This window comes from Oratosquilla oratoria, chromosome 32 (genome assembly GCF_046742065.1).
Source record: "Oratosquilla oratoria isolate Oo_2021 chromosome 32, ASM4674206v1, whole genome shotgun sequence".
NCBI classification, from domain to species: domain Eukaryota; kingdom Metazoa; phylum Arthropoda; class Malacostraca; order Stomatopoda; family Squillidae; genus Oratosquilla; species Oratosquilla oratoria.
Genome location: NC_134808.1, coordinates 31,288,076 through 31,360,164, shown reverse-complemented (window position 1 = coordinate 31,360,164; position 72,089 = coordinate 31,288,076). Strand labels below are relative to the sequence as shown.

General features: G+C 42.2%; 1 protein-coding gene and 1 long non-coding RNA gene across 2 annotated transcripts; one reads left to right on the top strand and one right to left on the bottom strand.

Annotated features, from left to right (window-relative positions):
• Positions 1 to 17,608: 17,608 nt before the first annotated feature.
• On the top strand, positions 17,609 to 22,359 carry LOC143017634 (uncharacterized). The gene is made up of 2 exons (XR_012965676.1): positions 17,609 to 17,804; positions 22,148 to 22,359. It is a non-coding gene; the product is annotated as an uncharacterized LOC143017634 (long non-coding RNA).
• Positions 22,360 to 38,664: 16,305 nt separating this feature from the next.
• On the bottom strand, positions 38,665 to 71,416 carry LOC143041836 (glycoprotein-N-acetylgalactosamine 3-beta-galactosyltransferase 1-like). The gene is made up of 10 exons (XM_076213928.1): positions 71,228 to 71,416; positions 62,324 to 62,437; positions 60,135 to 60,256; positions 59,668 to 59,820; positions 59,301 to 59,439; positions 58,819 to 58,931; positions 56,334 to 56,444; positions 42,647 to 42,804; positions 40,590 to 40,754; positions 38,665 to 39,735 (listed from the first exon to the last, which is right to left on the bottom strand). The coding sequence occupies exons 2-10, from the start codon at positions 62,428 to 62,430 to the stop codon at positions 39,625 to 39,627; spliced, it is 1,179 nt and encodes a 392-aa protein (XP_076070043.1). The 5' UTR covers positions 62,431 to 62,437; positions 71,228 to 71,416; the 3' UTR covers positions 38,665 to 39,624.
• Between the last annotated feature and the right edge of the window lie 673 nt (positions 71,417 to 72,089).

The window sequence follows — 72,089 nt, the reverse complement described above, 5'->3', positions numbered from 1 at the left end:
CGAAAAAAGACAAAGGGGGGTCCCCCATGGAATTTGGGTGCAAATGCGAAAGTGAGTCATTTGGTGGATAGTTGCGCCACAAGTACAGAGTGGTCCAGGGGGTCCATGACCGTTCAGAGCGGAATGGTGACACGAAGGGTCTGGCCGTGGGAGGGATCGAAAGGTGCCCCAGATGACGTTTATGCCCGCGCCCTTGATACCGTGCGCCCGACTGGTGTGGCATTGCACTGGAGGGCATCCCAGGCCCCCCCGGACCTGTGTCCGTGATAGCGGCTAAATCGGTGGAGGGTGAGGAAAATGAGCCAAAAGGCGAAAAAAGACAAAGGGGGGTCCCCCATGGAATTTGGGTGCAAATGCGAAAGTGAGTCATTTGGTGGATAGTTGCGCCACAAGTACAGAGTGGTCCAGGGGGTCCATGACCGTTCAGAGCGGAATGGTGACACGAAGGGTCTGGCCGTGGGAGGGATCGAAAGGTGCCCCAGATGACGTTTATGCCCGCGCCCTTGATACCGTGCGCCCGACTGGTGTGGCATTGCACTGGAGGGCATCCCAGGCCCCCCCGGACCTGTGTCCGTGATAGCGGCTAAATCGGTGGAGGGTGAGGAAAATGAGCCAAAAGGCGAAAAAAGACAAAGGGGGGTCCCCCATGGAATTTGGGTGCAAATGCGAAAGTGAGTCATTTGGTGGATAGTTGCGCCACAAGTACAGAGTGGTCCAGGGGGTCCATGACCGTTCAGAGCGGAATGGTGACACGAAGGGTCTGGCCGTGGGAGGGATCGAAAGGTGCCCCAGATGACGTTTATGCCCGCGCCCTTGATACCGTGCGCCCGACTGGTGTGGCATTGCACTGGAGGGCATCCCAGGCCCCCCCGGACCTGTGTCCGTGATAGCGGCTAAATCGGTGGAGGGTGAGGAAAATGAGCCAAAAGGCGAAAAAAGACAAAGGGGGGTCCCCCATGGAATTTGGGTGTAAATGCGAAAGTGAGTCATTTGGTGGATAGTTGCGCCACAAGTACAGAGTGGTCCAGGGGGTCCATGACCGTTCAGAGCGGAATGGTGACACGAAGGGTCTGGCCGTGGGAGGGATCGAAAGGTGCCCCAGATGACGTTTATGCCCGCGCCCTTGATACCGTGCGCCCGACTGGTGTGGCATTGCACTGGAGGGCATCCCAGGCCCCCCCGGACCTGTGTCCGTGATAGCGGCTAAATCGGTGGAGGGTGAGGAAAATGAGCCAAAAGGCGAAAAAAGACAAAGGGGGGTCCCCCATGGAATTTGGGTGCAAATGCGAAAGTGAGTCATTTGGTGGATAGTTGCGCCACAAGTACAGAGTGGTCCAGGGGGTCCATGACCGTTCAGAGCGGAATGGTGACACGAAGGGTCTGGCCGTGGGAGGGATCGAAAGGTGCCCCAGATGACGTTTATGCCCGCGCCCTTGATACCGTGCGCCCGACTGGTGTGGCATTGCACTGGAGGGCATCCCAGGCCCCCCCGGACCTGTGTCCGTGATAGCGGCTAAATCGGTGGAGGGTGAGGAAAATGAGCCAAAAGGCGAAAAAAGACAAAGGGGGGTCCCCCATGGAATTTGGGTGCAAATGCGAAAGTGAGTCATTTGGTGGATAGTTGCGCCACAAGTACAGAGTGGTCCAGGGGGTCCATGACCGTTCAGAGCGGAATGGTGACACGAAGGGTCTGGCCGTGGGAGGGATCGAAAGGTGCCCCAGATGACGTTTATGCCCGCGCCCTTGATACCGTGCGCCCGACTGGTGTGGCATTGCACTGGAGGGCATCCCAGGCCCCCCCGGACCTGTGTCCGTGATAGCGGCTAAATCGGTGGAGGGTGAGGAAAATGAGCCAAAAGGCGAAAAAAGACAAAGGGGGGTCCCCCATGGAATTTGGGTGCAAATGCGAAAGTGAGTCATTTGGTGGATAGTTGCGCCACAAGTACAGAGTGGTCCAGGGGGTCCATGACCGTTCAGAGCGGAATGGTGACACGAAGGGTCTGGCCGTGGGAGGGATCGAAAGGTGCCCCAGATGACGTTTATGCCCGCGCCCTTGATACCGTGCGCCCGACTGGTGTGGCATTGCACTGGAGGGCATCCCAGGCCCCCCCGGACCTGTGTCCGTGATAGCGGCTAAATCGGTGGAGGGTGAGGAAAATGAGCCAAAAGGCGAAAAAAGACAAAGGGGGGTCCCCCATGGAATTTGGGTGCAAATGCGAAAGTGAGTCATTTGGTGGATAGTTGCGCCACAAGTACAGAGTGGTCCAGGGGGTCCATGACCGTTCAGAGCGGAATGGTGACACGAAGGGTCTGGCCGTGGGAGGGATCGAAAGGTGCCCCAGATGACGTTTATGCCCGCGCCCTTGATACCGTGCGCCCGACTGGTGTGGCATTGCACTGGAGGGCATCCCAGGCCCCCCCGGACCTGTGTCCGTGATAGCGGCTAAATCGGTGGAGGGTGAGGAAAATGAGCCAAAAGGCGAAAAAAGACAAAGGGGGGTCCCCCATGGAATTTGGGTGCAAATGCGAAAGTGAGTCATTTGGTGGATAGTTGCGCCACAAGTACAGAGTGGTCCAGGGGGTCCATGACCGTTCAGAGCGGAATGGTGACACGAAGGGTCTGGCCGTGGGAGGGATCGAAAGGTGCCCCAGATGACGTTTATGCCCGCGCCCTTGATACCGTGCGCCCGACTGGTGTGGCATTGCACTGGAGGGCATCCCAGGCCCCCCCGGACCTGTGTCCGTGATAGCGGCTAAATCGGTGGAGGGTGAGGAAAATGAGCCAAAAGGCGAAAAAAGACAAAGGGGGGTCCCCCATGGAATTTGGGTGCAAATGCGAAAGTGAGTCATTTGGTGGATAGTTGCGCCACAAGTACAGAGTGGTCCAGGGGGTCCATGACCGTTCAGAGCGGAATGGTGACACGAAGGGTCTGGCCGTGGGAGGGATCGAAAGGTGCCCCAGATGACGTTTATGCCCGCGCCCTTGATACCGTGCGCCCGACTGGTGTGGCATTGCACTGGAGGGCATCCCAGGCCCCCCCGGACCTGTGTCCGTGATAGCGGCTAAATCGGTGGAGGGTGAGGAAAATGAGCCAAAAGGCGAAAAAAGACAAAGGGGGGTCCCCCATGGAATTTGGGTGCAAATGCGAAAGTGAGTCATTTGGTGGATAGTTGCGCCACAAGTACAGAGTGGTCCAGGGGGTCCATGACCGTTCAGAGCGGAATGGTGACACGAAGGGTCTGGCCGTGGGAGGGATCGAAAGGTGCCCCAGATGACGTTTATGCCCGCGCCCTTGATACCGTGCGCCCGACTGGTGTGGCATTGCACTGGAGGGCATCCCAGGCCCCCCCGGACCTGTGTCCGTGATAGCGGCTAAATCGGTGGAGGGTGAGGAAAATGAGCCAAAAGGCGAAAAAAGACAAAGGGGGGTCCCCCATGGAATTTGGGTGGAAATGCGAAAGTGAGTCATTTGGTGGATAGTTGCGCCACAAGTACAGAGTGGTCCAGGGGGTCCATGACCGTTCAGAGCGGAATGGTGACACGAAGGGTCTGGCCGTGGGAGGGATCGAAAGGTGCCCCAGATGACGTTTATGCCCGCGCCCTTGATACCGTGCGCCCGACTGGTGTGGCATTGCACTGGAGGGCATCCCAGGCCCCCCCGGACCTGTGTCCGTGATAGCGGCTAAATCGGTGGAGGGTGAGGAAAATGAGCCAAAAGGCGAAAAAAGACAAAGGGGGTCCCCCATGGAATTTGGGTGGAAATGCGAAAGTGAGTCATTTGGTGGATAGTTGCGCCACAAGTACAGAGTGGTCCAGGGGGTCCATGACCGTTCAGAGCGGAATGGTGACACGAAGGGTCTGGCCGTGGGAGGGATCGAAAGGTGCCCCAGATGACGTTTATGCCCGCGCCCTTGATACCGTGCGCCCGACTGGTGTGGCATTGCACTGGAGGGCATCCCAGGCCCCCCCGGACCTGTGTCCGTGATAGCGGCTAAATCGGTGGAGGGTGAGGAAAATGAGCCAAAAGGCGAAAAAAGACAAAGGGGGGTCCCCCATGGAATTTGGGTGGAAATGCGAAAGTGAGTCATTTGGTGGATAGTTGCGCCACAAGTACAGAGTGGTCCAGGGGGTCCATGACCGTTCAGAGCGGAATGGTGACACGAAGGGTCTGGCCGTGGGAGGGATCGAAAGGTGCCCCAGATGACGTTTATGCCCGCGCCCTTGATACCGTGCGCCCGACTGGTGTGGCATTGCACTGGAGGGCATCCCAGGCCCCCCCGGACCTGTGTCCGTGATAGCGGCTAAATCGGTGGAGGGTGAGGAAAATGAGCCAAAAGGCGAAAAAAGACAAAGGGGGGTCCCCCATGGAATTTGGGTGCAAATGCGAAAGTGAGTCATTTGGTGGATAGTTGCGCCACAAGTACAGAGTGGTCCAGGGGGTCCATGACCGTTCAGAGCGGAATGGTGACACGAAGGGTCTGGCCGTGGGAGGGATCGAAAGGTGCCCCAGATGACGTTTATGCCCGCGCCCTTGATACCGTGCGCCCGACTGGTGTGGCATTGCACTGGAGGGCATCCCAGGCCCCCCCGGACCTGTGTCCGTGATAGCGGCTAAATCGGTGGAGGGTGAGGAAAATGAGCCAAAAGGCGAAAAAAGACAAAGGGGGGTCCCCCATGGAATTTGGGTGTAAATGCGAAAGTGAGTCATTTGGTGGATAGTTGCGCCACAAGTACAGAGTGGTCCAGGGGGTCCATGACCGTTCAGAGCGGAATGGTGACACGAAGGGTCTGGCCGTGGGAGGGATCGAAAGGTGCCCCAGATGACGTTTATGCCCGCGCCCTTGATACCGTGCGCCCGACTGGTGTGGCATTGCACTGGAGGGCATCCCAGGCCCCCCCGGACCTGTGTCCGTGATAGCGGCTAAATCGGTGGAGGGTGAGGAAAATGAGCCAAAAGGCGAAAAAAGACAAAGGGGGGTCCCCCATGGAATTTGGGTGTAAATGCGAAAGTGAGTCATTTGGTGGATAGTTGCGCCACAAGTACAGAGTGGTCCAGGGGGTCCATGACCGTTCAGAGCGGAATGGTGACACGAAGGGTCTGGCCGTGGGAGGGATCGAAAGGTGCCCCAGATGACGTTTATGCCCGCGCCCTTGATACCGTGCGCCCGACTGGTGTGGCATTGCACTGGAGGGCATCCCAGGCCCCCCCGGACCTGTGTCCGTGATAGCGGCTAAATCGGTGGAGGGTGAGGAAAATGAGCCAAAAGGCGAAAAAAGACAAAGGGGGGTCCCCCATGGAATTTGGGTGCAAATGCGAAAGTGAGTCATTTGGTGGATAGTTGCGCCACAAGTACAGAGTGGTCCAGGGGGTCCATGACCGTTCAGAGCGGAATGGTGACACGAAGGGTCTGGCCGTGGGAGGGATCGAAAGGTGCCCCAGATGACGTTTATGCCCGCGCCCTTGATACCGTGCGCCCGACTGGTGTGGCATTGCACTGGAGGGCATCCCAGGCCCCCCCGGACCTGTGTCCGTGATAGCGGCTAAATCGGTGGAGGGTGAGGAAAATGAGCCAAAAGGCGAAAAAAGACAAAGGGGGGTCCCCCATGGAATTTGGGTGCAAATGCGAAAGTGAGTCATTTGGTGGATAGTTGCGCCACAAGTACAGAGTGGTCCAGGGGGTCCATGACCGTTCAGAGCGGAATGGTGACACGAAGGGTCTGGCCGTGGGAGGGATCGAAAGGTGCCCCAGATGACGTTTATGCCCGCGCCCTTGATACCGTGCGCCCGACTGGTGTGGCATTGCACTGGAGGGCATCCCAGGCCCCCCCGGACCTGTGTCCGTGATAGCGGCTAAATCGGTGGAGGGTGAGGAAAATGAGCCAAAAGGCGAAAAAAGACAAAGGGGGGTCCCCCATGGAATTTGGGAGCAAATGCGAAAGTGAGTCATTTGGTGGATAGTTGCGCCACAAGTACAGAGTGGTCCAGGGGGTCCATGACCGTTCAGAGCGGAATGGTGACACGAAGGGTCTGGCCGTGGGAGGGATCGAAAGGTGCCCCAGATGACGTTTATGCCCGCGCCCTTGATACCGTGCGCCCGACTGGTGTGGCATTGCACTGGAGGGCATCCCAGGCCCCCCCGGACCTGTGTCCGTGATAGCGGCTAAATCGGTGGAGGGTGAGGAAAATGAGCCAAAAGGCGAAAAAAGACAAAGGGGGGTCCCCCATGGAATTTGGGTGCAAATGCGAAAGTGAGTCATTTGGTGGATAGTTGCGCCACAAGTACAGAGTGGTCCAGGGGGTCCATGACCGTTCAGAGCGGAATGGTGACACGAAGGGTCTGGCCGTGGGAGGGATCGAAAGGTGCCCCAGATGACGTTTATGCCCGCGCCCTTGATACCGTGCGCCCGACTGGTGTGGCATTGCACTGGAGGGCATCCCAGGCCCCCCCGGACCTGTGTCCGTGATAGCGGCTAAATCGGTGGAGGGTGAGGAAAATGAGCCAAAAGGCGAAAAAAGACAAAGGGGGGTCCCCCATGGAATTTGGGTGCAAATGCGAAAGTGAGTCATTTGGTGGATAGTTGCGCCACAAGTACAGAGTGGTCCAGGGGGTCCATGACCGTTCAGAGCGGAATGGTGACACGAAGGGTCTGGCCGTGGGAGGGATCGAAAGGTGCCCCAGATGACGTTTATGCCCGCGCCCTTGATACCGTGCGCCCGACTGGTGTGGCATTGCACTGGAGGGCATCCCAGGCCCCCCCGGACCTGTGTCCGTGATAGCGGCTAAATCGGTGGAGGGTGAGGAAAATGAGCCAAAAGGCGAAAAAAGACAAAGGGGGGTCCCCCATGGAATTTGGGTGCAAAAGCGAAAGTGAGTCATTTGGTGGATAGTTGCGCCACAAGTACAGAGTGGTCCAGGGGGTCCATGACCGTTCAGAGCGGAATGGTGACACGAAGGGTCTGGCCGTGGGAGGGATCGAAAGGTGCCCCAGATGACGTTTATGCCCGCGCCCTTGATACCGTGCGCCCGACTGGTGTGGCATTGCACTGGAGGGCATCCCAGGCCCCCCCGGACCTGTGTCCGTGATAGCGGCTAAATCGGTGGAGGGTGAGGAAAATGAGCCAAAAGGCGAAAAAAGACAAAGGGGGGTCCCCCATGGAATTTGGGTGCAAATGCGAAAGTGAGTCATTTGGTGGATAGTTGCGCCACAAGTACAGAGTGGTCCAGGGGGTCCATGACCGTTCAGAGCGGAATGGTGACACGAAGGGTCTGGCCGTGGGAGGGATCGAAAGGTGCCCCAGATGACGTTTATGCCCGCGCCCTTGATACCGTGCGCCCGACTGGTGTGGCATTGCACTGGAGGGCATCCCAGGCCCCCCCGGACCTGTGTCCGTGATAGCGGCTAAATCGGTGGAGGGTGAGGAAAATGAGCCAAAAGGCGAAAAAAGACAAAGGGGGGTCCCCCATGGAATTTGGGTGTAAATGCGAAAGTGAGTCATTTGGTGGATAGTTGCGCCACAAGTACAGAGTGGTCCAGGGGGTCCATGACCGTTCAGAGCGGAATGGTGACACGAAGGGTCTGGCCGTGGGAGGGATCGAAAGGTGCCCCAGATGACGTTTATGCCCGCGCCCTTGATACCGTGCGCCCGACTGGTGTGGCATTGCACTGGAGGGCATCCCAGGCCCCCCCGGACCTGTGTCCGTGATAGCGGCTAAATCGGTGGAGGGTGAGGAAAATGAGCCAAAAGGCGAAAAAAGACAAAGGGGGGTCCCCCATGGAATTTGGGTGCAAATGCGAAAGTGAGTCATTTGGTGGATAGTTGCGCCACAAGTACAGAGTGGTCCAGGGGGTCCATGACCGTTCAGAGCGGAATGGTGACACGAAGGGTCTGGCCGTGGGAGGGATCGAAAGGTGCCCCAGATGACGTTTATGCCCGCGCCCTTGATACCGTGCGCCCGACTGGTGTGGCATTGCACTGGAGGGCATCCCAGGCCCCCCCGGACCTGTGTCCGTGATAGCGGCTAAATCGGTGGAGGGTGAGGAAAATGAGCCAAAAGGCGAAAAAAGACAAAGGGGGGTCCCCCATGGAATTTGGGTGCAAATGCGAAAGTGAGTCATTTGGTGGATAGTTGCGCCACAAGTACAGAGTGGTCCAGGGGGTCCATGACCGTTCAGAGCGGAATGGTGACACGAAGGGTCTGGCCGTGGGAGGGATCGAAAGGTGCCCCAGATGACGTTTATGCCCGCGCCCTTGATACCGTGCGCCCGACTGGTGTGGCATTGCACTGGAGGGCATCCCAGGCCCCCCCGGACCTGTGTCCGTGATAGCGGCTAAATCGGTGGAGGGTGAGGAAAATGAGCCAAAAGGCGAAAAAAGACAAAGGGGGGTCCCCCATGGAATTTGGGTGAGAAAGCGAAAGTGAGTCATTTGGTGGATAGTTGCGCCACAAGTACAGAGTGGTCCAGGGGGTCCATGACCGTTCAGAGCGGAATGGTGACACGAAGGGTCTGGCCGTGGGAGGGATCGAAAGGTGCCCCAGATGACGTTTATGCCCGCGCCCTTGATACCGTGCGCCCGACTGGTGTGGCATTGCACTGGAGGGCATCCCAGGCCCCCCCGGACCTGTGTCCGTGATAGCGGCTAAATCGGTGGAGGGTGAGGAAAATGAGCCAAAAGGCGAAAAAAGACAAAGGGGGGTCCCCCATGGAATTTGGGTGTAAATGCGAAAGTGAGTCATTTGGTGGATAGTTGCGCCACAAGTACAGAGTGGTCCAGGGGGTCCATGACCGTTCAGAGCGGAATGGTGACACGAAGGGTCTGGCCGTGGGAGGGATCGAAAGGTGCCCCAGATGACGTTTATGCCCGCGCCCTTGATACCGTGCGCCCGACTGGTGTGGCATTGCACTGGAGGGCATCCCAGGCCCCCCCGGACCTGTGTCCGTGATAGCGGCTAAATCGGTGGAGGGTGAGGAAAATGAGCCAAAAGGCGAAAAAAGACAAAGGGGGGTCCCCCATGGAATTTGGGTGCAAATGCGAAAGTGAGTCATTTGGTGGATAGTTGCGCCACAAGTACAGAGTGGTCCAGGGGGTCCATGACCGTTCAGAGCGGAATGGTGACACGAAGGGTCTGGCCGTGGGAGGGATCGAAAGGTGCCCCAGATGACGTTTATGCCCGCGCCCTTGATACCGTGCGCCCGACTGGTGTGGCATTGCACTGGAGGGCATCCCAGGCCCCCCCGGACCTGTGTCCGTGATAGCGGCTAAATCGGTGGAGGGTGAGGAAAATGAGCCAAAAGGCGAAAAAAGACAAAGGGGGGTCCCCCATGGAATTTGGGTGCAAATGCGAAAGTGAGTCATTTGGTGGATAGTTGCGCCACAAGTACAGAGTGGTCCAGGGGGTCCATGACCGTTCAGAGCGGAATGGTGACACGAAGGGTCTGGCCGTGGGAGGGATCGAAAGGTGCCCCAGATGACGTTTATGCCCGCGCCCTTGATACCGTGCGCCCGACTGGTGTGGCATTGCACTGGAGGGCATCCCAGGCCCCCCCGGACCTGTGTCCGTGATAGCGGCTAAATCGGTGGAGGGTGAGGAAAATGAGCCAAAAGGCGAAAAAAGACAAAGGGGGGTCCCCCATGGAATTTGGGTGTAAATGCGAAAGTGAGTCATTTGGTGGATAGTTGCGCCACAAGTACAGAGTGGTCCAGGGGGTCCATGACCGTTCAGAGCGGAATGGTGACACGAAGGGTCTGGCCGTGGGAGGGATCGAAAGGTGCCCCAGATGACGTTTATGCCCGCGCCCTTGATACCGTGCGCCCGACTGGTGTGGCATTGCACTGGAGGGCATCCCAGGCCCCCCCGGACCTGTGTCCGTGATAGCGGCTAAATCGGTGGAGGGTGAGGAAAATGAGCCAAAAGGCGAAAAAAGACAAAGGGGGGTCCCCCATGGAATTTGGGTGTAAATGCGAAAGTGAGTCATTTGGTGGATAGTTGCGCCACAAGTACAGAGTGGTCCAGGGGGTCCATGACCGTTCAGAGCGGAATGGTGACACGAAGGGTCTGGCCGTGGGAGGGATCGAAAGGTGCCCCAGATGACGTTTATGCCCGCGCCCTTGATACCGTGCGCCCGACTGGTGTGGCATTGCACTGGAGGGCATCCCAGGCCCCCCCGGACCTGTGTCCGTGATAGCGGCTAAATCGGTGGAGGGTGAGGAAAATGAGCCAAAAGGCGAAAAAAGACAAAGGGGGGTCCCCCATGGAATTTGGGTGTAAATGCGAAAGTGAGTCATTTGGTGGATAGTTGCGCCACAAGTACAGAGTGGTCCAGGGGGTCCATGACCGTTCAGAGCGGAATGGTGACACGAAGGGTCTGGCCGTGGGAGGGATCGAAAGGTGCCCCAGATGACGTTTATGCCCGCGCCCTTGATACCGTGCGCCCGACTGGTGTGGCATTGCACTGGAGGGCATCCCAGGCCCCCCCGGACCTGTGTCCGTGATAGCGGCTAAATCGGTGGAGGGTGAGGAAAATGAGCCAAAAGGCGAAAAAAGACAAAGGGGGGTCCCCCATGGAATTTGGGTGCAAATGCGAAAGTGAGTCATTTGGTGGATAGTTGCGCCACAAGTACAGAGTGGTCCAGGGGGTCCATGACCGTTCAGAGCGGAATGGTGACACGAAGGGTCTGGCCGTGGGAGGGATCGAAAGGTGCCCCAGATGACGTTTATGCCCGCGCCCTTGATACCGTGCGCCCGACTGGTGTGGCATTGCACTGGAGGGCATCCCAGGCCCCCCCGGACCTGTGTCCGTGATAGCGGCTAAATCGGTGGAGGGTGAGGAAAATGAGCCAAAAGGCGAAAAAAGACAAAGGGGGGTCCCCCATGGAATTTGTTTGGAAATGCGAAAGTGAGTCATTTGGTGGATAGTTGCGCCACAAGTACAGAGTGGTCCAGGGGGTCCATGACCGTTCAGAGCGGAATGGTGACACGAAGGGTCTGGCCGTGGGAGGGATCGAAAGGTGCCCCAGATGACGTTTATGCCCGCGCCCTTGATACCGTGCGCCCGACTGGTGTGGCATTGCACTGGAGGGCATCCCAGGCCCCCCCGGACCTGTGTCCGTGATAGCGGCTAAATCGGTGGAGGGTGAGGAAAATGAGCCAAAAGGCGAAAAAAGACAAAGGGGGGTCCCCCATGGAATTTGGGTGTAAATGCGAAAGTGAGTCATTTGGTGGATAGTTGCGCCACAAGTACAGAGTGGTCCAGGGGGTCCATGACCGTTCAGAGCGGAATGGTGACACGAAGGGTCTGGCCGTGGGAGGGATCGAAAGGTGCCCCAGATGACGTTTATGCCCGCGCCCTTGATACCGTGCGCCCGACTGGTGTGGCATTGCACTGGAGGGCATCCCAGGCCCCCCCGGACCTGTGTCCGTGATAGCGGCTAAATCGGTGGAGGGTGAGGAAAATGAGCCAAAAGGCGAAAAAAGACAAAGGGGGGTCCCCCATGGAATTTGGGTGCAAATGCGAAAGTGAGTCATTTGGTGGATAGTTGCGCCACAAGTACAGAGTGGTCCAGGGGGTCCATGACCGTTCAGAGCGGAATGGTGACACGAAGGGTCTGGCCGTGGGAGGGATCGAAAGGTGCCCCAGATGACGTTTATGCCCGCGCCCTTGATACCGTGCGCCCGACTGGTGTGGCATTGCACTGGAGGGCATCCCAGGCCCCCCCGGACCTGTGTCCGTGATAGCGGCTAAATCGGTGGAGGGTGAGGAAAATGAGCCAAAAGGCGAAAAAAGACAAAGGGGGGTCCCCCATGGAATTTGGGTGCAAATGCGAAAGTGAGTCATTTGGTGGATAGTTGCGCCACAAGTACAGAGTGGTCCAGGGGGTCCATGACCGTTCAGAGCGGAATGGTGACACGAAGGGTCTGGCCGTGGGAGGGATCGAAAGGTGCCCCAGATGACGTTTATGCCCGCGCCCTTGATACCGTGCGCCCGACTGGTGTGGCATTGCACTGGAGGGCATCCCAGGCCCCCCCGGACCTGTGTCCGTGATAGCGGCTAAATCGGTGGAGGGTGAGGAAAATGAGCCAAAAGGCGAAAAAAGACAAAGGGGGGTCCCCCATGGAATTTGGGTGCAAATGCGAAAGTGAGTCATTTGGTGGATAGTTGCGCCACAAGTACAGAGTGGTCCAGGGGGTCCATGACCGTTCAGAGCGGAATGGTGACACGAAGGGTCTGGCCGTGGGAGGGATCGAAAGGTGCCCCAGATGACGTTTATGCCCGCGCCCTTGATACCGTGCGCCCGACTGGTGTGGCATTGCACTGGAGGGCATCCCAGGCCCCCCCGGACCTGTGTCCGTGATAGCGGCTAAATCGGTGGAGGGTGAGGAAAATGAGCCAAAAGGCGAAAAAAGACAAAGGGGGGTCCCCCATGGAATTTGGGGGGAAATGCGAAAGTGAGTCATTTGGTGGATAGTTGCGCCACAAGTACAGAGTGGTCCAGGGGGTCCATGACCGTTCAGAGCGGAATGGTGACACGAAGGGTCTGGCCGTGGGAGGGATCGAAAGGTGCCCCAGATGACGTTTATGCCCGCGCCCTTGATACCGTGCGCCCGACTGGTGTGGCATTGCACTGGAGGGCATCCCAGGCCCCCCCGGACCTGTGTCCGTGATAGCGGCTAAATCGGTGGAGGGTGAGGAAAATGAGCCAAAAGGCGAAAAAAGACAAAGGGGGGTCCCCCATGGAATTTGGGTGCAAATGCGAAAGTGAGTCATTTGGTGGATAGTTGCGCCACAAGTACAGAGTGGTCCAGGGGGTCCATGACCGTTCAGAGCGGAATGGTGACACGAAGGGTCTGGCCGTGGGAGGGATCGAAAGGTGCCCCAGATGACGTTTATGCCCGCGCCCTTGATACCGTGCGCCCGACTGGTGTGGCATTGCACTGGAGGGCATCCCAGGCCCCCCCGGACCTGTGTCCGTGATAGCGGCTAAATCGGTGGAGGGTGAGGAAAATGAGCCAAAAGGCGAAAAAAGACAAAGGGGGGTCCCCCATGGAATTTGGGTGTAAATGCGAAAGTGAGTCATTTGGTGGATAGTTGCGCCACAAGTACAGAGTGGTCCAGGGGGTCCATGACCGTTCAGAGCGGAATGGTGACACGAAGGGTCTGGCCGTGGGAGGGATCGAAAGGTGCCCCAGATGACGTTTATGCCCGCGCCCTTGATACCGTGCGCCCGACTGGTGTGGCATTGCACTGGAGGGCATCCCAGGCCCCCCCGGACCTGTGTCCGTGATAGCGGCTAAATCGGTGGAGGGTGAGGAAAATGAGCCAAAAGGCGAAAAAAGACAAAGGGGGGTCCCCCATGGAATTTGGGTGCAAATGCGAAAGTGAGTCATTTGGTGGATAGTTGCGCCACAAGTACAGAGTGGTCCAGGGGGTCCATGACCGTTCAGAGCGGAATGGTGACACGAAGGGTCTGGCCGTGGGAGGGATCGAAAGGTGCCCCAGATGACGTTTATGCCCGCGCCCTTGATACCGTGCGCCCGACTGGTGTGGCATTGCACTGGAGGGCATCCCAGGCCCCCCCGGACCTGTGTCCGTGATAGCGGCTAAATCGGTGGAGGGTGAGGAAAATGAGCCAAAAGGCGAAAAAAGACAAAGGGGGGTCCCCCATGGAATTTGGGTGTAAATGCGAAAGTGAGTCATTTGGTGGATAGTTGCGCCACAAGTACAGAGTGGTCCAGGGGGTCCATGACCGTTCAGAGCGGAATGGTGACACGAAGGGTCTGGCCGTGGGAGGGATCGAAAGGTGCCCCAGATGACGTTTATGCCCGCGCCCTTGATACCGTGCGCCCGACTGGTGTGGCATTGCACTGGAGGGCATCCCAGGCCCCCCCGGACCTGTGTCCGTGATAGCGGCTAAATCGGTGGAGGGTGAGGAAAATGAGCCAAAAGGCGAAAAAAGACAAAGGGGGGTCCCCCATGGAATTTGGGTGTAAATGCGAAAGTGAGTCATTTGGTGGATAGTTGCGCCACAAGTACAGAGTGGTCCAGGGGGTCCATGACCGTTCAGAGCGGAATGGTGACACGAAGGGTCTGGCCGTGGGAGGGATCGAAAGGTGCCCCAGATGACGTTTATGCCCGCGCCCTTGATACCGTGCGCCCGACTGGTGTGGCATTGCACTGGAGGGCATCCCAGGCCCCCCCGGACCTGTGTCCGTGATAGCGGCTAAATCGGTGGAGGGTGAGGAAAATGAGCCAAAAGGCGAAAAAAGACAAAGGGGGGTCCCCCATGGAATTTGGGTGTAAATGCGAAAGTGAGTCATTTGGTGGATAGTTGCGCCACAAGTACAGAGTGGTCCAGGGGGTCCATGACCGTTCAGAGCGGAATGGTGACACGAAGGGTCTGGCCGTGGGAGGGATCGAAAGGTGCCCCAGATGACGTTTATGCCCGCGCCCTTGATACCGTGCGCCCGACTGGTGTGGCATTGCACTGGAGGGCATCCCAGGCCCCCCCGGACCTGTGTCCGTGATAGCGGCTAAATCGGTGGAGGGTGAGGAAAATGAGCCAAAAGGCGAAAAAAGACAAAGGGGGGTCCCCCATGGAATTTGGGTGCAAATGCGAAAGTGAGTCATTTGGTGGATAGTTGCGCCACAAGTACAGAGTGGTCCAGGGGGTCCATGACCGTTCAGAGCGGAATGGTGACACGAAGGGTCTGGCCGTGGGAGGGATCGAAAGGTGCCCCAGATGACGTTTATGCCCGCGCCCTTGATACCGTGCGCCCGACTGGTGTGGCATTGCACTGGAGGGCATCCCAGGCCCCCCCGGACCTGTGTCCGTGATAGCGGCTAAATCGGTGGAGGGTGAGGAAAATGAGCCAAAAGGCGAAAAAAGACAAAGGGGGGTCCCCCATGGAATTTGGGTGGAAATGCGAAAGTGAGTCATTTGGTGGATAGTTGCGCCACAAGTACAGAGTGGTCCAGGGGGTCCATGACCGTTCAGAGCGGAATGGTGACACGAAGGGTCTGGCCGTGGGAGGGATCGAAAGGTGCCCCAGATGACGTTTATGCCCGCGCCCTTGATACCGTGCGCCCGACTGGTGTGGCATTGCACTGGAGGGCATCCCAGGCCCCCCGGACCTGTGTCCGTGATAGCGGCTAAATCGGTGGAGGGTGAGGAAAATGAGCCAAAAGGCTCCAATAGCAAGCAAATCGGTCGAGGTGACCAAAATGATTTCATCCAAACTTGCGCCACAAATACACGGTGGCACAGGGTCCACATTACCGAAGACCGCGCAATCCTCACACCAAGGGTCTGGCCGTCTACTTTTAATATATCATCAATCTAAGTTTAACATATGATGGGTACATTCAACTACCAAATCTAACTTTAATATATCGTCTTGAAAGTCAACCACCAAATGTAACTTGAAGCAAAATGAAAGTAAAAGCGCCCCTTGCCTCCATACTACCCTCTCCAACTGCACATCTTCAACCCGCTTCCAGAATCACAACGGGTCACAGTGCACCTCAATTCGTTATACTTAGCCACCCGACAGTAATCCATAGTCTTGTGCATGGCCTGTCCAACTAGTACTGAATTGGGGGAGAAGGATAGCATGTGGTTGGTATTAATAGTCATCTACGCCTGAACATGATTTTATGCAATTGCTTAATGCGCACTCGGCAATTGGTAACCATTTTCAAACTTAGATAACCCCTCGAGGGAGCACCTCAATGTAGACTCGAACCCGGACCTTTGGGCATACAAGGTCGAATCGTAGTCCACTTGGCCATGGGTGCCCAACCTACAAGGAATCTAGAACTTAATACCATGGTACAAAATTAACAATAAGTTCCCTGTAATTTCACTCCACATCAATTTTTGCAACCTTCTCCTTCAATTTAATCATCTCCTCCTTCTCCTCCTCCTATTTTTCCCCCTCTACTCATACATTAATCAAAAACATTCGTACCCAGCATTGGAATCGAACCCAAGTATTTTCTCCCTCATTTTCTTTCATTAGTCAATGGGTAATTATACCAACCCAAATACCATGATGAAATCATCAAAACCAGTATGTCTAAAATTCCATTGTCAAATTTGTAACAAGACCATTTTGAACCCCTTAAGACATGAGAAATCAGTCTATCACAAGAAACGCTTAGATCCTAATTACAATCAAGAGAGAAAATTTCATTGCCAAATTTGTCATCAAATTATTTTTAACCGTTGAAGACATGACAAATCAGTCTATCACAAGAAACCGTTGAATCCTAATTACAATAGGAGGGGAAATTTCATTGGGAAATTTGCGATAGGAATGTTTTCAACCTCGCTCGTCATGAAAAATGTAAGAAACATTACTATAAGGTTAACCCCCAAGATATTCCTAAAAAATCAAAAGCAAAATGTGCGATATGTAACATTGAAGTCTCAAACCTCAAAAAACACAATGGAACAAAAAAACATTTTCGGAACCTCAAATGTAAAATGACATGTAGATACGATAATAGTCGGGAAGGTTGTGGAGGTTATTCCGACATTAGTACAATTGATCCAAAACTCTTTATCATGAGTATGGTGGATGTTATAGAGAAGAGAATGAAAGAGCACAATTGGAAAGGTTTGAAAATTTCTCTTTGTCTCAAAGTTCCATTCTACAAAAAGTTAGGAAATGGGAGGAGATCAATTCTAGAACCCTGGTTTAATAGTGGTAAGATGAAGCCGATGACTGATCTGTCAGAAATAAAATGTGTAGTGCTAGATAGGATTGGTCAATTAGAAAATAAGATTGATCAATTCACCAGAGAGGGCTCAGGTTGGATAATTGAGAAGCTTCTCAATTTTGAAATAAAAATAGCAAAATACGAACTATTGAAAGGGACTAGTTATATTGAACTTCCTAATAAATATCAAAAGGCAAAATATCAACTAGTGAATATTAAAAATGAGGATCAAGAATGTTTGAAATGGTGCATTGCCCGGTCCAATTAGATAAGATGACCATATTTGACAAGAAGAATCCCATCAGTGTTAATGTCTGCCTTTGATGATGAAAATAAAAGTCAAAATAAAAGTCAAAATAAAAGTTTGTATCCTTTAAGAATTGCAAAAGTGAAAAAAGATAAACATGTCAATCGTCTCTATATATCTGAGGAAGAAAATAACCACTATGTATTAATGCAAGATTTGAGCCCAAACGATTCATCGGAAATTGAATTCAGTCCATTCAATTCAATAAGTTTATTGTTGATGTACAACAAAGGAGAGAGTTGGGTCTTGCCAACTAACCCCTATTCATTTTATATTTAGTTGATTTATTACAGTTTTATCAAAATAAATGTTGACATAATTCATCGGAAATTTGTTCTCCTATTTTTTTTGTAGTAGTGTTCCTCATTGTTCTATTAATATTTTCTCATTTTTCTCGTTATGTTCCATCATATGTAAATCAGTTTAAAGTTTCTTTGTACCTAGATCTGATCTAGATAGAAAGAAACTTTTCACTGAATGAATGATCTAGTAGATCATTCATTCAGGCTTCGAGGTTTTACTCGAGACGTTTTTGTCAAGTGATTCATACTTTTGTTTACAGAATTGTCCCTCGCTGTTCTATTAACGTTTTCTCATTTCTTTAGACACAGTATATTTAGTTACATATAAAATAAGATTTTAAGGATCTTTTTTTATTTTTAACGACCAAGAACCAGTTTATTAGTCTGTCTGTAGACTATGTACTGTATATACTATGTATAATGTTGGGTTCACTGAGTTTTAATCATCATTCGCCAGATCTCCTGCTTAGAGGTAAGAACCTGTGTGTTTTATATTACTTCTTGTGTTTAAAAGATCTGATGATAAGAGTAAACTCCTCGAAACGTAACATTTGAAAATCAAAGATGCTAGCTCAAGTACTACTACACAATCAAGGTTTTCAATCTGCTCGATTTGGTGACATTCCCTCGGGACATTCATTTACACTCAATTACTTTGTTGTACATCTTTACACACACTCACATACAGTCACATGCACGCTCGTTTTCGAGTGGTTGTTCGGTGGCCGGATTTTTAACGCGCTGGCCCCGCGAACTAGAGATCAGGAGTTCGATTCCCCGGCCGGGTGTAGTTAATATTGGTTTGTAAAGCGATCCACAATGAGTCAGCACCACCTTGGTGTGTTGGCACTTCTTTGTATTGTCAGAGATTTGCTATCCGAAATTGACTTAAGTTTGATGAGTTTGCTACTGTCAACGCAAGAAAAGTGAAAATTTAATAATGTATACAAGAACACATGTATGTAGTAGTACCTTACCTTAACATATGTAAAATTGATAAGTTTTTGTTTAGAAATAAATGTTTACTAATGGATAGTTGTTATTGTACAATGATATAAATGTTATCATTATTTCAGGCCATATTTTAAAAATTCTTTAAATTTCCCTTAGGGCCACAAGAGCCTTCATCCGCCACTGCTATGTAGTTATATGCGCCCGTGTTCTGTATACATTTGTCAATGTCGTGTAGGTGTGTGGAGGTATCTATGTGCGTGCGTGTGTGTGTGCATGTGACTTAACAAAGTTGTTAACCAGCTAGTTCATGCATCTGTGATGTCAGAAGTTGAGATAGTACCGTTCGAGGAAAGTGAGGAGGGATTGTCAAGGAGGTTTAGAATCAGTCGACCTCGAACAGGTCAGATACGAATATGAATAGTACAAATTAAATAGAGTAGCACAAACGGGTGTGAGGCTGACAAAAACACTGGTTGTGTTGGCTCACTTTATTGTGCAAACTGCGATTATGTCTGGAAGTCAGACGGGGAAGAGAGGTGGCAATTACTCTTTGTGGAGCAGCAACGCCTTGCTCTTTGTGGAGCAAAAGACGCCGTGACCGGCCTCGTTACCTGCATAGATCTTAATGGGCAGAAATAAAGAAACGACGGGAATACAAAGTGTGGGTGTCCACTACACCACTCCACATAGCAACCATCTAACACAAGTGTTATAACAATACCCACCTTAATATTCCTTTGTGGCCCATTATTTTCCTCTCCAAAAAAGTCCTTTTCCTGGCATCTCCTACTGCCTCTCTTTACCCATCTCTTTATTAAACAAATCTCTTAAGTACTTTCTCCATATTTCCCGTACCGCCTTCCCTTTCATTTGTACCTTTCCATCTCCACCCTTGACCTTTTCTCTGCCAGACAACCTCTCCCTTCATACATTTCATTTCCGTCTAAAACAGTGGTTCTTAACCTGGGGTACCTGTACCCCGAAGGGGTATGAGACAAGATAGCCCCAGTGCAATGACACTGTATATTTACAATGAGAAAGCAAACAAGGTTTGTATCACAAATCCTTTTCATATGTTTGCATTGTATTTAAATTGGATGGGGGTACGGGATCTTTTTTTTTAGAGATGCCAACGGGGACTAAGGGCAGTGAAAAGGGTTAAGAACCACTACTCTAAAACATCTATTCATTCTTTTTAAACTTCTCCGTCAAACGACTGCCCTACATTATACCTCCTCTTTCCTCCCTCACATCTCGTTTTGCTTCTACTCTATTTATGTTGTACTTCTCATATGCTTCCTCATTTCTTCTTCACAACCTATCACCAACGCCATTTTGTGGGAATTTTCCGCACATTTGTGTCTGAGAAATTTGCTCACATGAGATGTTTTGTGAGCAAATTATATGTTACAATGAGCTTATTTGCGTCTGTATATTCATTACTTCTTTTTGTGGGAAAAAAGTGGAATTCCAGATTTCCTTGTGGGAATTTTGTGGAAAAAATCTCGCTCGTTTGTGGGAACTGGCACAGATCACAGTGGCAACACTGCAACCTATATCTATGTGCTTCTTTCTTTATCAACACTGCCATCACCTTTTCATTCCTCAATTCATTGCCTCTACCCTCTCCTTCTATTCCCTCACCTCCTCCTCATTCCACGTACCGTCTTTGCGAGCTTTAGCACTTCCTCCTTACAGCATACCCACTGTTCTTGTACTCCTGTTCTTTCTTGATCTTTCACTAAATACTGTATTTTTCTCAGCTTTGCTTGGAAATAGGCAAGAATTGGTTTACTAATAGGGTGGTCGATGAATGGAATAAACTTAGTAACCATGTAGTAAGCGCTGAAACTATCAGTTGTTTAAAAAAAACGACAGGACAACTTTATGGATGGGGATGACAGGTGGTGATGGATACGGAGCTGCGTATTGTAGGCCTTATGGTCTCTTGCAGTCTCCTTTATTCTTATGTTCTATTTTTTTCTCCTCTTGTTTCCTCCCTTATCTAGTTTGTTTACCTTTCCCACTTCTCTGCCCACCTAACTTTTCTGACCCTTCTACATAACCTCTACTTCCAATTTCCCTTCTAACAATCCGATGCACTCTCCTTTGAATACGTTAATCCAGAATTCTTCCAATCCTCATTTTGGGCACCGTTTTATAGTTCATTAATGCCTCCTCAACTCATACCTACCACTCTGCCCCACGTATACTTATTCTAGTAGCTCTTTTCATTACTGCGTTCATTGTCACAATTTTCCTTTCATTGCACATTTTAACAAATCTCCGCTATAAACGTAAATATCCACTCCCCCCCCAAAAAAAAAAACAGAAAAAAACAGGCTTGCCACAACTGACAGGGCTTTGACCTCCCAGGGGTTTTTCACTTCCCATTTCGTGGAAGTGGGATGGTGAGTTTATAAATATATATATATATGTATATATATATATATATTGTGTGTGTACGCATGTATATGTACTCGTATATATTTATGTATGTATATGCGTTGCTATGTGTGCAATGTAGGATTTTAGGTAATCTTTAGTAAACATGATGAGATTATTTACTATCATGCTACTCATGTAACTTACATTAGCCCGTTTCCTAACTGTACCTTTTGCTCTGTTAGGATTTAACATTCAGTCTTTCACGTTCTATTTATACCTTATCTCGTGTGTGAAATCTGTGTTATTTTCTTTCCTGTAGCCTCTGGAAATATGTTTCTTACAATGATGTTTATGTGAATTTATTTATTTTAAAATATCCAAATTAATTTTCGTTTTCTTCTGTGTATCCTGACCATATGGAGATATTCAGGTTAAAACTGCTCACATACACAGCTCAGAACTTTTATTTTAACTTTGTATTTAAATAGTGAATTACCTTTGGGCTTGAAATAACCTGATTGTCTTTTCATATAATCACATAAACCTTTAGGTTCATGTACCAATCTTTTCATTTACAATTTGGTTATATGTGCAATATTACAAATAATTGTTTCCATTCCTTTGCTTGTAGGAGTGTAATCTATATTCATTGCAGATAGACATTGCATATTTTCTTATACAAATGATGAATTTCATCATTTGTATAAGAAAATTGCAATGTCTATCTGCAATGTCTTTTTTAAGGTACGATATCAAACATATCCAATATGAAGTACGCATAGGGTTCAATATATTCACCAAATGTTTGACATGTAATATTACTTTTAAGGAATATTGAAAGAATCGCAACATATTGAATATTGAAAGAATATGCAACAATAATTTAAGGGTTAATTTTTATTTTTATTTTGTGCCCGTACCTACATTGCAGATAGACATTGCATATTTTCTTATACAAATGATGAATTTCATCATTTGTATAAGAATATATGCAATGTCTATCTGCAATGTCTTTTTTAAGGTACGATATCAAACATATCCAATATGAAGTACGCATTGGGTTGAATATATTCACTAAATGTTTAACATGTAATATTACTTTTAAGGAATATTGAAAGAATCGCCTGTAGAAGTATCTCTTTTAGGGCCCCTAAACCTATTATTTGGTGATGGAATTACAAAAAAAAAATAAAAAATAAAAAAAAAAAATAAAATGAAAACAGAGTTCTTCGAACGATTTTGTGGTAGTTCAGTGTGTTTGCGCATGCGCAAGTACCACGGGCAATTAAATGCCATGAATGATCACCCATTTTATCCATGTGTGTTGAGTGGACCGTAAAAACTGTACAGTATTCTAATGATGGCGCTAAAAAAAGTGTTAAAACTTTATTACCATCGACAAATAGAATATTTCATTAGTAGTTAAAACAGTTTCATTGTGTCATATAATTTCTCTTATTTTTTCAATCGCAGAGAATGCAGATGTGGCTACTAGTTCTGTGGTGTGTGGTGTCAGCTGCTGGAGTGTTACATTATGACATCACTAAAAATCACGTCGTCTCTACCCAGTTCATCGCCACTAACATGAATGACTTGAATGCTCTCCCTCTCGGAGATCAGCAGGTTAGACACATATCAATCAACAGGTAAATATTTGTTACATAATCATTGGAAAAGGAAAATAACATGGCAGCAACAGATATATGAGTGTTGTCAAAAAAAAACAACAAAAAAATAGCTTGTATTATGCTGTTTGGGTATATTACCAAATATTTCTTTGTTAGCATGCATTATTGGTGTAAATGCAAAAGATTTGTTTAATTTTAATTTTTTTGTGTAAATATATAACAGGAAGCTTAAGTTCTCAGTGAAATATGTGACTTGGTGATTTTATTTTAATTTTTAGCCTGTTGGCATTGTTATACTTGATATAAATGAATGATAGCAATCAGCAAAATAATAGTGATTTTGTTCAGTGTCTTTTATTGAATTCTACTGAAATCACATTTAAACATCTGAACTTCTTTTGGTGAATTGGATTTTCATTATCCTTGGTCTTAAGTTGTACACTGTACATGGTATTACACCTATCCAGAACTCTGCAATGGTGGGCTAGAACTCTGTTGAGGAGGGATAAGATGAAGTATGTCAAATGAATTGTTGAAGACCTTGGATGAGATATCAGTGTGAATGACCTCAGACCTACTTAATACTGAGACCTGGAGAAATTCTGCTCCAAATATGAGATCCAAGTGATCAAAGTCTGAACAATTGATGGGTAACTAATGAATGCCAGACCTGGATGGGCTTAAAGCTTGCTGGGCCAAGTACTTTTAGCAGTTGCATGTGGTTGACCATACAAGAGGCCAGTATCCTCTGGCTGGTGTATGGGTGATGGTTGCTGATCCACCAATAAATAAGCCTCTACTCTCTGCAAATAAAGTTGAAGGGTAGAAATGTGGCTGACACTTGCCATGTTACCAATGAGCTGCTGGAAGCCAAAAACGATGTTATATTCCGTAGGTTGGATGTAGTGCTGTCTGGCATTTTGGTAGTCTGGTAACATTTCCTCTGCATAAAGGGGAAAATAATGAGTGTGGCATTTAATAAATATTTTATCACAGTATTTACATAGGTCTTCTATCATCTCTACAATGCAAAAGATAAGTAAATGTTACGCCCAACTAAAGCCAATAAAGATGTTTTGATAGATTCAGGGAAAATAACGAGTGTGGCATTTAATAAATATTTTATCACAGTATTTACATAGGTTTTTTTAGCAGACATAGGTTAGGAGGAAAGCTGTTAAGAGCAGTCAAGAGTTTTTATGATAGTAGAAGAGCCTGTATTAGAATTAGAAGTGGAAAGATTGAGTGGTTTGAGGTAAAGGTGGGACCTTGCTAGGGATGTGTCCTGTTGCCATGACTGTTCAATGTGTACACGGATGGGGTGGTGTGGGAGGTAAATGCAAATAAATACAACTTGAGTAATGGGAAAGGGACTGGAGATGGTAAGAAAAAAAAATCAAGTTAAGCCACTTCTTGTTTGCTGACAACACTGCTTGTAGGAGGATCAGAAGAGGAATCTTAAAGAAACTAGAGACGGAGTTTGAGAAGGTATATGAAAGGAAGATGTTGAGGATAAACATGGATAATCGGGTGATGAGATATACATGAGGAAAGGATGGCAGCAAACTGGAAGTGAATATTAAGGGAGAGGCTGGAGGAAATGGACAACTTTAGAGACTTGGGGGCATATGTGGTGTGAGAGTAGAGGTAGATAGATTGAGAGAAGCAAGTAAATGCCTTGGGAGATTAAATAGTGTAATGAAAAAATTGATGTTAGATACAGTATTTGGGAATGGATCCTAAGAGGCGATTATATGAAGGGTTCATCAAGGGTAGGTCAAATGTAACTAATCAGCTATTTCTTTACACTAATGTCTACAAGGTGTCAGTTAACCATGACAGTTATGACGTTATTTACCTTGACTTTAGCAAAACAATTGTGTTCCATCAGAGGCTCCTAAATAAAGTCAAAGCCCATGGCATTGGAGGAAAAGTGTTTGAATGGTTTAGAACAGTAGTTCTTAACCTGGGGTACCTGTACCCTGAAGGGATACGAAACCTTGAACCCTGAGGGGGTACATGACAAGATAGCCAGTGCAATGGTACTGTACATTTACCATGAGAAAGCAAAGCAAGGTTCGTATCACTATCCTTTTTATATGTTTGCATTGTATTGAAATTGTGTGGGGGTATGGGAATTTTATTTTTGAGATGTCAAGGGGTACAGGCAGTGAAAAAGGTTAAGAACCACTGGTTTAAAGCATGGATCAGTGGTAGAAAACAGTAGGTCACTATTAACAGCGTAAAATCCAAATGGAGGAGTGTTATTAATTGAGTTACCCAGGGCTCGGTTTTGGGTCCCTTACTGTTCATGTGTATATAAAGGACTTGGATAATGGGATTAGTAGTGATGTTAGTCAATTTATAAGCAACACTAAAATAAGATGCCAAAATAGATCAGGAGAAAACGCCAAGATACTGCAAGAAGACATTAATAAATTGTTTGTATGGTTGGTGAAATGGCAAATGAACTTCAGTATCTTAAAGTGCAGTGTGTTAAAAGTGTGTTTACACAACCCAGAAAGCAGATATAACTTAGATAACACCTTTTTAGAGAAAAATGAATGAGAGATATTTGGGAGTGCTAGAGAGTCCTGACCTTAAATCCTGGAAACAGTACATTAGCACCAGGAATAGAGCTAACAAAGCATTAGGTTTCACTGCTAGGATGGTTACAAATAAAAGTGCAAAGGTATAAAACTATTTGGCATTAGTTTGACCCATCCTTGGTCTCCATCCTATAGAATGGATATTTACTAGAATCAATACAGAAAATGATCAAAATGGGCTCAGGAATTTACCTTATGAGAACTGGCTTAGACACCTTAATCTACACACTCTGGGAAGACATAGGGTGCAGGGTGCTCTAATAGAGGTGTTCAAATGGATCAAGGGCTTTAACAAGGGTAATGTAGACAAGGTCATCATATTAACAGGGCAGGACTCACAGTTATGGATTTAAATTGGATAAATTCAGATCTAAGAAGGAAATTGGCAAGAAATGGTTTACCAATAGTGGGCAACAAATGGAAAAGAGTTAGTAACCTTGTAAAGAGTGCTGAAACTTGGTTGTTTTAAGAGGTTAGATAGCTTTATGGATGGGGATGATAGGTGGTAATGGACATAGAACTGCCCAGTGTAGGCCTTATGGTCTCCTGTTGTTCTTTTATACCTAAACTGACCCTTTGTACATGCCATCACCAACCATAAAACAGGTAGAAACACTAACATATGGTGCTATATTGGATAATATTTTTTGGGGTTAAAAATGCATACTTAAGCCACCACGACCAGTGACTCAAATTTTACTCTAGCTTTCTCACCTGGTTACGAGATTTGGAAGTGGGGAATCACTCAGCTGGTCACATTCTAATATAACTCCATAACATTCGATGTTTGGGCTTGCTCAACCTGACTCTAAACATGAGCTGTTCTAAGAATTTCTTAAGTTCATTTCATCTAATTCAAATAAGTGATGCAAGTCGCAGAGTTTAAGATTAGAAATCTGCTTTGTTTGAGGGTTGGAAAGTGAGAGCGAAAGAGAGAACCCCACGCCTTGAAGCTGGGGCGCAGTGACTTCTCCTGAGTCAGTTACCGATTGTCACCATTCTTAGTGACTACATCTATTTCCGACAGTTTACATACGAGTTAACACAAGAGTAAAATAACATAATATAGACAAGAATAACAATAAATAATTGACAATACGATAACTAGCTAAGCTAAAAAATTACATAAAATTTATACCAGTACATCATAAGTGGTAACCACTCGAGCATTCATTGAATCAATATACATGAAATGCAGATAATGAAAAGAACACAGAGTTCGAAATAACAATTACATTTGCTGAGGATAACACAAAAAAGCATGTATGCTTATTTCCATTGTAGTCCTCATAAGGAGAAAGATTTGGGAGAGTTAATAAAAGACAACCTGTCAGTACGAGTCAAATTCTCATGAGCAGCATCAGCTGCCATGTGAACAATGCATCACACTAATCACATTATAAAATAGTACACAGACTTGACCTATTACCCACATACAAAATCCTCAACAGAAAGCAAACACATGAAAAAAATATTACAAATAAACTCAAGGCAACAATTATTATTTTCAAAACATACATTGTACAAGTTAACTAGTAGCTACAGTACTTCTTTTCTTTCACTTTAAGACTAATTTTTTCTTCAGGCATCTTTTTATTTACTAGTGTTTTGGACTCATTTGAAAGAATTGTATAGAGGGCCAACTTATTCATTTAAAATTAATTACTCAAAGATATTTAGCAGCGCTCGGCAACATTTCTGAAGTTTTTCACATGTAATGCTCAAACTTCACAAGGGAAGAAGTCCAAACATTCAAAGTACAAATTAAAGGACATTCATACACTCACTTATAACCGTACAATTTTATTACATTAAAACAATAATACTTATAAATCACTATCGAGAGTTTGCTCTTTTCAACATTTTTAAGACATTTTAGTCTAACATTCAATCAATCCATTACTCAATTCTCTCTTGCAGGAGATTCATGACACCCAAGAAAAGGGCTACAGCAATCATTTAGCCCACAGACTACTTAAAAAGATTTTGTCAAGTCATCTGGAGTTATAGAGTGTAAGACTGTGTAATATAACTAGTGACATAATTGGAAATGTGCTGTTCTTGCATTCACTTAGTTGTGGGTTTAAGTCCTGCACTTCTCTCTGATTCCCAGAAGCGACTGTTACTTGCTCCAACTATCCAAGCACACAAGGCAAAGGGGATAGCTTTGGCTGCAACTATATGCCTACTGGTATAGGCTCCTCACCACCTGTCTTCTGTGTGGTGATTGCATCCTGAGCACTTAGTGTCTGTTGGCATAGAGTACCATTATAAGGTTTAGTATTTGTGCAAATTTCCAGATGCTTACTTAAATGCCCAGATAAAATGAAGATTCACATATAGAAGGCACACAATGGAAATAAGCATTGAGGAAAACAATGGAAATAAGCTTACATGCTTTTGTGTTATCCTCAGCAATTGTACATACTTTTGTGTATTATCCTCGGCAATTGTAATTGTTATTTCGAACTATGTGTTCTTTCCATTATCCGCACTTCATGTATATTGATTCAGTGCCAAAATAAAAGATTATTATTATTATATTATTATCACCTGAGTGGGTACTCACATGGCAATTCAAATCTCCAAATCGAAAAAATGAAGATACACAAGTGTATTTGTGAGGCTTTTCACTAGTGTGACTTTTTCATATGAAGATTCAGATCATCATCTTGAGAAAATGAAGTCACATGAGATGCATTTATGAGACTTATAACCAATGTGATCTCTTGTATGCATCTTCATATTCTTAGGGAAAACAAATGAAGATCATTTGTGCAAGTTCTCTTCAAAGTTGGGGGCCAAGTACTATAACTGGAGACTTAAGAACATAATAAAAACTTACCACCCATGTGAATTCTTGTATGACAATTCAGTTCTTCAGATTGAAAAAATAAGATTCACATAAAGTACACTTATGAGACATATCATCAAAATGGTAGTGAAAGACAAAGAGAAGGCAACACAACCAGCAACCAAACTGGTCCTCAGTCTGGTAGATAAGCCATGAGGAATGACTTAAAGTACTGGGCCTACCAACTTTGAAAGATCAAAGAGAAAGATGACATGATTATAGTGTTCAGGTCATTAAAGGGGATAGATTGCACTGATATAAGAGATCTGATTAAAGATGAGAGGGCTTTAAGAGGTCATGGAAGTAAATTGATAAAGGATGTGAAGAGAGATGTATATATATGTGGAATAGCTTAGAAGGTGATATAGCCCAAGCTCAAACAGTACATGAATTCAAAGCTAAATATAACTGGAAATCAAAGATATAGATTAAGTTGGAACGGTACATGAATTTGAGTCTAGGGATGTTAGAAAATAGGAGATGGGACCCAATGAGTGTTGCTCCTTTCCTGTATACTACAATTAAATAAATACAAGACTCTCCCTTATGTTTCCCCCCCACACCTCCACAGAGGCTGGGGTAGACTCCAAAGAACAGACATGTTTGGGTTATGGGAAGAGGAGTGTCCAGATAAATGGTTTGCAATCTTAATGAATATCAACATCACTGGAATCACATGAAACATTATAGGACCAGGGATACCCCCAGGAAAACACATTAGACTTAAAAGCATTCACTGTATGCCTATAGTTCTGCATTATGTCCTCAGAGTGTAGCCCTGCACCCCAACCCCCAGGGTTGGCAGGAAGAATGAGTGAAATATCACCAGAATTGCATGAATGAAATCAAAATACTGATTCCTTTCATTTTTGGGTAAGAAATAAATTACCTTACTCAAACCCGACCTAACATATACCCAGGCTTTTTCCCCCTTACAAAGGAGGTAAACAAAAAGGAAAAGGCATAAAATCATTCTCACCCATTCCATCCCTGAATACACTCCACACCCCTCCACCCTCCCTCTCATCTTAGCACCTCCCAGATGACGGGTCATCCCTGCACCTTGTCCACTGCCCTAGGTCAGAAGCAGTGTCACAAGACACAGCACATCCACAGGAAGGCCGCTTCATTAAATTGGCGACCCCCCTCGCATAAAAGGAGAAGACGGGGAGAAATCCCTTTGGTCTGCGTCAAATTTTGCTCACACATACTGCCTCACTGCTCACACATACTACCTCACCCCCCAGTCCACCTCATGCATCACATCATCATCCATATACAACCATTCTCCATTCACCCGTCTTCTGTCCTCTCCCGTCCTTCCTCAACAGACATTCCCCTCTTCCCCAAAGCCCCCTTCACCCCATCCATCCACCTTATCCTAGGACATCCCCTCATGTTCACTCCCTCCACATCTGCCTTCCATACCTCTTTTACTAGTCTTTCTTCACTCATTCTTTCCATGTGTCCAAACCATCCAAATACTCTTTCATCAACCCTATCTCCCAACTCCCTTTCCACCCCTGTTCTCCTCCTCACCTCCTCATTTCTCATAATCTAGGTAAAAGATGAAAAATTTGCATGCATGTATTTTCACTTTTTAATTTTTGTTTTTTAAAGATATTTTTCAAATAAACTATTTCTTTTTGTTCAAAAGATATTGCCACATATAAATAATAAGAGTACTATTTTTTAACAAAATTAATACACCACACTTACTTCAGCTACTCATCTTTCCACCATCATTAAGTGAAAAAAGGGAGCATACACACATTATGCAACAAAAAATATTTTGTCACAAAAACCATACATTTTTGGAAGATCTTCAATCAACTAAAGTTTGTGTAATTGATGAGGTAAATTCAATTGGAATAGAAAAAATGACAGAGCATATGGTAGACCTCTGCAGAAATAATATGGCATTTAGGACAATTTCTAATATTAGAACAGTACTAACACAGAATAGGCCTGACCAGAAAATAAAACTGCCCAATGTGTAACCACCACACAAAAGACACAGAGCACTTCATCCCACATTGCCCCACACTAACAATCCCTAAAGAGCAACACAATATTTCTTCCCTGAGTGAATTATGGGCCTTCCTGGTGGCCCAATTCAGATACTTAAGAGCTGTGTGTCTACTACAAGAGACCTGGGGCAACAGATTGATTGATTGATGAATGTATTGGTTGTGGTCATGTCTACAGTTCTGCTGTTGATGGTAGTTATAAATTAGACACTACATTAATTTTTTTAATTATTAGAAAACCCTAACAATATTTGGCATTTATCAAGTGACACTTCTCTCTTCAAATACACTTGATGCATTTATGCGAGTCAATTTTTTTTATTTTGTTGCTATCACAAATACCTAAAATCACATCATCTTTAATTTTATCATCTTTTCATTCATGACCCTTTCACCCCATCCAAGGATGAGACCAATGGATGGGATGAAAGGGTCTTTGAGCAAGATAGGAATGGCTATTAAGCAAGGAAGGATGGAGGTATATGGGTGAGTGGAGGATGGTTGTGTATGAATGATTTTTTTTATGCAATCTAAAGGGATTTCTCCCTGTTTTCTCTATTTTCTGCATGAGGGGACAGGGAGGGGGATGAGGGGAGGATCACTATGTAAAAAAGTTGCCCTGCTGGGGATGTGCTGTAATATTCCAGAAACATGTAAATGCAGCTATTTAACCTAACCTATTTTTAGAATAAAATGGCATCATTATTATATATAATTGGTAATATTATATTGAAAAGAAATTCCATAGAAAAAAATAATCTTTCAAAAAATAAATAAATAAGATACTAATGAAAAAAAACTTATTAGTGTGCTACTAGAATAGCACCAGTATCTTATTATAGTTTAATCAGTTATCAATTTGATCTTATTACTTCACTACACATGTTTAGGCATGCATAAGCATATAAGCATGTCACTACCGGTATACTTCTCATTTGGAAAATCAACCACAAGGTTGCCAATCTGTGAAATCCTTGTATCAATAATGGGAATGTCTTTCAATACCTCTGTATTGTGATTCTCATCAGTACTCGTACTAGAAAGCTCAGTCAATTTAATATGGGGGCAAATTCAACTATTCATTGCCTCCTGCAGATCATCTACCATCTTAGATAGGTTATTTAATTGCACAGACTACAGAGTACAGATCCATAACATTTGCTGAATGCTGTTTTTTCATAAATCAACCATCCTAATACATATTTCAAGTCCAAACTTGCAACCAAACCATTTATCAAATTCTCCACTAGTTAAATCTTAGAGCAAGTATCTTTCTTTCCTTCTGCCTTCTCCTTAGAACCTACCATTCCAATCTTCCCCATTCATTAGTAATTGTACTTTAAATCATTGCATCAAACACTATATTACTTAAAACCAATGTAGCTAAAATGCAATCTTGCTTGGTTACCCACCTTAGGGCCATCCTTTTGTTCATCTACTATTTGGACAAAATTTACATAAACTTCGTCTTGTTCTAAAAAAAATACTCAAACATAATTTTTTTATAAAGATATCTCTATAACTAAACCTCCAACTCCTTTCCCAGCTTTGTTGGTTGAGGTGACCTCTTCAGTGCGGAGTCTACGGACCAAAATTTCACGGGCAGCATTACCTGCCAGACGTATGATGTGTCGTAATAATACTCGCATCATAAAGAATAGTCACTGCTTATATCGATCGTTCTTTCTTTCACCCGTGAATATTGATAACCATAAAAAATGTGATGAAGACAGTTTAGAGCAGTGGTTCCCAAACTAGGGGAAATTTGAAGCTACCAGGGGGAAATAATTACACTACCTACTAACTAAAAAAAAATCTCTGATGGATTTTCTCATGTCTGAGAGAGAGAGAGAATGCCTGTTTATCAGTATATTTGTACATTTGAAAAATAAATTAGTAAATAGTCACAGTATATTTCAACTACTCTTTCCCTGTTACACATGAAGGGGGAAATCTGGATAGTTGACCTGGGTGCAGGGGGAAATGACAGAAAAAAGTTTGAGAACCACTGGTTTAGAGAGTATGTCATTACGCAGGGGCAACTACAATAAATATAATCAAGACGCCGATATGGCAGCCTCGCGTATCCACTTGCTCCTCATGCCGCCCAAGATCGAGAGAATACAAGGACTGCTCGCGCGCATGTTGTGACGTCATCTGAAGGGGAGCCCACAGAGAAAATGGTGAAAACGTAAGTGAAAAATGTTAGGTAAAAGAGAAAACGTACAGGCACCACAGAGTTTCTGGGAGACTTAACTATTTCATGTTCTGCAACCGTTAAAATGGGGGTTTCGTTTTGGAAAAATGTTCTTGTGGTTTATCTTTGACATATTTAATAAAGAAACAGACGGTGCAGTTAAAACTGGTGATTGACGTAAACGCCATCTAGTGAGAGAGCCGCACAGTAAAATGTATGTGGACGATGCGGCTCTCCGTGCGCTTTCCCGTCTTTCCTATATAGTCTTTGGGCCAAGCACTTCTAAGACGTCAATGCGCAAACGACCTAAATACTGGATAGCTGTTGAGTAGACGATGTTGATCAAGCTTGGAATAATTTTAAAACTCTGCTCTTGGGTGTATTAGACAATATAGCTCCTGCAAAATCCATCAGAGTAAAACAACGTTCCAAGCCGTGGTTTACTGGTGACATCTTGAATATGATCAACATGAGAGATAAGGCTTTAAGAGATTATAAGAAAGCAAATGATCATTCTGTTTTTGCTATGTATATGAAGTTACGGAACGAGGTTCAGGTTATGGTAGACAGAGCAAAGGTAGGATATTACAAAGACTCTTCAAAACAACAAAAAACAACCCCAAAAAAATTTGGCAAACAATCAAACAGTTAGGTTCTTCCAAAAATCCAAAATCCAAAAGTAGTAACAGTGGTCTAAATGTTGATGGGATTGTTTCGACAAAGTAGGAGTGGCTCAAAAATTTAACTCCTTTTTCACCACCATTGCTACCACCCTCGTAAATAATTTACTAATATCTTCAGGTAGATGTGTATAAAATGTTGAAGACTGTTGACAGGTCTAAGGTTACCGGACTAGATAATATTCCAGCCAGATTTGTGAATGATTCAGCTGAGCAGATCCCTGTATCACTCACATAATCAATATTTCGAATGAATGTGACTATATAATATGTAGGCTATGTATGAATGAATGAACAAATTGATAAGCAAACAAGGAAATGAGGAAGTTATTTGATACTTAGAAGTGTTTATTTCTAGGGCCCCGCTCCAGTGCTGCGTATTTTTATTTGTTTATTAATTAATTGATTAATTAATTAACTAATTAATTTATTTATTTACAAGCGCCCATGCCGTGCTTGCTTTGCTTGTAGGAGCTTCGCGTCCTGACCTTCGGCCTGTCAAACATGAGAAACAATAAAACAACCAAAATCAACGAGCTTTTATTTTCAGACAACAATACAGTGCTTTGACTTTTTAGAATGTGCCATGGCCATCTCGCTGGCTCTATAGGCTGAATGTCATCTCCTTTAACACATTTAGAGTTTCGTTCACTTCTTGATTCTTCTTTAGCCTTTAATTCACTTCTTGGTTCTTCTTTAGTGTTTACTTCTTTTTGGTTCTTTAGCTTTTCGTTCATTTCTTCTTGGTTATTCTTTAGCGTTTCGTTCACTTCTTGATGTGTTTTGAAGTTCTCAGTTTCGTTCATGAAATCCGTCACCACATCTTTATCTTCGTTTTCAACAAGAAGTGGCCCGTGTTCTGGGAGAATCGTCTCTTCGGCCTTTTCTTCGCTTAGCTCCTCAATGCAGAAATAATCCAAACACGATTCTTCATATTTCATATCAGAATAACAATAATAGACTCCAATTCAGTACGAGTCAAATTATCGCACGCAGCATCGGCTGCCACACGAGCGATGCATCACACTATTCGCATTAGAAAATATAAACTCGTTGCTGTATTACTCGTTCTCTTTTACTCTGAATGATTATAACCACATAAAACCTGATCAAACCAGTTCGCAGAATCCGGGGGGTAATTCATGTACAACTAAATATACATATATATATATATATATATATATATATATATGTCTGTATGTTGAAAGGGGGAGAAACGTAAACACCAGACTCAAAGTGGGAAGTTTAATGCTCATTTGAACACTATATTTTCACACTCCTTGGACTAGGACCGAAACGTCGGGCATTAAACTTCCCACTTTGAGTCTGGTGTTTACGCTTCTCAACCTTTCAACAGGGATCCCAGACTCCAGATCTTCGCGCGCGCGCACACACACACACACACACACACACACACACACACACATATATATATATATCCAATAATTTCTATGACAGTCGCATGCAGGATTCGAACCCACTGCTATCGGCTACACAAACAGACAGTGTTTGTTGGTGTAGTGGGTTAAGGCTCTGTGAAGATGATCTTACGAATAGCCGACAGCTGTGGGTTTGAATCCTGTATGCGACTGTCATAAAAATTATCGGATTGATGTCGCTGTTACTAGCGAATTTTCTCATATTATATATATATATGTATATATACATATATATATATATATATATATATATATATATATATATATATATATATATATATATATATATATATATATATATAGGGCGCCGAAATTGAAATCCTCGTGTACCCACACGCGCCTCATTACGCCCACGCAAGCGTCATCGTACCAAAGTGCCGCTTTGCCCAGACGGGCCTGGATGTAACTAAATGTCACCGGTCCAGATCAGACCGTGAAAGGGAGAGAGAACTTAATGAAGATATTGTTATTCATTAGTAGATTTTTTGTAGTCTGTAAAATTCCCTTCGTTAAGGTCCTCAGTGAATAGATGTGTCTTCAGCTGCTTTTTAAACGTCGCTTTGATGTCGTTACTTTTATGTCATCAGGTAGCTTGTTATACAGTCATGGTGCACATCTTGCAAAAGCTCCGAAACCAATTTCCAGTTGAGTAAATAAGTAAAGAATATTGTCTGAGCGTGCCCCAAAGTATTTTAAGAAATTATAAATATCGTACTTGATGTCACTGAAATTTGAGTAGTTTCGCCCTGATCTCTCAGGAAGTGATCACATAAACTAAGGTCACCTTTGTCAGGGTGACCTTGTATTATGGACAATTTCTTTCATGTTCCTCGCAGATCCACGCTAACTAGTCACGGAGCAACAAACAAACAAACGAACGCACTCATGACAGTGGCGTGCAGAGAGGGTTGGGGCCGAAGGTCTCCAAATAAGGGGGGAGATCATCCAATTAGATCATTTGGGGGAAAATAACTGAATAAAATTGATTTATTCATATCTAAACCGAACAAAGTGTTTATGTTTCATCAGTATTTACATTCAAGATATTTTAATTTTTTATCATATTTCTGAGTACTATTAGCCCTTATACTCGACTCTTTGGGGGCATCACCAGACCCCATAATGTTGAACGGCTTGAGCACGGTTGTAGAGATGATGGTATAGTTATTACTTGATTTACTGCAATACAAATTATGAATAAAACGAAATGTTTCTTGACTACAAACTTTTCAGCGTATTTGCGAGTAGGGGTACGTTTTGTGCATGTGTGAAAATGTGGATGTGTACTGTACATGCGTACGTTTGTATGCGTGTGGGTGTCCATGTGTGTGTGCACGTGCGTGCGTGAGTCTGTGTAGGTGTATGTGCGTGTAGGTGTGAATGCATGTAGTTGTACGTGCGTGTGTGTGTGAATTAGCGTGGGTTGTGAGTAGGTGGGTGACCATGGGTTATCCCCCCCCCCCACATTTTTCGTATGTGATTCATCATGGTCTTGGATCACGTGTTGGACTCGTGATCGACAGCTATTACCCTCACGGATGAGAGCTTAGAGCCCATATATGGCCGATCCAGGCGCGGATCCAGGAATGTTAATGGGGGGGGGGGGGCGAACCGATAAGCGGTAACCGATACTTGAAACATGTCGATATTTTAACCCCAAGAACAATGCTATTGGCTTGGAGATTGGTCTAGAAACCTAAGTCTGTTTTGGTCGTATCTGTATGTAAAATCATATATAATTCACTAATATAATTCGAATAATAAATTCGCACTAAAAAGTGTTTATCCAAGGAGAATCAAACTCGAGATGAGTGTACCATACTCGGGGCGTTGGGGTGGGGGGCGGTAATACTGTGACCTTACACACGCACACAACACTAAATCCCCGCCGAAAAGAATTGGAGTAACGGCTCGTAGCTCAGCGGTACTAAAGTTATCTCATCCCTGGGCGGGATTAGAACTCGGACCGTTAGAGTAGCGGTTGCGAACGCCACCGCTGCGCCGCCGAGCCACATGAGTGACGTGTGTAGTGTTCTCTATCTCTGTGTTTATCCGAAACAAGTGAAGTAAATTTAAAAAATATTTTACTTTAGTTTTAATATAACTTGATGTATTCAATTCTGTGAATAATGATTTGGGCTAAATTTTATGGTCACTCCCTTACATTCTTTTTATCTTCAAGCAAATATAAGAAAGCGATAGTTTATGCCTAACTTTAAATATTGTGCCCACTGAACATATTTCCCCCCATTTACTTAATTTAGCTGGACAGATCGGAAATGATAACATTTGTATTTTATTTGAACAGATTTTTAAAATCCTTTATAATAATTATAATAGATATTGTGTTTGAATTTCAAGGCCGAGGTTATTACAGTGCAAAAATATCAATTATTTAGGAGTACCGAAACAGTTTAGTTTTAGTTTTTTAGTATACAATCATTTTACAAGTGGTTGCTGGGTTCGAGTCTCTGGCAGTACCGCATTTCAATTTCTGCATGTCGGCCTTTGATGGCTTAGAATTAAAGTGCATTGTGGTTGTTCAAATGTATCTCTAATCACTGGGACTCATTCAGTGTTGTACAAATACTTTCCCGCATTTGTATACTTCCAATTGTACTACCATAGTGGAGATGAGTTGAATGCAAAATTTCCTGTATGTATAACTCGAGCATACAAATATATAAGAAAAGTTGCGCTCAACTTAGATCTCTCTTGATAGCCTAGTTGGTAAGTTACTACGGCACTTGCCATGTGGTTGCTGGGTTCGAGTCCTTGGCAGTACCGCATTTCAATTTCTGCATGTCGGCCTTTGATGGCTTAGAATTAAAGTGCATTGTGGTTGTTAAAATGTATCTCTAATCACTGGGACCCATTCAGTGTTGTACAAATACTTTCCCGCATTTGTATACTTCCAATTGTACTATCATAGTGGAGATGGGTTGAACGCAAAATTTCATGTATAAGTCGAGAATACAAATATATAAGAAAAGTTGCGCTCAACTTAGATCTCTCTTGATAGCTTAGTTGGTAAGTTACTACGGCACTTGTCATGTGGTTGCTGGGTTCGAGTCCTTGGCAGTACCGCATTTCAATTTCTGCATGTCGGCCTTTGATGGCTTAGAATTGAAGTGCATCGTGGTTGTTAAAATGTATCTCTAATCACTGGGACCCATTCAGTGTTGTACAAATACTTTCCCGCATTTGTATACTTCCAATTGTACTATCATAGTGGAGATTTGAACGCAAAATTTCATGTATGTGTATGTAGGTCGAGCATAAAAATATATAACAAAAGTTGCGCTCAACTTATAACTCTCTTGATAGCCTAGTTGTAAGATACTACGGCACTTGTCATGTGGTTGCTGGGTTCGAGTCTTTGGCAGTACCGCATTTCAATTTCTGCATGTCGGCCTTTGATGGCTTAGAATTAAAATGCATTGTGGTTGTTAATATATATATATATATATATATATATATATATATATATATATGTATGTATGTATGTATATACACACACACACACATTATATTCTAAGTACCAGTGGGGTTGTGGAGTCGGATGGTATAAGGTCCGACTCCGACTCCGACTCCGACTCTAACCCTAGAATTCCTAGGATGCCGACTCCGACTCCGACTCCTTTGATTCCTCCGACTCCGACTCCGACTCCTTAACTCCTTGACCCCTATGTGGAAATCTATTCTGCAGATCCATATACCAGCCTCCTACACCTATTCAGCAAGCATTTTATAAATATCTATCATGTATATTATTTTTTACGTGAAACATTCACTTGTATAATAAATATACTCGCATATACACTCACCCAGCTTTATATATATATGCACACAAGCACGTATATTCGTATGAACATATATATGTTAAATATATAATGGTATTATTTATGCTCATGATCATCTACCAGCTTATGAGCACTTTCAAATCTGTCATGGCAGAGTTGCCACTTCAAGCTATATGTTTTCTTTTTCCTTTGTGCCCCCCCTGCCCCCCCCAAAAAAAATCATCTGTTATTTCATTTGTCCATTCTCATAAACCTTCTATCACAATATTAGGAAAAAATGTGACAAATCATGATGAGGAAAAGTTAATGGAGGATGCCCTACCTAGTACTTACTGCAGAATTAATTTCACCATGTTATCATTAAAACCAGGAATCAGTTCAGGAAAGAGAGAGACAACCTTCCCCTGTGCACACTGTTCATAGCTGCTGTTGTTCCTCCCCTTTTCAGTCATCACCAAATGCTGTGACATATGCTCTAATGTCATTCCTATCTGGCCTCTGAGACTGGTCAAACTTTATATCAGGGCATTATCCCAGCATGGCATAGCTCCTACAAAACGGTAAACCACACAAAAACACTTCCATTGACTTTTACATACATGAAGACGTACGTGCATACTGCATACGTATTGGATATTTACTATTGTCCACACTGTCATGTACGTGTGTACATGATGGAGTTCTAGATGTTAACATAATTTGAATTAATTAGACTGTCAACAAAGGTAAAGTAGGTAGTTTAATCTATTTAAAGATAAAAATCATCTCTGTCACTTGACAGTTGACAAATTATTTAGGAATTTGAATTAATAATTATATTTATTGAATATTTATTAAAAATAGAAATTCGACATGTTATAACTCCCATAGTATAGAATGAATGAAACATTAATACAAACTACATTCTGGAAACTTCTATAAATGGTATATATCCTGTAACTAGCTATATAACTATACTATACTGGATGGTTATTAAATTTTCTCAACACAAAACATATCAATTTTTTTTAGATTTTTTAAACTTGGAATAATGAGACCTACTGCTTTCTATTTGCACAATAGCAACAAATTATTTCACAGTGCACATCTATAGACAGTATTTTACAGCTATTGGATTTAAGGAGTCGGAGTCTGATAAAAAAAATTCCGAATCCGACTCCGACTCCGACTCCGACTCCAAGCTAAAACCTCCGACTCTCTCCGACTCCGACTCCGACTCCCAGCTAAAACCTCCGACTCTCTCCGACTCTGACTCCGACTCCGACTCCGCAATCCTGCTAAGTACAGTAAAACATTTCTAAAAGGACAAGAGAGAAAACGAAGAAAAGATACCCATAGTGCAAACAGACACAGAATGATATATATTTTTTAATTAAATGATTAGTAATTCCGAAGAAAAGTTAATTCATGACATGTAAAAAACATTGAATCGAACAAAGAGAAAGACATTTTTGAGTATCACAAGGATCTCGCAAGGAGATACTGTGACAATATGTACATCCCTGTGGAGTCTATAATATATTAGTGATTAACGTAACAGTGACTCAAACTTATCACAATGTAAGATCACCTATGAGATATGTGATATACATGTGACTGTTAACAATGGAAACAACATTTACAATAACAACATTGGGTAAACCATGAGTCTTCTGCAAGGAAGAAACAGGGCAATATATTAATTGGATATAATATGACTGGATTTTATCATTAAGGCTTCTCTCCCATTGTATTGGATATACTGTCTCCTGATGGGTTGGGTTTGTTGTCGGATTCGTGTCCCTTCTCAGATTCTTGTTGGTCCAAATATCTGTCGATAACCTGGGAAAAGAAAACGCCGTTATCCCACTAAGGAATGTCATTACACTTATAATGTGAACCAATTTTTTTCAGCCAGATGAAATATATATATATATATATATATATATATATATATATATATATATATATATATATATATATATATATATATATATATATATATAAACAGGACCCAAGAGTCAAAGCTAATTTCCCCCCTACCACTTGGTGACCATTTCCCTCATCCACCTCAGAATTTACAGACCAGACAAGAAGTCCCTTTGAGCCACATCAGTAGAGTTCAATAAAGGGAAGCCGTGGGTTGGCAGGTACAATGTCATTTGGGGAGCAGTCAGAAACCACAGACAGATGGAGCAACCGACCCTCTAGGCTGCAGAACCTAAGATTCAGTGACCTTGGTACAACTAGGTCACTGAACTGGTATAGGCATCCAACCCTCCAGAATTAACCCCATAGTCTTCACACATGACAAATGGGTAGGTGGGGGCAAAGCAGCCCATTCCAAGGTGGGTGGGCATTAGTAGAAAGGAAAAATTTAATATAGTTCAGCATAGCTCGCAAGATCCTTGGTCCGTGCAATCCCGAGACCATTACAAGGTGAGCAGGTGGAATGAACAACATTCAAAAATACTAAACACATTTCATACTGAATGAAGTAAAACTGAAAATAGAACAAGATAAGTATGATGCGATAAAATAAAATGAAGTAAAATCAGAAAAGAAGAAAGTCCATCCATACATTTTTCATTCGTAAATGAAAACTACACCTCTGATTTTGGTGAAAAAAGATGAGGCATTGACAACAGCAGTGTCAGAAAAACGAGTTTGCACTTTGGAATAATGCAAATACTTACTTCATCAGGAATATGAGTCTTATCTGGTGGAAGAGGAGGTGGGTATGGGTCATTATGACTAATTCCATAAGGTCGCAGGTGGTAGATCAGATACTCCAGCTCGTACATCTTCGTGGGTGAAATGTAATGGAAGGTAATAGCTGTGTCCGAGCAGCAGTCTTGGCCCTAGAATAATATGGTTATAATACATCATATGGAAGTACATAAATCGACAATAACAGAAGTATGAAACTATTATTGACATGGACTAGTAATCGAGATATCCATTCTGTGTTGTATAGAAATATTCATATGATAGATTCAGTGTGTAATGGTAATAACAATAACAATAATAATGAAAAACGAGGTGAGGAGAGCTGGGGGTGGAAAAGGAGATGGCAAATAGGGCTGATGAAAGAGTTTTGGGATGGTTTGGACATATAGAAAGAATGAGTGAAGAAAGATTAGCGAGGTGTGAAAAGCAAAGGTGGATGTAGTGAATTGTAGGAGACGACCAAGGATGAGATAGATGGATGGGGTGGAAGGGGCTTTGTGCAAGAGGGGAATGTCTATTGAACAAGGAAGGGAGAAGGCAGGAGATATGGGTGAGTGGAGAATGGCTGTGTATAGATGATACTGTGATGCAAGAATAGGGGTGCGGGGGATATGAGGAGTAGGGAGTGGTTATGTGTGAATATTTTGATACAGCCTAAAGGGAGTTCTCCCCGTCTTCTTTATTTTCCGTATGAAGGAATGGAGGCAGGGGGGTGATTAAGTGAAGTGGCCTTGCTGTGGATGTAATGTGTCTTGCTGCATTGCTTCTCACACATGGCAGCGGGTGGGATACAGGGGTGACCCTCCATCCACGAGGAGCCGAGATGAGAGGGAGGAAAGGGTGGTGGATAGAAGTGGATATGTGCCTTTTGATTTAGCTACTTCCCTCATAAAAGGGAAAAAATCTTGGTATATAGATAGAATAATAATAATTGTTGCCTTGATATTTATTGGAAACCTGAAGCCTAACAGAAGCAAACAACAGTCCCAGAGTTCTCTTATTGAAACTTGTTATCATCTCTCCCTTCGCTGGTATCATCGTCTCCAACATTCATCGCTGGTATAATCATCTTCGATATTCAGCGTGTCTCATCTCCCTTCGATGCCTAGCGTGCACAAGCGCGCACCCACACATAGGCTACAATCTGGTACCCCGACGTCGTCGCCGATCTCCCAATGGAAGGTTCATTGTTTAAGTGACCTAGCTCACCAACTTTTCCGGGTGACAACCTTTTCAGCGAAGAATAGATTCTCTGCATCTCAGGTCAAGCCTCTACTTGGACAAAGGAACACCTGTGCTGACAAAGGCGAGCCGGGCGTCTCTCGCCATCGCTCAAGCCGCCGTGAAGAATCCTTTCTCCTTTTTTTTTTTATATGATAATAGCCTACTATACCATGTTTGGCAACTTCTGTACATACGCAAAAAGAAAATTATTTCTGGCAACACTCCGAAGTTTGAACGGAGCTTGCCTTGTTTTGTAAAGGAGAACGCTGTCGAATTTAGTAAAGTCAAGAAGACCTCCCGAGTTTATTTCACCAATTTTCCAGCGTAGTGTTAACCTACAGCCTACAAACCCTTAGGAAAGAAAGCTTGGACTGGTGTCTGTGCTGTATTGGTGTGGGTCTGTTTCTAGGTCACTTGCTGCGAATGGCAATGCTTCGTACCATTACTCTACAGCCAAGCAGTGTGGCACGGGAGAGGGTGATCCTTCATCTACGACGTGCAGAGATGGGAGAGCCCTTAAGATGTGTGTATATATATATATATATATATATATATATATATATATATATATATATATATATATATATATATTTGTGTGTGTGTGTGTGTGTGTGTGTGTGTGTGTGTGTGTGTTTGTGTATACACGAGTATACACATATTTATTTCTGATCAACACCTAACTCTCAGGATCCCAGACCTAATAGCTGAGACCATAAGAAATTTATTAGAATAAAAAATGGATTTCTCATATAAAGATATTGAAGATGAAGTAAGCATTCAATGTAGCAGTTTTACATACCATATGTGTTGGATAGTAAATCCAGTTCCAAAACCAATGATTAGGATCAATAATTCCAGGAAAGAGATGATGTTCTGGAACAAATGGGAAAAATCTGCCACGACCTAAACCGTCCCTTGAATCCACTGCGTGCACTCCAACGTTCATTAAACACTTGCCTGAAAAGAAGTAAGAAGTTTGTACATAAATGCATACATATATTTGGCAATAGATATTTCCCATATATATATGTATATATATATATATATATATATATATATATATATATATATATATATTAACAGACATGACAGAATTGAATAGACTCCAAGAGAAATCGGTAAATTAGTTAAACAAGCAATTGATACAATTAAAGTGCTTATAAATAGTCACAATGTGAATAACTAATACTTGGTTGACATCCCCTTTGCTTTTTTCAATGCAAAGACCCTTCTAGGCATGCTAGTGATTAGTTCACGAATATTATCTTGAGGGATTTCTTGCCATGTTTCCCGTAGTAATCCCAAGAGTTCGGGCTTTGAAGATGGTGTCCTATTCTTTTTTTTTTAAGTTGTCGGTCTAATATGCCCCAGAGGTGTTCAATAGGGTTCATATTCGGGGACTGACTTGGCCATGGAAGTTTCCTGATCCCATTTTGGTTCAACCAATTTTGTGTTGCTTGAGTAGTGTGACAAGGAGCTCCATCTTCCATAAATAGGAAAGCATTTCTACTTATTCTACTACTGAAGAATTTTGGAATGACTCCTTCCTTTGATACAGAAACATATTTGCCTGACTTGATGTTTCTTTGACACTCCAAAAGCTCTGATCGACCATCACTCCAAATTTCACCCCACACCATTATTGAACTACCCCTATGTTTCACTGTTGGCTAAAGTCTTTTGAGATCAAACTCTTGACTACAGAGTCTCCAGACCCACACTCTTCCACTGTCAGGAAATAATGCGAATCGTGACTCATCAGAGAAAATGAATGTGCTCCAAAAGGCCACAGGTCTTTCCACCATCTCAACAGCCCAATCCTCTCTGCACTTGATATTGGCTGGACGAAGGAATGGTTTCCTTCTTGCAGCTCTGCCATAGTAACCCAGCTTGTGGAGATACCTGACAGCTGTTCTGGGACTGACATCAGCTTGTGCTTCTATGTCAGAGGCCTTGCAACGTGGATCCTCTTCGACATTTCTTTTGGCAAGACGCAAAGTTCATTCTGAGGGCCCGAGACGACCTGAATGAGGTTTTGTGCCCTTCTTGCCCTCTCTGGTGAATTGTACGATCACTCTATTAACAGTGGAAAGGGGGTATTGACAGGTTTTCAGATATTTTACGTTGACTGAGTCCACCTTCATGTTGACCCATAATACGACCTCGCTGAAATTTAGATAGGTCTACTGCTCCTTTGATTCGTGGCATGCTTGATTAATCTTGTATGTAATCTGAAACACAAATCTGGGTAAATATAACATATTAGGTAAATTTGAATAACATTAAGTTTTAAGAATTAAATAAGAGCAGAAATACATTTTTCTTTGTGTCTATTCAATTCTGCCATGTCTGTGTACATACATGCATACATACATAAACACACACACACACACACACACACACACACACACACACACACACACACACACACACACTTTCAACGAACGGACGGCTTGAAGAACGCTCTGAAGAAAAGTGCAGATTGTGGATACCAACGCAAAGAGAAGTGCCTTTTTGTATTTGCAGGGGGGGGGGGAAATTGCTCGTGAGGTAGTGGGAAAGTAAGGAAAGAGGAGAAGGGGAGGGATTGCTGGGAAAATGGAAGGTAATGAGGAAGTAGAGGACTTGGTCCAAATAGACCGCCGTAAAGTAAACAAAAGACCAAAAGATGAGCTGGAGGACGACGGAATGTCTATTAAGAATGTAAAGATTAGAAGTATAGATAGGAACAATACAGTAGAAAGTGATGAGAATATTTTCAAGGGATTTAAAGAGAGTGGGGGGGACACAAACCCCCCCGACTGACAAGACTAGAGAAGAAGGTTGATAAGGTGATCGAGGACTTGGAGAGTAGGTTAGGTCATATGAACACCATTTTACAAAGGGTTGAAAGATTGGAAGAACTGGAAAAGGCGAATAGAAACTTAACTGATGAAATAGAAGAACTAAAAAGACAGTTAAGAGAGGTAAAGGGGGAGAATGAGGAATTGAAGAAGAATAGTAAAGAAAACAGAGAGAAAATAGCTACAGAAGCTAAAAATTGGAAGCAAACCCAAGAAGGAAATAAGATTTCATTCACTGACATAGTCAAACAGCAATTGAAAGAACATACTGAAGACTCAGTTATTAAAGTGATGAGACAAAAGGAGAATAAAGTAAGGGCTTTATCAGACAAGAAGAAATGTATAATTATATTAGGAATGGAAGAGAAACACAAACACAGATAGAACCACAAGAATCAAAGAGGAGAATGAAAAAGTAAGCCAATTACTAGAATCAGTTCAGGAAGATGAACCAGGAATTATGAAACAAATCGAAGAGAAATTTAGACTCGGAAAGTATAGCACAGACAAGACCAGACCAATTAAGATTAAATTCAAGTCACAAACAACGGCAGAGAATATCTTATCCAAAACAGGGAAACTAGCAACAAGTGAACAATACAAAAATATATGGATAAAAAGAGAAATGAATAAAGAGGAAAGAGAGGAAGAAAAGCAGAAAAGACTGGAAGCTAAGACAAAAAACGAGAACAGAACGGAGTCAGAGAAAGAGAGATTCTATTGGAGAGTAGTGAACATGAAACTAAGGAAGTTCGACACACAAAAGAAAAACATAAGGGAAACAGAGAACACAATGGAAGTGGCAGAAAACTAAGAGTGTCTTACACAAATATAGATGGATTAATAACAGGATTGAATGAGCTGAATGATTATTTGAAAGAAAAAGAACCGGACATAATGGGAATTGTAGAAACAAAATTAAAAGGCCCACTACCACCCAACAGTGTAGGACATGATGCATACAATTATTGGATTAGAAACAGAGAGAAAAAGCAAGGGGGTGGAGTTATGTTCCTGACTAAGAAGGATATAAATGTGAAAGGTGTCATATATGGAAAGAATACAGTAGAGATGATTATGATAGAAGTGGAAGACAGAGATAAGAAGAGCAGAAAATTTGTGATCAATTATGTGCCTCCGAAAACAGCCTCATGGGAGGAGAGTGAATATAAAAGTATGCTAGAGGACACAAAGATAGCATTAACTAAAATAATGGAAGACGGAGGAAGAATAGTTATGATGGGCGACTTTAATTGCAAAGAAATCTGCTGGGAAGAAATGACAGTAAAGAGTGGTGATGACTCATGGGGAAATGCTCTACTTGAGATGATTACTGACCATTCAATGACACAATGGATACAAGAGTACACGAGGTATAGAAATGAAGAAGAACCATCGAGGCTAGACTTAATAATTACATCTGAACCTAGAATAGTGGACAAGATTGAATATAAAACACCAATAGGTAAAAGTGACCACATATTGATTGAACTGGAACTTAATGAAGAAAAATATATGAAAAGAAATGAACAATATAGAAAAGGAAGAATGATGTATGAAAAAACAAACTTTGATAAAATAAGAGAATTCTTCCAACAAGAAAACTGGGAAGAAATATACAAAGAAGAAACATCAGTGGAAGAGAAATTGAATATTTTGACAAAAATTTACAAAAAAGGAGTGGAAAAGTATGTCCCAAGACAAAAACAAGAAAAAGAATATGTAAAATGCTGGTACAACAAAAGTTGTAGGGAGTTAAAAGACAAAAGAGACAAAGCCTGGACCAGATGGAAAAAACACAGAAGACCTGAAAAATGGAAAATATATACTGGTTATAGAAATGAATATGTACAAAAGTGCAGAGAGAAAAGAGAAAATACAAAAAAGATGTCATAGAAAAATGTAAAGATCAACCAAAATTATTTTACAGATTTGTAAACAATAAACTGAAAAACAAACAAGACTTGGAGAAATTGAGACAAGGAGGAGTTGTATACACTGAGGAAATGGAAATGGCAGAAATTATGAACAAACATTTTAAATCAGTGTTTACAAGGGAAAATATACAACCTGAAGAGATTGAGTGGAAAGAAAAAGTCCCCCCTATGGAAGAAATAGAAGTAACAAAGAATGAAATATTGACACACTTGGGTAATTTTGATGTCAGAAAATCGCATGGGCCAGATGAAATGGCAAACTGGATTCTGAAAGAATGCAGGAATGAACTGGCAGACAAAATACATAGCATAATAAGCAGTTCCTTAAAAGAAGGAAAAGTTCCAGAAGATTGGAAAAAAGCAAATATAGTACCTATATATAAAGGAGGAAATAAAGAAGAACCTACCAACTATAGACCAGTCTCTCTAACAAGTACAATAGCTAAAATTTGTGAAAGAATTATCAAAAGTAGATGGGTAAAATACTTGGAAAAAAACAACGTACTAAATCCAAGGCAATTTGGATTCAGACAAGGACGATCATGCGTCACCAATTTAATATGTTTCTATTCAAGGCTAATAGATATAATACAAGAAAGAGATGGATGGGCTGATTGTGCATTTCTAGACCTAAAAAAAGCTTTTGACAAAGTACCACATAAGAAGCTGCTTAAGAAATTAGAATATGAAGGAGGAATACAAGGTAAATTGCTAAATTGGATGGAAGACTTTTTGCAAGAAAGAAAAATGAGAGTGGTGATAAGAGATCAGCACTCAAAATGGAATGAAGTAATAAGCGGTGTCCCGCAGGGAACAGTTCTGGCCCCAATAATGTTTGCTATATATATTAATGATATGGATGAAGGAATTGAAAGCTATATGAGCTTCTTTGCAGATGATGCAAAATTACTGAAAAGAGTGAAAACTGAAGAAGATTGTGAATCACTACAGAGAGATCTAAATAAAGTACAAGAATGGAGTAGGAAGTGGGAGATGGAGTTCAATACAAAAAAGTGTAGTATAATGGAATTTGGAAAAAGCAAAAACAGAATAACAGGATCATATAATTTGGGAGAAGAAGGAATAAAAAGAGTAGAAAATGAGAAGGACCTGGGAGTCATTGTTATGAATAATATGTCACCTGAGAAACATATAAATAAGATTTTTGGAGAAACCTATAATTTGATAAGAACAATCAAAGTGGCATTTACATACCTGGATGAAGAAATGGTGAGGAAAATCCTAATCACCCTGATAAGACCAAGATTGGAATATGCAGCAACGATATGGTCACCAAGTACAAAAAAATGTATAAAAAACTTGAAAGAATACAAAGAGCAATTACAAAATTGGCACCAACACTCTCAAAACTATCATATGAAGAGAGACTACAAAAACTTAAACTACAGACACTAGAGCAAAGAAGAGAGAGAGGAGATTTGATAGCTATTTACAGAATCATGAAAGGCATAGAAATTACTGATAGAGAGAATCTGATAAAATGGGATGACAGAAATACAAGAGGACACGGAAAGAAAATAAAAAAAGACAGCTATAGAAGAGATTTGAAAAAGAACAGCTTTCCTCACAGAGCAATAGACAGTTGGAACAAGTTAGATGAGAAAGTGGTGTGTGCAAAAACAATACATGAATTTAAAAATATTTTAGATAAAATGAGATATGAAGACGGGACATACGAGCATAGCTCCCCTTCCCGTAAAATATAACTAGGTACAACTAGGTAAACACACACACACACACACACACACACACACACACACACACACACTCCACCGAACGGACGGCGTAGACGTTCTGAAGAAAAAGTGAAATTTTCGTGGATCCCAAAGCAAAGGAAGTACCTATTGTATTTACAGGGTGGGGGGAAATTGCTCGTGGTGTAGTGGGAAAGTGAGGAAAAAGGAGAAGGGGAGGGATTACTGAGGGAAATGGAAGGAAATGAGGAAGGAGAGGACTTGGCCCAGGCAGGCAGACGCCATGTAAACAAAAGAGGTCCCGACCAATTTAGTGACGACGAAATGTCTAACAAAAATGTAAAGATTAGAAACATAGATAAGAACAATTCAATGGAAGGTGAGGATAACAATTTCCAAGGATTTAAAGAGGGGGAGGCGGATACCAACCTCCCCCGACTAGCAAAACTGGAGAAAAGGCTTGAACAAATGACTGAACATTGGGAGATTAGGTTCGGTAAAATGTCAAAACTTCCAGAAAAGGTTGAAAGATTGGAAGAACTAGAGAAGGCGAACAAAAACTTAACTAATGGAATAGAAGAACTAAAAAGACAGTTAAGAGAAGTAAAAGAGGAGAATAAAGAATTAAAAAGGAACAATAAAGACAATAAAGAAACAATAGCAAAAGAGGCACAGGGGTGGAGAAAGATACAGGAAAATAGTAAAGTTGCATTTACTGATATAATTAAACAGCAAATGAAAGAACAAACTGAAGACTCAGTTATCAAAGTGATGAGACAGAAGGAGAATATTGTAAGAGACTTAGCAGACAAAAAGAAATGTATAATTCTATTAGGAATGGAAGAGAAACATAACCCAGATAGAACCTCAAGAATCAAAGAGGAAAATGAAAAAGTAATCAGTTTACTACAATTTGTTCAGGAAGATGAACCAGAAATAATGAAACAAATCGAAGAGAAGTTCAGACTTGGAAAGTATAGTACAGATAAGACTAGACCAATTAAGATTAAATTCAGGTCTCAAACGACGGCTGAGAATATCTTATCCAAAACAGGGAAACTAGCAACAAGTGAACAATATAAAAAGGTATGGATAAAAAGGGAAATGAATAAAAAGGAAAGAGAGGAAGAAAAAGAGAAAAGACTTGAAACTAAGGAAAAAAAACGAGAACAGAACAGTCAGAAAAAGAGAGATTCTATTGGAGAGTAGTGAATATGAAACTAAGGAAATTCGACACACAGGAGAAAAACAAAAGGGAAACAGAGAACACAATGGAAGTGGCAGAAAACTAAGAGTGTCTTACACAAATATAGATGGATTAATAACAGGATTGAATGAGCTGAATGATTATTTGAAGGAAAAAGAACCGGACATAATGGGAATTGTAGAAACAAAATTAAAAGGTCCACTACCACCCAACAGTGTAGGACATGATGCATATAATTATTGGATTAGAAACAGAGAGAAAAAGCAAGGGGGTGGAGTTATGTTTTTGATTAAGAAGGATATAAACGTGAGGTGTGTCACATATGGAAAGAATACAGTAGAGATGATTATGATCGAAGTGGAAGACAGAGATAAGAGGAGCAGAAAGTTTGTGATAAATTATGTGCCTCCGAAAACAGCTTCGTGGGAAGAGAGTGAACATAAAAGTATGTTAGAGGACACAAAGATAACATTAAATAAGATAATGGAAGATGGAGGAAGAATATTTATGATGGGCGACTTTAATTGCAAAGAAATCTTCTGGAAAGAGATGACAGTAAAGGGTGGAGACGGCTCATGGGGAAACGCTCTACTTGAGATGATTACTGACAATACAATGACACAGTGGATACAGGAGAACACTAGGTATAGAAATGAGGAAGAACCATTGAGACTAGACTTAATAATTACATCTGAACCTAGAATAGTGGACAAGATTGAATATAAAACACCAATAAGTAAAAGTGACCACATATTGATTGAACTGGAACTAAATGAAGAAAAATACATGAAAAGAAATGAACAATATAGAAAAGGAAAAATAATGTATAAAAAACAAACTTTGATAAAATAAGAGAATTCTTTCAAAATGAAAACTGGGAAGAAATATACAATGAAGAAACAACAGTGGAAGAGAAATGGAATATTCTGAGAAAAATTTACAAAAAAGGAGTGGAAAAGTATGTCCCAAGACAAAAACAAGAAAAAGAATATGTAAAATGCTGGTACAATAAAAGTTGTAGGGAGTTAAAAGACAAAAGAGACAAAGCCTGGACCAGATGGAAAAAAGACAGTAGGCCTGAAAAATGGAAAATATATACTTGTTATAGAAATAAATATGTACAAACGTGCAGAGAGGAAAAGGGAAAATATGAAAAAGATGTCATAGAAAAGTGGAAAGATCAACCAAAACTATTTTACAGATTTGTAAACAACAAATTGAAAAACAAACAAGACTTGGAGAAAGTAAGACAAGGAGGAGTTGAATACACTGAGGAAATTGAAATGGCGGAAATTATGAACAAGCAGTTTAAATCAGTGTTTACAAGGGAGAACAAACAACCTGAAGAGATTGAATGGAAAGAGAAAGTCCCTCCCATGAAAGAAATAGAAGTAACAAAGAACGAAACATTGAAACACTTGAGTAATCTTGATGTCAGAAAATCGCATGGACCAGATGAAATGGCAAACTGGATTTTGAAAGAATGCAGGAATGAACTGGCAGACAAAATACATAGCATAATAAACAGTTCCTTGAAAGAAGGAAGAGTTCCAGAAGATTGGAAAAAAGCAAATATAGTACCCATATATAAAGGAGGAAATAAAGAAGACTCTACCAACTAAAGACCAGTCTCTCTAACAAGTACAATAGCAAAAATTTGTGAAAGAATTGTCAAAAGTAGATGGGTAAAATATTTAGAAAAAAACAATGTGTTAAATCCAAGGCAATTTGGATTCAGACAAGGACGATCATGCATCACCAATTTAATATGTTTCTATTCAAGGCTAATAGATATAATACAAGAAAGAGATGGATGGGCTGATTGTGCATTTCTAGACCTAAAAAAAGCTTCTGACAAAGTACCACATAAGAAGTTGCTTAAGAAATTAGAAACTGAGGGAGGAATACAGGGCAAACTGCTAAATTGGATGGAAGACTTTTTGCAAGAAAGGAAAATGAGACTAGTGATAAGAGACAAACACTCAAAATGGGATGAAGTAATAAGCGGTGTCCTGCAGGGAACAGTTCTGGGCCCAATAATGTTTGCTATATATATTAATGATATGGATGAAGGAATTGAAAGCTATATGAGCTTCTTTGCAGATGATGCAAAACTACTGAAAAGAGTGAACACGGAAGAAGATTGTGAATCACTACAGAGTGATCTAAATAAATTACAGGAATGGAGTAGGAAGTGGGAGATGGAGTTCAATACAAAAAAGTGTAGTATAATGGAATTTGGAAAAAGCAAAAACAGAATAACAGGAGCATATAATTTGGGAAAAGAAGGAATAAAAAAAGTAGAAAATGAGAAGGACCTGGGAGTCATTGTTATGAATAATATGTCACTTGAGAAACATATAAATAAGATTTTTGGAGAAACTTATAATTTAATAAGAACAATCAAAGTTGCATTTACAAACCTGGATGAAGAAAAGGTGAAGAAAATTCTAATCACCCTGATAAGACCAAGATTGGAATATGCAGCAACGATATGGTCACCAAGTACAAAAAAAATGTATAAAAAAACTTGAAAGAATACAAAGAGCAATTACAAAATTGGCACCAACACTCTCAAAACTATCATATGAAGAGAGAATAGCAAAACTTGAACTACAGACACTAGAGCAAAGAAGAGAGAGAGGAGATTTGATAGCTATTTACAGAATCATGAAAGGCATAGAAATTACTGATAGAGAGAATCTGATAAAATGGGATGATAGAAATACAAGAGGACACGGAAAGAAAATAAAAAAAGACAGCTATAGAAGAGATCTGAAAAAGAACAGCTTTCCTCACAGAGTAATAGACAGTTGGAACAAGTTAGATGAGAAAGTGGTGTGTGCAAAAACAATACATGAATTTAAAAATAGTTTAGATAAAATGAGATATGAAGACGGGACCCCACGAGCATAGCTCCCCTTCCCGTAAAATACAACTAGGTAAATACAACTAGGCAAATACACACACACACACGATCGGCAGAGAAATGGCGACGATTGGAACTCCGGAAAAAACGAAACTTTCGTGGATTTCAAAGACGAGGTAGTACCTGTCTTGTATTTATAGGGAAGAGGAAAGCTTGTGGTGTAGTGGGCAGGTGAAGAAAAAGGAGAAGGGGAGGGATTAGTGAAAAAATGGAAGAAAGTGACGAAGGAGAGGAACGAGCTCCCCCGGACGTCAGATGAAATGTAAACAAAAGGGCTGCAGACGACGCAGGTGAAGTCGGAAATATCAGTAAAGGCATTAAAATTAGAAATATAGATAAGAACAACATAACAGAAAGTGGAGATAATAATTTCCATGGATTTAATGAGGGAGGGATGGCAACCTCCCCCGATTAGCAAGTCTAGAGGAAAAACTAGAGAAAATGAACGAACAGTGGGAGGTTAGGTTCAGTCAACTTACACGGATTACACAAAGAGTTGATAAATTGGAAGAACTAAAGAAGAACCAAAACCTAAATAAAGAAATAGAAGAATTAAAAAGACAATTGAAAAAATTAAAAGATGAGAATGAGGAATTAAAGAATAATAATAAAGAGAATAAAGAGTCCATAACAAAAAAGGTACAGGGTTGGAGAAAAATCCAAGAGAAAAACAAAATTGAATTTAGAGATAAAGTGACACAACATATGAAAGAATAAACTAAGGACACAGTTATTAAAGTGATGAGGGAGAAGGAGAATATAGTAAGAGACTTAGCGGATAAAAAGAAATGTATAATTATATTAGGGATGGAAGAGAAGTATAATCCAAATAGGACTACAAGAGTAAAAGAGGAGAAGGAAAAGGTGAACAACATATTAGAAGTAGTTCAAGAGGAACAAGAAACAGGGAAAGAAATTGAAGAAATATATAGACAAGGGAAATACAATATAGATAAGACCAGACCAATTAAGGTTAAATTCAGGTCACAAACGACAGCAGAGAATATCTTAGCAAAAACAGGGAAACTAGCAAAAAGTGATCAGTATAAATAGGTATGGATAAAAAGAGAAATAAATAAAGAGGAAAGAGAAGGTGAGAAAACAAAAAGACTATAAGCTAAGGAAAAAACGAGAAATGAACAGAGTCAGACAAAGAGAAGTTCTATTGGAGAGCAGTGAATATGAAAGTGAGGAAATGGTTCATAGCAGAGGAAAACGGAAGGGAAACAGAAAATACGATGGAGGTAGCAGAAAATTAAAAGTGTCTTACACAAATATAGAACAGGCCTGAACGAATGAATGATTACCTGAGGGAAAAAGAAGCGGACATAATGGGAATTGTAGAGACAAAATTGAAAGGTTCACTACCACCCAGCATTGTAGGACATAGTGCATATAATAATTGGATTAGAAACAGAGAGGTAAAACAAGAGGGTGGGGTTATGTTCCTGACTAAGATGGATATAAATGTAATGAATGTCACATATGGAAAGAATAGAGTAGAGATGATTATGATGGAAGTGGAGGACAGGGATGGGAAGAGCAGGGATTTTGTAGTAAATTATGTGCCTCCTAAAACGGCTTCATGGGAAGAAAAAGAACAAAAAAATATGTTAGAAGACAAAAGGATAGTACTAAATAAGATAATGAAAGATGGAGGAAGAATAGTTATAATGGGTGACTTTAATTGTAAAGAAATCTGCTGGGAAGAGATGGCAGTGAAGGGTGGAGACGACCTATGGTGAAATGTGATACTTCATGTGGTTATAGAACATACAATGACGTAATAGATAGAAGAGAATACTAGGTATAGAAATGAGGAAGAACCATCGAGACTGAACCTAACAATCACATCAGAACCCGAAATAGTGGACAACATTGAATATAAGACACCAATAAGTAAAAGTGACCACATATTGATTGAACTGGAACTAAATGAGGAAAAATACACGGAAAAAACGAACAATATAGAAAGGGAAGATTGATGTATGGAAAACAAATTTTGATAAAATAAGAGAATTCTTTCAAAAAGCAGACTGGGAAAGGATACACAAGGAGGAAACAACAGTAGAAGAGAAATGGAATATTTTGACAAAAATTTATAAAGGAGTGGAAAAGTATGTTCCAAGACAAAAACAAGAAAAAGGATATGTAAAGTGTTGGTACAACAAAAGATGTAGGGAGTTAAAAGACAAAAGGAATAAAGCTTGGATAAAATGGAAGAAAGACAAAAGACCTGAAAAATGGAAAATATATACTAGTTATAGAAATCAATATGTACAAGTGCGCAGAGAAGAAAAGAGAAAATACGAAAAAGATGTCATAGAAAAATGTAAAGATCAACCAAAACTATTTTACAGATTTGTAAACAACAAACTGAAAAACCAACAAGAATTAGAAAAACTGCGACAAGGAGAGGAGTTTAATACACAGAGGAAATAGAAATGGCAGAAATTATGAACAAGCATTTTAAATCGGTGTTTACGAGGGAGAACATACAACCTAGAGATATCGAGTGGGAGAAAGTCCCCCCTATGAAAGAGATAGAAGTAACAAGGAATGAAATAATGAATCACTTGAGTAATCTCGATGTCAGACAAAGGACGACAAATACACGACTTCACAAATAACAGACAAAATCCCACTCAACCAGACAGTATCATATACAAAATCCCCTGCTCGGGATGCAACCTTGCCTATTATGGTGAAACATACAGGGGATTAAACAAAAGCATACATGAACACATGACCGACATCCGTCACCACCGCACAACAAACGCGTGGGTAAACTACATACACGATTAACAACATTTACCTCAATGGAACCAAGCAAACATTTTACATGAAAATCTAAACAAACCACAAAGAAAGACTCTAGAAGCAATATACATAAACACCAACGATTGCATCAACAACAGAACAGGGGACATCAAGATTGCAAAACATGCCGCCAAATACGCCATGAGACAAATGTCCACACACAATAAAGAAACAAATACATCCACCCGCCTCACACCTGACCCCACATGACCACCTAGCCTAGCAACACACGGAATCCCACCCCGCGACCCTCATTAATCACAACAACTGCCCTACAAATACCTATGCATTCATTCCCTGTAAATATTACCTCTGAAGAAGCCTCAAAGGCGATACCGGTCAGGAATAGTCTCTTGTTCTCAATCGTGTCTTTCCATTCTTACCATTCATAAATCTGTCATGATGTCACAGTACATATACATATACATATATATACATATACATATATATATACATATATATATACATATATATATACATATATATATATATACATATATATATATGTATATATATATATGGTGCTCTTGTTACTCACAACAACACTCGACACATGCCCAAATCATTCATTGAAATTGCATGGACAGGACCACTATTAATCTGAATGTCATTAGCAATTCTTTGAATGATAAGCTATTGATTTTTCATGATCAAACTGCACACTTGATCAATGACACTTGGGTTTTGGCTTGCTGGCAGCTCACGGGAATTCTGATCATTGTTAATTGAAGTTATGCCATCTTTAAACCTCCATGGCATCATTATTACATCCCTGTGAATATTTTTAGTCTGAGTATCCCCAAGCTTTTTGGCAAAACTTGATGAGCTAACACTGTTCAATGTGTTGCATCATCATAGATAAAAGTGTGCCACACAACGATGCACACCGGCTGTGTGAAAGTAGCTTCAAAGTTGTCACATCCACAACAGGGCCCAAGAGCCATGAATACAGTTAGGTAAATACATAGAAAGATATGAGTACTCATTCACAGAGACATATAATGTATTCAAGTTTCTAAGATGTAAAATAGTTACCCATTTCGACATCTTCTGCTCCGTGTTCATCTGGTCGACATACTGAGGAGTTGGTCATGGCCTCTGTAACAAACTTTTTGAGAGCACTTCTACTTAAAATGTATCCAGCACCTGCAAAGCACCAAAAAACATTATATTTTTTTTTTACAGAAACATTCAAAAACTGAATCCCCTGAATAAAAACAGAAATACAACCTATTAATATCTACTTAACCCATTCAGTCTAATGAAAATAGCTTAGTATTTTTCTAGCTTCCTGCTAACAAGTTACTTTATTCATCTATGTAACCATTACACGGTTAAGATTATTTTTCACAGAGAACAGAAAACTTGAGTAATTCTCTTAACTGTCACAAACAAATCTTATTCAGCTGCCGGGTACCCTACAGTACACTCGCCAGGTTCCATATCTTTATCCCCATCTGTCAAACTTAGATTTAAATAAATCTACGATTTTTCCGTTGGTGAATCTGTATAGAAAGTTATGGTTTTGATATGCCTCTGATACCTTGTCTTTTTAACATTTGTATGACCTTTTGTCACTCTCCCATCCCAAACAAAGATATTTTCCTTCATCACATCTGTAAATCTATTTCATTGTTCAGAATACAGCAGTTATGTTACCATACTTTATATCGGAAGCGTAGTGATCTCCCATTCCCTTAGTTGGTTGTTCGAATCCCGCACTTCACTCCGATTAATTACCTGCCCCAACAGTCCCTGAAGTGTATAATCAATAGGGCAAAGGTGACGGTTTCGGTGATAGCTACTTGGCGCCTCCTGGCGTAGGTTCCTCACTTAATTTTTTTCTTATATATATATTTTTTTTGATGACACGGCTGTGGCCAAGTCAACGTCACCTCGCCACGTTTAAGACTACTGCACCAGTACAAAACTGGATTGGTAACCAATTCCAACTGACCCAGACCATATTGAGGACACAAAACACTTTGCACTCGCACGACAGAGGCGCAAGGTTGTCGATTAAGGAGTTCTGTTAAACTACAGTCCATAACAGCAAGCGCTGTTAACCCATTCAACTCCGATGACAAGATGTCTTGTCATTTGGTCAAATAAAACAAAAAATCATAATAAAACAACAAAATGTTTGATGATCAAACAGCACCAGAAAAATATGACGTCATCAGTCCTCCTCGAGGAGGACTGATGACGTCATATTTTTCTGGTGCTGTTTGATCATCAAACATTTTGTTGTTTTATTATGATTTTTTGTTTTATTTGACCAAATGACAAGACATCTTGTCATCGGAGTTGAATGGGTTAAGGTGGCGGTACACAAGGCATTTCTTGCTAGCATGCCATTTTCTCTTGCTACTTCGTTTAAGTAGAAACGTTTTTGGTTACGATCTTTTGTTTTTCAAACTTCCAAATGTCAAATTGGTCTAGCGTCATATAATGAAAAGCTGAATGACAAACTAAGAGAAGTTAAATCTATACGAATGTTAGACACAATGTTGAGATGTTCTTATGGAAGTCAAGAATTGTTTCTACTCAAACGAGGTAACTAATGTAAGTAGCATGGTAGCCTAGTGTGCCGCCACCTTTAGACTACAGTCCATAACAGCAGTTCATAAAACACTACCCTACTCTTACCCTATCCAGACAACAACGCAAAATCTCCTCAGTGAGTGACTCGAGGTGAACTGGTGGTGGCCGTGGCCGATGACTTTGTGGGTCTCGGGGTCTCCTGCATCAAGGCAGACTCCGGGCCACATACCGATTGACTGGTGCTGCCAAGATGCAACACGGAATATTGGTACAAACAATGCTGTAGGTACCATGACGAACTCATGAGGAAATGGTTCTGAGTTCGATTCCCAGGATCCACTGCGGGCTATGTCACATTGGTTTCCGACAGCTCTGGCCAGGCGGGGAGGCGACTCAAACATCGGCCTAAACAGCGGCTCGTCGCAATTGGCAAAGCTTGTCCTACCAGGGGTTTCTCACTTCCCACTTCAAGGTAGTGGGATGGTGATTTTTTTTTAAGAGTACACATATATCAAATAACTCTTTAGGTGTGGCTACTTGATTTTCTTATCACATCTGATCCAAGGTGTTTTTTTCTGGCTTCTGCAGGATTATTTCATTAAGAAAAAATGTAGCGTCAAAATACTGCTCACATGGGGAAATGCTGTTGTTCATTTGGTAGAGAGGCGGAGGGGCTGCTGATCAAATCACTGGTTCAAATCTCGCTCTGATTAGCCGAGTTTTCAGGTGCCTTGAGTCATTCGAGAATACCCACATACTGTTGCTCGTACACTTTAACTTCCCTAGTGGCTTTGTGCCTGCATAAGTGCAATGAACTTGATGGCCCCTACAGGGTGTGACTACAAACAAAAGTATCCCGACCTAGTGAATACTTCTGGGAAGGCAATGATTGTGTGTTTCATAGATTGTATTACTAGAAATAGTCTGTGCTGATAGTCATTTAAAACTTCATGAAAAAGGAAATGGAATATCATACCTCCACTCATGTATCCTTCCTTCACATATGGCTTGGCGCGACAACCAAACCAGATGCTCTCATTTGGATTGTAGGCACTTAACATGTAGCGCAAGTTTTCAAGGACGACATAGCTGCAAATAGTATACATTATTATATGATAGGATTATTGAGTTATAAAATATGATAAGATACTACAATTATATATGAGCCAAAGGTCGTTACCCCATTATAAGGAGGAGGATTGAGTCAATGCACAATCCCTCATAAAAAAAAAAAAAAATCAGCCGCTCCCACCATCAAGTATTGGTTCCAAACCTACACAAAAATAGTATTCACAAAAAAGTATATAATTTCATTTGTTGTCAGACATCATTTCAGTAAAACAAAGATCATCTAGCTTGTTATGGTCCAGAAAGTGTTTCCTGTCCCTGTCGCTATGATTTGCCAGTGTAACCAGGGCATTTTTTTTCAACTGTACATGAAAAAAATATATTACTTACGTATCATCGTCAGCTTTCATAAACCAATCTCCTTCATCGATGAGCTTGTCATGGGCATACTTAAAAGCTCCTTTGGTTTTTCCCCACAAGAAATCCCTGCCTTCACTGATATTCAGCTTCACGATCCCAAGGCTGGGATCTGTTAAAGAAAAGTCATAATCTAAAAATTGCACTCTTTGGGATAAAATATGACGTCAAGTGAAAGAACTAATATTGATTCTTTTTACCATTCACTTCTTTTTGGCTTTGAATAATGAGAAAATGTCACTCTTATTTGTATATAGAATCACGAACTCTGGAAACAATGTCCAAATGAGAAAAATGTCAGATCCCAACAGTTGCAGGAAATGGGTCTCTGGTTCCTTACCGTCTTCGGAACTAATGAAGACGAGCTTGGTGCATCTCTTGCCCCAAGTAGCTATGATGTCTTTGACTCTGGTATTGTGGTTTTTAGGTTGTGTCATGACCCAGCACACAACACGAACCTTCTCCTTCAACTGATCTGCAATCTTACTTTCTCCTGGCAATGGATTTAAAATATAAATTTGAAGACTATTCGTCAGAAGAAGAAAAGAAAAAAAATACTGGTAATGTTTTGTGTTTTTATATAGAGACAAATGACAAGAACGCACCCATCTCTTCACCTAAACTGGCCTATATGTTTATTTTGTCTACCACCTGGCAATTTCATTTAGTTGAGAGGAAGTACCTCTTAGTATTAATTAACAAGGGTAGGAACAAATCTCTGGCTAATGCAAGACAATTTCTTTTGGCTGTGTGGCACATCTATTGCCCTGATGCCCTCAGGATCGTTTCCTTACGAGTCTGACTCACCTGCATGATGTGCTTCGTGTTGGGAATGCATCGGGACCGGTACCTTTGGCCTAGGGAAGTCATCAAGTTCGTCGAGTTCGTCGAGCTCGTCATGACTGTGAAGATGAAGGCTGCCATGCAATCTGTCAAGAGGTTCAAATGAACCCAGAGTCATGGAATAATGGTAGACAACTAACATTCCCAAGGCATTTCAGTGGATGGTAGAAAAATTTATGCTGTTGTCTTAATGAAATACTAATTGAGATTTATGATAACACCAATAGTATTAACAAGAACAATAATAAGGGAGTCATGCTTGCCACGTGCATGTGTAAAGGAACTTACCAAGCATGTGTATATATGTATGTATGTACTACTGTGGCGCCTCGTTTACACGGGGCAAGCTGAGAAGAAAGTCAAGTGTGCAAGTTATTTGAATTGGAGAGGTAACCGAGCAAGTACATGTTCACACAGGCCACTTGTGCCCCTCCCCCCAACGGAGCCAAGACAAGAATTTAGGGGGCCAATGACCAGCTTTTTCTTCTAATTAATCATTTGTAGTCTAGTGATGTAAATTGAGCATATCACAAAAATCTATCAAACATAAGATAATTATGATTGTCAATTTTTGGAGCAATCTTCTCTCTAATACAATTTTTGTTAAATTGGATAGCCGCTGACGTTCTGTGTAACTGATCGCTCAAAATTGCTCAATGTGGAACAGAAGTTTCCAGTATTCATCTGGGTATTAGTAGCTGCAGTTTTCGTAGTCTCCTATCTTTTCTTCAGGTGGGTGGGAATAGTAAATACTCTAATAATCTGAGTTTATATTTCTTAAGTTGAGTGACCTCACCGAGTGTGGTTTGTGATCTGATGTCCGTAATTGATGTGACCAGACTGTTACTATGGGGTTCTTGTTCATTTTTTGGAGGGAAGTATTAATTGATTCTGTGCTTAAAAGTGGTCTGATTTTTTTTTTTCGATTAAAACAGCTACTGCTATTTGTGGTCTGTGGTGATAATTTCTTTGGTAAATGATGGAAGTATCAATTCTCAAATCTGCTGCTTGTGGTCTTTTGTCATGTTGTGTTGTGTATTGAGCAAAAATCCCACCGTTGTAACGGTGGTAGTAGTCTTTTTTTCTAGAGAAGTTCTGGTGATTCCAATGTAAGTATTTTGAAGAGATGCACAATTCTCTGTCTGACGTGTGTTTATACACTACATTGTTTTCACGATGTTCTCTGGTGTTAGCTGTATTGTTCCTCATAATGAGTGACGTGGTTTTATTTGGTTTGTAAAAGCAGACCAAGTTTATTCTAATAAAGTGGGCTGAGGTAACTCCGTTATTAACTATTCTGCGAATAGCCTTTTCCTTCTTTGCTGAAGAAAAGGCGAGAGACCTCGGAATCTGCAGATACATTGAACAATGAGGAAAAAACTCTTCCGCAATTTTGAACGATCACCTACACAGATCGTCAGAACGTCAGCGATTATCCAATTTAACAAAGAATGTCAATTTTGTTATAAAGTAAAGGTTTTCTCTTCGCCAACATTTTATTACTACCATTTCTTTTTTCTTTTCACATTTTTAGCGGAGTGGGATTTTGGGGGGACGGTGAAAAGGAGCCACATGAATGTTGATATTCATGAAAGGGGGAGAATGGAGCTAAAAGGGTTGAGAGCCACTGCCACGGTCTGACGGCTCGTCGAACGCGGTTCGACAGACACGTGTTTAAAGTGATGTTTGAACGTGTGAACGGGGTATTTGGGGTTTAACCAACGTGTTCGACAACCAAATACCCCGTTCACACGTTCACACATCACTTTAAACACGTGTCTGTCGAACCGCGTTCGACGAACCGCGTTCGACGAACCGCGTTCGACGAACCGTTTGACCGTGTAAACCCCCTGTTAGGGTCGATACGCAGTTCTTAAACTCGCAATGGTTTCGTAGGACTCCTGGCTGCACGTCACATCTTTGAGAATGCACGTACCAAAAACAAGTTTATCAAAAGAAACACCATGTGAGGAGGGAACCTTTATTAGTATGACGTTTCACTTGTCCCAGCCTTATCAAGTACATTATTAAACTGCAGCAAGCGAAACGGCGTACTAATAAAGGCTCCGTCATTACGTGGTGTTTCTGTTGATTGACTTGTCGGCAGCTGCCAATTACATACAAAATCAGTAGATCTCGCGCTGTCCATGTACCTGTGGCGGCGAATGGAGCGGTCCACCATGTAAGTGAAGAAAAAGGACAGGGGGGCGACACAGATGATCAAGATCACCAGAAACAAGATGTTGCGCCATCGAGCCATTGGGCTTCTGCAAGAAAAAAAAAAAAAATCATTAAATACGAAGACGACACACATGCATAACAAAATTCAATTGATTGGAAAAGTTACAAAACAAGTACCTGTCTGGCATTTGATAAAAATTCCTACTCAAAACATTATACAAGTTTATATTCGGACACAAACAAGAATGGTCGTGTTCTTGTAGTTCAGCACATAAAATGTTATCAACCTATCTCAGTGAAGTTATTCACAAGTGCCATGGTTTCGTACACTTAACATGACTGCTGCAAGACTATTTTGTTCATCAGAGAGACAAAGAAGTTAAATGGTCAATGAATCACTCTTTGCTACCGTAGCACTGAACTTGACTTTAAATATGTGCACATTTAAAAAATGTGCTTTTTTTATGACAGACTATTCCATTTCAAGGGTATTTTTAGAGGAATTCTAACAAAGACATAAAACGGTCTGGGAAGAGTTTTACAACCAGAACCCTAAAGTTTGAGTCTTTTAAAGTGCGTGGATACGGTACAGATGAGAGTAAAAGGGAAGAGATAGGCAGTAAATCTGTGAAAAGAAAGATGGATATGTTGGCATTGAGTGAAACTATGTTGAAAGGGACGGGCGAGTTTGAGTTTGGAAGTGTAGTTGGGAGGGTGTCATAATTGAAGAGAGGACGAGGGAGAGAAGGGATGGCTTTGCTAGTAAGTGAAGAGGTAAGCGTGTAATGGAGTGGAAGGAGAATTCTTCAAGGTTAATGTGGATGAAGGTGAAACTGAGAAGGGATATGTATACATACATATATATATACATATATATATATATATATATATATATATATATATATATATATATATATATATAATGATGGATGTGGAGAAAGAAATGAGGAAATAATAAGATAATTTTTTGCTGACGTTTTGACCTTACAGTGTCTTTATCAAAACTTTGATAAAGACACTGTGAGGTCGAAACGTCAGCGTTAAATTCTCCTATTATTTCCTCATTTCTTTCTCCACCATCATTCATAATCTGTCAGTTTTTTATTCAACACATACACACACACACACACACACACACACACACACACACACACACACACACACACACACACACACACACACACACACACACACACACACACACACACACACACACACACACACACACACACACACACACACACACACATATATATATATGTATATATATATATATATATATATGTATATACATATGTATATGCAGAGTCCACTAGGAAGAGGAAAACACGTGTATTTTTCTTCTTCCTAGTGGACTCTGCATATTTGTGATTCACGTGTGTCTTGTGAAATTTGTGCATATGTATGTATATATATAAATGTTGCGGCTGGCCCTGGTCTTGATTTGTTTTGTCTTCCTGTATTTCGTCTGGCACGGGCAGTGGACGGGGAACAGGGATGGCTCTTTATCCACAAGGAGCTAAGGTAAGTGGAGGCAAATGAGTGGTGGATCGGGGATGGATCGGTGTTGGCTAGAAACATCGAGGCTAAAACCCTAACCACAGATGGCGGCTGACTGATGAACATGTGTCATTCGGGCTTCGTGAAAGCCTCTTGACTGAAGGGACTTCATGATTAAAACGAGGGCCAATACGCCCATAACTCGAGGCCAGGCACAAATAAATCATGTGGAGGTGATTCACGTGTACATGCGCATATGCAGGCATACACAATTACCCATAGGCACACATGCACACACACACACACACACACACACACACACACACACACACACACACACACACACACACACACACACCACACACACACACACACATATTATATATATATATATATATATATATATATGTGTGTGTGTGTGTGTGTGTGTGTGTGTGTGTGTGTGTGTGTGTGTGTCTGTGTGTGTGAGTGTATGTATATGTGTATATTACGTAGGTTCTTGTAGGAATGATAACAGTAAATAAGAATAAATATTAATCTATAAAACTCCCTAAATCCAAATTGCCTCTAGTACCTCGTTACAAAACCGTCAATTATTTCGCCCGACACAGGTAATGGAAAACGTGATTATATGGATAGATTTCTGTCATTTATTTCAAGCAGTGACATGAACCAGGGATTTGAGCCAAAAAGACACTTCAGAGGTCCGCTTCCCTTCCCCTCTTACGACTCGTTACATTTATTACATGACAAACAGCTGCAAGCCTCAATGACTTGGACGCATGGTGCCGGTCAGCGAGTTCCCTCTCTTCCTCCTTTTCCAATTTGTTCTCTCCCTCTCTTCCTTCGTCCTACTTCGACGACTTGCTCACTTAAGACGTTATCACACTGGGCTGTTTTTCCTTCGACTGTTGGAGCTGGTTTGCACCCCACAGCTTTCGGGGAGGATTGTGATGTGCTGGAGGAAAATAGTCTTCCTTCAGCATGTCAGATGACATTCTATATATTTCTGTAAAAAAAAAAAATAATAGTTTGCCATTGGGACCTAACGGCGGAAAAAGTTATAGAGGTGGTCTGTACCGCCGATTAATCGGAGATTGGAGGTAAAATAGTCCAGTGTGTGATAATCACTTTATTACCTCCATCCATCCTTGAGGTGCACAGCGAGTGAGTATTCTGAGGAAGAGGAGTTGTTCATGATCCATCACCTCCTCGGGGCTGTAGGTGTCTTTTTTTTTTTTTTACTTGCGGGTCTGGTACCCGCTTAGGCCTCAACCTTGTCGGTGGTCCGGGATTGTTCCTACATGAACGCAGGAGACGGTCTCCACGGTATGATGCCACTCTTGTAGTGACAAAGTGGCGATACCCGGAGGAAACTGGTGTATCACACACACTGTCATTTCCAAGTCACCTTAGGTCCTGAGGTGTACAGCGGTCTGGGGCCATTACTCAGAGTGGGATGCTTTTCCTAACCTCTGCGTCGTGGCGAGGGTTCGAACCGACGCCACAGCGGGCCCCCGACCATCACCCGAGGGAAGCCTCAACCCCTCACCGTGGTGCCCAGCCACGGCAGTAACCTCCCGAGTAGACAACTTAAGCTCACGGGCCCGGGCAAGGATCGATCTGCCGACCCCATGATTACAAGGCCAGTACGCTAACACTGTACTAGCCAGAAGGCTAGAGGTGTTGCTTGGCAGCCAAGCCTCGGGGTATCGGTGGTTAGGGTGAGTTGGGGGTGATTCAAGTTCTGGAGCCTACCTGCCTGTCTTCTTGTACTATGCGGAGGAATCTGCCTTTCTCTTGGGCAGGATTTTCAGGACACCAGTGAATAGCAAAGCATCGAAATAGAATGGAATGGAGAGGGAATGGTATGGGAACTTGGGAATGGAAAAGAATTACGTTAGGGGAATGGAAAAGGATCCTAATTTCTTGGAATGGAATGTAGTGATTTAGTGATTCGGTTTGCTAAATCTACTTCTACCGAGTGACTTATGCAATGGCCTAGGATGCCCTGCAAAAAATCCTGCTGGCGATGCAAGTGTTGTAAGATAATTGAAAGCAAGAGTCCTTTAGATGTCCAGCGTGCACACGCGCGCACGCACGCACATGCTGTGACGGTGAACTCTAACATTATCAGTCAACTCTCAAGGGATTCTCCAATGTGCTTGGGACCACGTCTCCCAAAGGACGTGTCATTGTCTCCACTGACCAAGAAACCAGGCCTTTCGGGCAACGCCCAACACCTGGCGAGACAATAGACTTCTCTAACCGGCTCTACCAACCTTCCCCGATCAGCGTATGGCACCACTTGTAAATAATGTGTAAATTATTATTCTGGCAACTCCCGAGATTTCCTCGGAGGTTGCTTCATGTTTGTACAGAGAGAAGGCTGAAACATTAAAACAAAGAAAACCTCTCCAAGTTTATCTTACCGAACCAATACGTAAATGTAGATCAACACTAAAAATCTACACAAAAAAGAGAACTCTCGAAGGTTCTTTATTGACAACACCAGGTTCTTGTTATGCTGTTCTGATCCATTCTTTTCTCACCATTTGTTGTTCATAACTTGCGCGCGGGTTCGCGCAAATGGAGCCAGACAATCGCTGACAACTACCTGTTTTTCGATGGTCAATATCGTACAATTACCAAATTATACCAATAGTTTTTATTTATTATTCCAGTATTATGCTGAGTTGATCTGGAATGGAAGATGGAATGGAAGACACTTGGGATGGAATGGAAGCGAGACGGAAGGTTTTTGATCCAGGCGGAAAAAAAAAATGTAATTGAGAATGAGAAATAAATTAACTTCCATTCCTTTTCATAGCATACTACTCTGCCAGCGAGGAAGCCCCCCCCCCCCAGAGTGGGCAGGAAGGGGTAGGGGTGCCCAGTTGTGGGCAGAGGGTTTCTGGGGAAGTGCCCACCCTCCCGCCCGGCGTCGACAACCATCTGTCAAGGCATCTTCGTCGGAACTCTGTGTTGATTTTGTGTCAAATGTATTACGCGTACGGAGTGAGCACTGGTGACGTGCGTGCATACGTGCGTGCGAACCTCCCCTCCCCACCCCACCTACACCCCCGCATCGCAAAGGCACACACACTTGTCACACTCTGAAAACGGCTGCGCAGCATCAACAACAACAAAAACAGGAGGAAGAGGATGACGACGAGGAGGAGCAGGAGGAAGAGGATGGGGAGTAGGGAGAATGTCTTGGAAAATATTCATTGAATGGAATCTTCTGTACACACTTGCTTTACTTGTTTATGATAGGTGGCACGTCGTTAAACAACGCCACCAATGACGACGACGACAACGACTACGAACAGCAGTAGCATTACATCTGTCGATGCCGATGACACCACTCAGGGAGAACACTTGGGACATAAAAACAAGTGTTTCGTCGCCTCCCTGGTGGTCGTTGTCGTTACGTGTCTTCTACAGGATATACGAGCGTTCATCACCTGTGCGGCAACTGTGTTCTGTTTCTGCTTAGAACAGCGTTTCATAATCTGGTGTGCTAACACCTACTGGAGGTGCTGGGAAGTGTTGAATACGTGGCAGTGCTTCACTTCACTTTCCTTTATCCTTTTAGTAATAAAATGTTAACCAGGGTTTGGGGCTGCTAGATTGCCTTCTAGACCTGACTACTACAGGGATGCCTTTAGAGTCGGAAAAGGATAAGAAACGCTGGCTTAGAAGAAGGAAAATCTCGTACCTTTCTTTTATCTTGTTCTCGTGGCGGACGATGCTGTTTTTCAGTCAAGGGAAAATCGCTTCCACTATGCCAAAGTACAGAATGTTTATATTTATCCGTTATCATTATCAACAAGCACTGACGAGGTTTTGGGGGACACAGGTAGCTTTGGTTTGAGCAAACACTTGTTGACATCCGTCTAAAAAAATTACATTCGAAGATAAGGGAACGTGTATCCTGTGGTACAGTACAGCACAGCTGGGGCAAAAAATTAATGATACACACACACACACACACACACACACACACACACACACACACACACACACACACACACACACACACACACACACACACACACACACACACACACAAACACACAAACACACAAACACACATACACATCCACACACACATACACACACACACACACACACACACACACACACACACACACACACACACACACACACACACACACACACACACACACACACACACACACACACACACATATATATATATATATATATATATATATATATATATATATATATATATATATATATATATATAATATATATATATATATATATATATATGTGGGAGTAATCATGAAGAAGGATAAACTAACGAAGTGTATATCTCTTCTTCATTAGTTTATTCTTCCTAATAGTTAATTACACATTTGTGAACACGTTTATAGTGTTATCGCGTATATACTATATATATATATATATGTATATATATATATATATATATATATATATATATATATAATATGACAAAATCACTGGAGAAATCATAACGAAATGACACTAAGATCTTTCGTATATTACATCATGAGATTAAATACTTCAAAAGTATAAGTGAGATTAATTTTTTATACACATTCCACAGAAATTACGGTTCCTGGGAGAGGCTGAGACGTAAACCCGACCATAATCCCCCATGTTTTCATGTTGCAAAGGATTACAAAGGAAGAACATGCCGACAACAGACCTTTTGGTCCATAACTAGATAAATGAACAAAATAAATAAATAGAGGAATCTGTTTCATGATCAACTCGGTTAATAAATTTGTTATATTTAAATTGCCCCTAGATTGAACGAACAATTGTCTTACAGATTCCCGAAACCAGACCACGATTCTGTAAGATTTCTTTCAAGGTGATCATTGTGGTTTTCAAAAGTGGCTTGATGTTTGTGTCGCGAGTCACATCTTTTAAGTTCTTTTCCGGTTTAACCGATGTAAAACATATCACAAGTTTTACAATGGACTTTGTAAATCACTCGTGCACCGCCTTTGTGACTAATTTTTTTCATGAGAGATTTTTGAACAGTGTTATAATATTTCAATAGTTACTTGTATATTAAGTCTCTTAAGAATGTCCATTTCTTTGATAAAGGCTAGAAGACGGGTTGCAAAATATTCTTTGTAAATATTTCCTAACAGGAGATTGAGGATTACCCATCGCCAAACCAAAAATTTGGGTGTAATGTTTTCCTTCGAATGAAAAAGATGAATCGACTACACACAACCTAATGAGTTGAATATTGATAAGAAAAGGAATAACATTAATACTAACCCCTATAATATTATGTAAGAATACTAACACTTCTTGTACAGGGACTTGAGTGAATAAGGAACGAACATCGTAGCTAACAAGTCGATAAGGTAATATTGAAAGATTTAAGTTTATGAACTAGGTCTACACTATTCTTGACAAAAAAATCAGAAATAGTGACAACAAATAGTGACAACAAATGGGGAGAGGGTAGTGACCAGGCATTTAGGAAGTTTGCAAGGCGTAGCTCCTATTGAACTTATGATTGATCTGATGAGATGGTCCGGTTTATGTAGGATGTAGAAGGATTTTGTACTGCAAATTATTTAAGTCTTCTCTATTTCTAACCAAACTTCTAAGTTATTGGTGAAAAGTTTTGCTTAATTTTTCTGTGGGGGTCTTTCGTAAGTTGACAATATGTAGCAGGATCTTGAAGAAGATCGATCTTTTTTCCTGGTAATCGTTTTTTGTCTGTAATAAATATAGCAAGACGTTTGTCATCCGAATGTTTTGATTTCTTGAAAATTAAACTGTACACTGTCACTGTACACTAATGTCACTATTTTCACTAGACTGTTTTTCCATTTGGCACAAAGATTTCTTAACTTATACTGGGTTTATTACTTTCCCATAAGAAAAAGTTAACTTATATCCTGAAGCACAAAAAGTATCACGATGACAAATGAACAACACGTTCAGGGTTCGCATATTTGTTCCAAAAACTGTTTTCAATTAATCTTTGCAATTTTCGTTCATGAGGATTTTGCCTGAAGTGAGTGGCTTCAGTAAGTCGTAAGTGACACTTAGAGAACACTATTTGCTGTGGGTCTGGTGTAAATACGTTGATCAGGAATTGCTTCTTCTTATGAATTTTGATGACGTTTCTTCCTTTGTGTCTGTGTGTGATTCGTCATGATCTTGGATCACGTGTTGGATTCGTGATCGACAACTATCCCACGAGAGTTGGAGTGCCGGGTCGTAGTCCAGCGATGTTGAAATAATTTCAGCACTGGGCGGGAATCGATCTCGGACCGTTGGGTTAGCTGTTGCGAACGGTACCACTGCACCGTCGAGCCGTTTGTATGAGTGTGTGTGTGTGGAGGGGGGTTGGTGGGATTTCTGAGAAAGACAAGGATGTCCCAACGTGTACTCAAAAGGTTGAGTAGGGTAAGGTTCGTTTCGCACGTATCGACTTATCACCGTGCAGTCCACGACACGACGTCGTACTCTCAAATAACCATGGGTGTCTAACACGTCACGACCACCTGTGAAAGCGTCCATATATACCAATGGCTACTTGAGAGCACGACGTCGTGTCGTGGACGGCGCACGGCGAAAAGTCGATACGTGTGAAATGAATTGGAATATGAAGATGGGCAAGCCTCTGCGGAAGTCTGGATCAGAGTTCACATTGAATCCACAATCGTCAGGCGAGAGGGAGAATTGTGAATGTTGGCAAAAACGGTGGAAATTATTGTTACTGCTTACACAAAGATGACTATGGATCACTGAAATCAGATTGGAGTGATGATGCGAGGAAATGATGTTCCATTTGCCAAGAAAGTCGGAAGGACCTTTTGTATTTCTAACGATTTAGAAAAGCAATTTGGGAGAGCGATTGTGAGATAGTTATCTGGGGAAGTTCTATATTTTTTTCTAATAATTTAGAAAAAAAGATTATGAGAGTGAATGGGAGATAGTTTTTTAGGGAAGATCTATATTTCCCTCGTTTGAGAAAATTGGGGTGGGCGACTTTGCTGAACAAGTGGAGTGCAATATGACTGCGTATCGACTTTTCGCCGTGCGCCGTCCACGACACGATGTCGTGTTCTCAAATGACCATAGGATTCTGTGGACGCTTTCATACGTGGTTGTGACGTGTGAAGGCATCCATAGACACTCATGGTTATTTGAGAGTACGACGTCGTGTCGTGGACGGCCCACGACGAAAAAACGATACGTGTGAAATGGGCCTTACGCGGTCGGCACGAGTTTGTGGTGCTTCTCTGAAGAAAGGATACCCCCCCTTCCTCCTGGTTGATAACTCCTGTTGTACACCACAACATAAGTAAGGACATAGGTATACACACACACGGTTGAAAACGCACCTTAAGCTGAGACAAATCTGAACTCAAAAAATATTGAGCATTTAGTTGCTTCGTCTTGCTGCAAGTCACTGAGAACCTACACACATACAAGGGAACGATCAGGTAGGCGGACGAATGGACGGGCAGGGAGCACGGCACTGGTGCCACTTCCGCGCTCTGCTCCGTGCTCTGCTCAAATGTGCTTCATGGCGAAGATGCCTTTTCGTTATTTTGGTGGTTGGCTGTGTGAGACGTCGGTCATCGCACATCTGGTAACCACTCGTTGGCACCTGTACTGAGATACTTAATCTATTCATATATATATATATATATATATATATATATATATATATATATATATATATATATATATATATATATATATTGACTTGTTTATCTGTTTGCTACATTGTTTCTGACCCAGGGCAGTGGGCGGGATACAGTGATGATCCGTCATCCATGAGGAGCTAAGATGAGAGGAGTAGGTATGCGTCTTTGACTTTGGCTACCTCCTTTATAAGGGAGAAAAATATTTTTATACACACACACACACACACACACACACACACACACACACACACACACACACACACACACACACACTTCAGCGAATGGACGGCTTGGATGACGTTCTGAAGAAAACTGAAGTCTGTGGATCCCAACGCAAAGAGAAGTGCCTAGTGTTTTTGCAGGGTGGGGGGGAAATTGCTCGTGGAGTAGTGGGAAAGTAGGGAAAGAGGAAAAGGGGAGGGATTACTGAGGGAAATGGAAGGAAATGAGGAGGGAGTAGACTTTGACCAGCCAGACAAGCGGAAGGTAAACAAACGACTGAGTGAGGATGACATGTCTAATAAAAATGTAAAGATTAGAAGTATAGAGAGGA

What these genes read in the sequence shown, in the direction of transcription:
- LOC143041836 (XM_076213928.1), bottom strand. Translation starts at nt 62,430, where the DNA reads ATGGCTCGATGGCGCAACATCTTGTTTCTGGTGATCTTGATCATCTGT. An exon ending in ATGAAAGCTGACGATGATAC is followed by an intron (nt 58,932 to 59,300) that starts GTAAGTAATATA and finishes TACTATTTGCAG; the next exon opens with CTATGTCGTCCTTGAAAACT. An exon ending in GGAAGGATACATGAGTGGAG is followed by an intron (nt 56,445 to 58,818) that starts GTATGATATTCC and finishes GGTGCTTTGCAG; the next exon opens with GTGCTGGATACATTTTAAGT.